The following is a 72,089-nucleotide window of genomic DNA, read 5'->3' as shown; positions in this document are numbered from 1 at the left end:
TTCTTTAATCCATCTTTACATTTATCTCCAATTTTATCTCATTAACTTTAGGCCATCATTTTTCCTTGTTGGGATTTTTTTTGGATCCCAACCCTATCATCCAATGTGCTAATTACCCCCTCCTCAATGTGGCCCTAAATTATGTTTAGAATATCATTATATGCTTCAAGACAAAAATAAAGGAAATAGATATATGGGATTTTAGAGAATCACCAAAAATGCACAGCATCAGGAGTATAAAAGGATGACTAAGGATGCAACAAATCAAGTCATGTCCAGTCAGAGAAAAGTGAGTAGGGGAAAGGACAAAGGCAAGAGAAGAGATGAAGGCAGCTATGGCTGGGTACCTAGCATTTAGATAGCACTTCAAAATTTGCAAAGTGCTTTGCAAATAATACCTCATTTTATCCTCACAACAATCCTGGGAAGTAAGCGCTATTATTATCTCCATTTTACAGCTTTAAAAACTGAGACATAGAAATGTTAAGTGATTTGCCCAGAGTCACAGAGCTATTAATGTCTCATCAATGTGAATGCTTCCTTCATCCAGTGGTACAAATTTTAACACATCTACACCTTCTGATCTTGGGTGGTTCTTCTCTTTGCCCTCCCATAAATCCACCCCAGTGTGCTCACCCAGTGTGCTAAGGATTCTTCCCTAAATCTCTGGATCATTTGAGTACAGCAGAACATACGAGACATTCATCTGCTATCCATCAGTCTTGCTGTATGACTGGCTCACCCTTTTTTCTGGTTCCATGTCTTATTGGTAATACATTTTATGCTGTTTCTCCTACACAATTCTAATGGAAGAATATTAGGGTTTTTTTTTTTAACTTAGGCGTTTGTTTCCAGGGAGAAGCTTGGGGTCATTAAAAGCACTGTGCAGTCTCCCAAATGCAATCCAGCTCTTTCTCCTCCTCCATTTGAATTCTGAATCAATAAATCATTATCCATCTATAGTTCATGTCCAAAATGTGTACAGCATGCCATTTCTCTGGACTGCTCTTCCAATTGCAGTCTGGAAAATAGATTTTTTGGTCTACTTGGTTTTTCCTGTGTGAATAGTTAGACTGAATCTTTTTTTTTCTTTTTCTTTCTTTTTTTTTTTTTTACTTACTATGAATCTCATTTAGGATGCTCAATAGATAAATTAACAAAGGGGAAAAAAATCAGAGTTAAAGCAAAACTAAAGCTAGACTTTTGGAGGACTCTTTCCCAAAATAACATCTATAGAAAAATATTCTTATTATATTAGAGCAAGCAGAACTACATGCAAAGGAATTTTCTGCCTTTGGAAATTTCCTGTTTTCTAATCAACAGATACTGCAGTTATGAATTTGTCTTTTCCACATTTCCTTGCACATAGAGTTTTGAGAAGAAAATCAAGAAAAGTGTATTCCTACCTAAATTTCTCCTCCCTATTACTTATTTCCCACCATGGCAAAGGTCAAGATTTGAGCGCTGCCAAGGGAGATTTTGATACTCATATTAAAGTATCAACTAGCATGTTTATATTTGCTACCCCTTAGATAGGGGTAGCTAAGTGACACAGTGGATAGAGCACTGGACTTGGAATTATAAAGTCTCATCTTCATGAGTGCAAATGTGATCTTAGACACTTACTAGCTGTGTGACCCTGGGCAAGTCACTTAACTCTGTTTGCCTCAGTTCCTCGTTTGTACAGTGAGCTAGAGGAGAAAATGCAAACAATTCTAATATCTTTGCCAAGAAAACCTCAAAACGGGATCACAAAGAATGAGAAATGACTGAAAAAACTCAACAACTTTCTAGATAGGGAAGGGAAAGAGAGTGCTACTCAGTATTCAAATTATAGACACAACCCTCACTTGTCTCTCTTTTTTTTTTAAGGCAATTGGGATTAAGTGACTTGCCCAGGGCCACACAGCTAGTAAGTGCCTGAGGCCAAATTTGCACTCTGCTCTTCCTGAGTCCAGGGCTGGTGCTCTATCCACTGCATCACCTAGCTGCCCTGACTTCTCTCTTTTATCTCATTTTCTTTCCCACTTTCCTAATCTTCAAGACTATTAGTAACCCCAATATAATGCTAATTCAGTGGGGAAATGCCATCCTATAAACAGAGATTTCTACAGTTGCCTGGTATTACTCTTTCTTGATGGAAAGTACTTTGCTTCCTATACAAAACTTGAAATGAAGGAAATTCTAAAAGTAAACAATACCTTATAAATATTTTTAATTATCTTGCTGACTCTCAGTCTTTACTTCCCAAACTAACATACTCTTTGGCTTCATATAAGTCATTAGATGAAAAGAGCAAGAAATTGTTTGCTAAAGAAAAGGAGGATTGTAAAGAGATTCAGATTGCCAGGTAATTTTCTATTGACTGTTGCATAATTCTGGGTGTTACTGTTCTTTAATAACTGAAGCTAAAAATCCCAAAGATTAATAATGTTTGCTGAGGATTGTGGCAGACCAGGATCCAAACGTTTGTATAAATCTTCAGGCCTACCACCTATTTTAAAGTGAAAATATCAGCTGTAATGGAAATAGGAAATAGAGAAATAGGAAGTTATGAGAATAGGTACAGCAGTTGTAACAAAAATGTATGGTGAATTTCCAGGCATTTACTCTTTATTATGAAGTACAAAAATGCCTAGGGGCAGCTGGGTGGCATTGTGGATAGAGTGCCAGGCCTGGAGTCAGGAAGACTCCTCTTTCTGAGTTCAAATCTAGCCTCAGACACTTACTAGCTGTGTGACTCTGGGTAAGTCACTTAACCCTGTTTGCTTTAGTTTCTTCATCTGTCAAATGAGCTGGAGAAGGAAATGGCAAACCACTCCAGTATCTTTGCCAAGAAAACTCCAAATGGGGTCACAAAGGGTCAGATGTGACTGAAAAATGACCGAACAATAGGAATAATAAACTTCATAATTCTCTGACTCATTTGCTCGTGATTTTAAACATAGTATTCTAATCACGTAATTATTAGGACAAAAAAATATTCAGTTCACACCTCGGAACTGTTACCAATGTTCCTACTTTAAATTTTAGAACACCAAAGAAGAATTCCAGAAAAGGCCCCGTTGACTTGGGTTCAAATCTCACTTCTGTCACTTAATACCTTTTTCATCTTGGGCAGGTCACTTAACCTCTCTATACCTCAGTTTTCCTATCTGTAAAATTGGGATATTGGACTGCATAGCCTCTAAATTTTCTTCTAGCTCTAACCTAAAATCTTGTGATCTGTTTTAACATCATCTCAGTTCTCATCTTCATATAGGTTTCGACCACAGTTCCCCTGATCTACTTTTTTTCCAAGTCTTTCTAGTTCTTCCTGGTACACTCCTCTCCAATTCACCTTTCATCTTATGCCAGAATAATCTTTCTAATGCATAGCCTTACTCATGTCAAGCCTCTACTCAAAAGACATCAGTAGCCTTTTTTCTGTTTATCAAAGAAAGTTCCTCCTCCAACTGACATTTCAGATTCTCCCCAAGTTGTGACCCACATTTCTTGTCTGTTCTCATTCTACTTTCTCTTACTCATTCTATACTCCAACTGAACTGAAGTTCAGGCAAACCTTGAACTTGTGCCTTTGCTCTCACTATGTTCTGTGACTGGAATGCCCATTGTCCTCTTCACCTATTAAATTCCTATTTACGCTTTAAAGCCAAATTTAAAAGATACTTCCTCTAAAAAGGCTTCTGACTTCCTCAGTCAGTAAGAATTTTCTTCCTTAGATCTTGTAACTCTCAGGCACTTACCATCTAATATGGTATATCATATTGTCTAAAATTGCATATTATACTATTATATATCATAATTATTACATGCTCAATTGATACAAATTCTTCATATAGAGAGGCTGGGGAGCCTACTTCCAGGAGAGACATGATGACTTGTAATAGAAGTGCCTTGTAAAGACCATCTATAACTGCTTCTGACTGGCTAGCTATACGATCACATTTTTTTATTAGCTGCATAACCAGAAATGGGGGGCGCCTTCAAAAAAACTTAGCCCTGGCCATTTTGTATTTGGTTCATCTCTTAGACTCTGCTATTGATGGTGTCCACTCAGAGGAAAGGTTTTAGGGCCTTAATATCAGGGCCAACATGTAACAGCCTCATGAATTTTAGGCCTTCATTATGGAAGATAAGCCTTATAGGCTTATGCATTTGTTCTTTCCTGATCCAAGTGAAGGGATTGGAGGCCCCAACCTTGTGATCTCTGAAAGGTCAGGACAGTAAGTGTCTGAGTATCCAGGTACCTCGCCATCCAAGTTTTGCAACTAGCTCAGCATCAATAGCATGAGAATGAAGACATGACTTTGAGGAGTGACCTTTAAGACTTATGTCATATTTTTATTAACCAATTAAAAATGCAAAGAGTATAAAAATGTTGTTCTTTTTTTGGAAACAATGAACCAATCGTATATTATAATATTTGAAAGACATATCATATTTTACTTGTAAATAGAGACTTAAAGTTTAAGCAATCACATTTATTTTTTAAAATGTTGAAATAGGTAGCAATAACATAATATCTATCAGATTGGTTGCCATGACAGAAAAAAAAATGACAAATGATCGAGAGGATGTGGAAAAATTAGGACACTAATGCACTCTTGGTGGAGTTGTGAACTGACCCAATCATTCTGGAGAACAGTTTGGAATTATACCCAAAGGGCTATAAAAACCATGCATGCCCTTTGACCCAGCAATACTACTTCTAGGTCTGTCTCACAAGACTTTTTTTTTTTAAAAAAGGAAAAGGAAAAGGACCTCTATGTACAAAAATATTTATAGTAGCTTTTTTTGGCGTCAAAGAATTGGAAATTGAGGGGGACGTCCATTAATTGGGAAATGACTTGTTGATATGACGTTCATCCTTCATTCTCTAAACTAGTTGTGGTATAAGATGGTGGTGGAACGCTATTGTATTATAAGAAATGACAAGCAGAAAGGTTTCAGAAATATAAGAAAAGCTTATGTGAAGTGATAACAAATCGAACTGGAGAACATTGTACATGGTAACAGCAATATCGTGGGATGATCAGTTATGAATGATTTAGCTATTCTCAGCAATACAATGATCCAGGACAATTCCGAAGGACTTATGATGAAAAATACTATCTATTTCCAGAGAAAAAAACTGATGGAACCTGAATACAGATTGAAGCATACTTTTTTTGACTTTATGTATTTTGGGTTTTTATTTGGTGGGTATTTTATTTCACAATATGGCTAATATGGAAATGTTTTGCAAGGCTGCACATGTATAATCTATGTAAAATTACTTGCCTTCTCAATGAGGGAGGAGGGAAGGAAGGGAGGGAGAGAGTTCAAAATTCATTTTAAAAAATGTTAAAAATTATTATTACATGTAATTGGAGAAAATAAAAAATAAAATTTTTCAAAGAAATAGGTGGTAATAAGTTATTAGCTTTTTCTCCCAGAGGCCAGGGTAATAATATTTCTTTTAACCAAGTGATACCTTAATGGATGTTTAATATTACTTTAGCCCACTGTAAATATAAAAGATTGGTTCAGTTATACGCTGAACATGAAATTCATTTCTGTCTTGACTTGTACAGTCCTGCCAATCCCAAATTTCATAAGTTCTCCTTTCATTGGTTTGATTTAGTTTCCTTTCCAAGAATATGAAATGGATAGTATATTATATTGAATATAACTTAGAATAAGTTAAGTATTTAAATATACAATTTAGAAATAATTTTGCAATATTCTTTCTGCTAACTGAAGTCAGAAGTGGTATCAAGATAGGGACTTATCTTGCAGTGATGCCCTGTCTGGATGTGAACTTGATGGGACTAAGGTCGTATAGAAACTGTGCTTTTTTGAGTCTGCTTTATCCAGAGACTGAGGGGGGGATAGAGGAAAGTATATCCCATGGTATTAAGAGGAAATATATAACCCCTGTCCCAAAGCTCATTGGTATGGGGCTCTCTCCTAATTGGTGGATATGAACGCTGCTGTATGAGGGGCAGGGTGGGGTTGGAAGGAGTAAGAGAGAGAAAAGCTATTCAGATTCTTCTTCTAACAGCCAAGACTCTTCAAGTAACAAATTGTTCCAGGTGTTTCTGGCTTCCAGCTTTGAGAGGGAAGATGGAAGAAGCCAACCCCATTTAAGGATGCTGAATGAAAAGACTCTGGAAAGACATGAGAGGAGCTGGCAGTCTCCATCATGTCCCTGTCCTCAGCTTGCTACACTAGAGACTTTTAGGGAGTTTCCCCTTCTGGGAGATCTAGAACTAACTCTATCTATCTATCTATCTATCTATCTATCTATCTATCTATCTATCTATCTATCTATCTATCTATCTATCTATCTATCTATGTTGAGTTGAGTTATATCGCTCCCAATGGGAGAGCTCCTTCACTTTGTATTGTCAGGTATATATTCTCATAGCTATAGCTTCTCTGATTTCCTGCTTTGCTACTGATTTTGATAAACGGTTTTCTTTTTTATTCACTATGTGTATTCATTGTGAAACTGGTATGTGGTAGGAAAGGGATTAGGCTTTTAATATTGAGCTTGGGATCCTCATTTTCCCCCATTAATGAGAAACAGTGATTAGAAGTTAGCTTGAACCTGATCCCCTGAACCCCTAGATCACAGGTTCCCAAAGTGGGGCATACTATACCTTGGGGTCACTGGACAGATCCATGGATGCCATTATGGGGGGGGGGCATTGAATAAACATAAGCAGGCAGTGGAAGCATAAGGAAAGAAGAGAAGAAAAGAAAATTTTGAAAAACCATTCAACGTGTTTCATCTGTTGTATAACAGAGTTAAAGTCATAGTGATTACACTATTTTTCAAATAAACACACAAAATGCAAGTTACAACCAATGAGTGGTCAAGTCCACCAACAGGTCTTAATAAGCAAGTATTGGCAGGCAATCATGCTGTGCATTGTCGGGACGTCCTGCATGCATTGGCAGAAATATACACATGTAATGACTTTTTTGCAATATGATACCATATGGTTACATAGCACAATATTGCATCATCAAAATTTCAATGTAGGAAAAAACCCACAAATTTACAACAAATTATTAAAGTTAAAATATATCATTTTTTTTAAAAAATATTTTATCTTTTTTAAATGACACAAATTAAAAAAAAAAAATCAAAGGCTAGATTTCCAGGAGGGCACTTAGCAATTTTTTTTAAAAAGGGGACAGTAGGCCAAATAAGATGGGAACTTCTGCCCTAGACTAATAATATTTAAGGGAGCAGAGAGATATAATTCTAGTCTCATACCCCCTCTCTGAGGAGCAGAATAACCTCTTGCCTCAACTTCCTGCTTCTCCTCTTGGCAGGAATTCTGGTTCCCCTTGTAGAAGAGTAGGAGGATAAGAGGCTAGAGAGGTCTATTCTGCATCTTTTTGAGCTACCCAATGACACCCCCATGCTACAGGCAGGGGCATCACCACCATAACACATGGAACTTGCTACATGTGGAGCTCTCAGCAACAGCTGCATTTTGCTTCCTTCTATATTTTAAAAGTAAATGTCTCTTTACAAAACTTATTTGATGTTTAATGGTTAAATGAAAGTAGAACATCAGTTATTGATACCTAAAGGTGAGGGAAACACAAGTACTGTGCATTTGAGCTGATAACAATAGAAAAGAGACATGACTTGGACCTCTCAGGGGATCCTTAAAATACGTAGTGACCTGGTTTTAAGATAGAGACCAGATCATGCATGCTACATAGTTACCGGTTTTGGTATCTTATCCCTTTACAAGATTATAAACTCTTTGAAAGCAGGACCAATCCCTCAGTATAAAGCTTTTATCTTCTCCAGCACCAAGCACAGTACTGTGTACTTTCTAGGTGATTAATAAATGGTTGACATTATTGCTGGTGTTGTTATAAATAAATCAGAATTAGAAAAAGGTCACTCCTTTTACGGCCAGTATTTATGCCTAAGGCCCTTGCTTCTTAGAATTATTTTTTTTCTTTAGAATCCTAAAAACATCTCTATGAGCTTTCCCACAGAGAACAGAAAGGAAAGCTCTCCCAAAGGTTAATGTATTTTTGTTGTTGTTGCTGCTAGAAAAAGATACCAGAACATTCACAATTTACATTGCAAATCATGTTTCAGTTCCAGGGGGGATTTTTGTTTTACTTTCTGTGAGATTCTATCAGTGCATTTCTATAAATAAAATTAGGTTCCAGTTCACAAGGTTAAGGAAATTCTAAACAAAACAAACCAGGGAATACCAAGAGATGTGCCCTCCCCACATCCCTGGGACCAAAACTTGACATATACCACATGAAAAATGGACTTCTAGACATATACACAATTTAATCTCTATAAAGATGTAATTAGGAAATTATTCCCTAGTCTAGGGTCAAGTTAACCCTCATTTGGTCTTTCAGTTAATGATGATTGATTGACCTTTCAAACTAGTATCATGGAAGTAAATGGAACTGGAGGATTTAGAATTGGAAGAATTTGTGTTAAAGACACATTTAAATTCATCTGAATGTCTTCTTAGTATGTGCTAACCCTAGGCTCAACCACTCTCCAAGGAGGAACCACAAGGAATTGAGGTGAAGGGAACCCAATAAATTGATCCAGATGTCACAGTAACTACTATAATTATAAGGCTAAAAGATCCTGGGCCTGGATTCCAGAGGCCAGATGGCCTTGGCACCATGTGCATTCAGACCTCTGATGCTTAATCATGTTCACAACTCTTTGCAGAAATCCAATTCCCAGTAAGTATGTCATACATATTTGTCATCACTTTCCACACCATAGCCCTTGTACTGGGGTCTAACATCTGAAGTTATATATTCATTCTAAATCTTTAAATACTACAAAGCCTTTTCAAGTAGGGCGAGAAAGCTAACTGAAATTATCAAAAAGGTCAGACCTGGGATGCACCCCGCCTATAATCCCTGCTACAAAAGGATGCTGAGGTTGGTGGAATGCTTTAGTTCAATAATTCTGGGCTATAGTACAGCTAAAGCCACTAGGATATCTGGCACCAATATGGTGAGTTTCCCCACCCTTACCCCCGGAACAAAGGGCCATCAGACAGCCTAAAGTAGGGCGAACTGGATCAAGTTGGAAAAACGGAGCAGTTAAAGCTTCCATGCCAATCAGTATTGGGATACAGCTCTGAGCAGCCACTGTACTTCTAGCCTGGATGACGGAGGGAGACTCAGTAATAATAATAATAATAATAATAATAATAATAATAATAATAATAATAATAATAATAATAATAATAATAACAATAACAATAACAATAACAATAACAATAACAATAATATTAACACTAATAAATATAATAGATTAATTACAAAAGGCTAATTTTTTAAAGATTTTCCCCAAAAAATGGATTTTTGTTACCTTTAAGTAAATATATAACAACAGATTACATTTCTTTAGCACTTGCTTGAAAGTTCACAGAGCTCTTTTCTCACAACAATCCCGTGATGTTGGTAGAACATGGAAAGTATAAGTCCTTCACAACCTTGCCTCTTCCTACCTTTTTAGCCTTCTTACACTTTAGTCCCCTCTCCACCCTGCCCCCCCCCAGGTACTCTAAGATCCTGCAATATTGGCTATCTTGCTTTTTTCACACAATACTCCACATCTCCCAACTCCATGCCTTCTCATCAGCTATGCTCCATGCTCTGAATACTCTCTCTCCTTATCTCCTAGCTTCCTTCAAGACTCAGCTCACTTCCAAGTGGGGCCAGATCTAGTCTTCCTGATTTATATCTTGCCACTGGACTCAGATGATTCCAGAGAAGAAAGTGAGGCTGGTGACCTTGCACAGCCCTCTCGCACCTAAATTCAATTCACTTGCAAGTCATGGCATCATCTTCCTGATTTCCTGGTCCTCTTTGAGAACAAAAAATAAGCAACAACAATTCCAAGCAAGAAGTCTTTCTCTCTTACCCCTCCACTTCTAATGCTTCCCCTATAAGATTGCTGTCCATTTACATTGTCTATATCTTGTATGTGCATAGCTGTTTGCATATTACCTCCTCCATTAGAACGTAAGCTCCTTGAGGATAGGCACCATGTTTTTTGCCTTCCTTTGTATACTCATCATTTAGCTCAGTGCCTGACATATCGAGCACTTAATAAATGTTTGTTCCCTGACTTTGAACTCCTTTGAGAAGAGCACTTCTCTGAATCTTAAAGAAGCTAAGTAATTTATCTAAGCTCAGTCATTCAGTATCAGAGGGAATCTTGCAGGTTCGGAATAGAGCCTACTCACAAAAAGTGGGAACAAGCTAGAATCTCACCAATGTGACCTAAAATATTTCAACTGAAAACAGAAGGAAAGGGAGAAAAATACCCAGATAAACTAAAAACACATGTGCTTTAGAGAGTCATTAGTTACGACTGACATCAAAAGAACAACAGTGAATGAAGGCTATGTTGATTCACAGAAAGAAATAACAGAGCTTACTAAGGTCAGAAATAGTGTGTGCTGTCCCAGATATCTATGTGATAATTCATAACAAAATTCACAGAGCATCTATAGGCAAAAACCAAAGTGAATCTGAGAATTTTAACTTAAGATAAATCTGACAACATGGGAATCACAGAGAGGTGATGTATGAATGGAATATAACAAGGGAGGTTATGCTTTATTCAAAAGTAACAGGTCTGATAGATGAGGTAGTTGAATACACAGAGGATAAAAGGAGAGAGAAATAGAAGTGATTTGATGGTGGCAGTATATGACAGACCACCTGGCAACACAGAGCAGGTAGATGATGGTTCCTGGTATAAATAACAGAAAAAAAGACTCAAAAGTAAATATAGCAGTGATAGGATATTTCAACCATTACAGATATCTGCATAGTCTTTTTATAGTAACAGCAGAATATCTGATAATTTCTTCATATGTATTGCTGACAGTTGTATCTCCCAGAAGGTAGAAGAAACAAAGACAGAAATGGCTACTCAGACTAATTTTGACCTACAAAGGTAGTGAAGTAGAACCAACTGGAACCTTGGAAGAAAGTGTCATTGGAGAGTTTATAAGAACTAAGGAGAAGAACCCTAGGGCCTCAAACATAGTATAGACCTTGGATGCGGCCTTTTGACTGAGTCCAAGTTTTACAGAAGAAATCCTTTTTTTTAAGGGGATTTGTTCTGTGAAGTTTGGATTCAGTCAAAGGGCCATCCTTGAGGACCTAGAGGGCCATATGTGGCTTAAAAGCCACTGGTTCCCCACCCCTGGTATAGACCATATGGGAAGGTAGGTTTTTAAAAGTTCAGGATGAAAGAGAAACCCTAGAGTTATAGAATCTCAGAGTTAAAAAGGACCTTGGAAGTCATGTAAACCAAAGGGAGAACTCATGGTAAAAGACCCTAGAAGATACTGTAGATTTATGAGAGCTTCTCAAAAAAAAAAAAAAATCTTGGTGACGCGATCACAAATGATCCAATGAGAAAGGAAGTCATTTGGATGTAGCTTCCCCAAATGCTCTGATAGTTAATTTAACAAGCATTTATTAAGCGCTGTATATATACATATATATATATATACACACACACATATATATATATACACACACACACACACACACACATATATATATATATATATATATATATATATATATATATATATATATATATATACACATACACACACACATATATACAAGGCATGGCACAAGGTGGTAGAGATAGAAGACAAAAAACAAAATAATCTTGCCCTCAAAGGGCTTAAATTCTAAACTCCAAATACATACATATTTATAAAATATATACACATTGATATGAATGGGTCATACTATTTCCTCAGATTTTAAAAGAGCATATATAAGAAATGGAATCATGTCCATGAACACATATCAAGAACACAAAAGAATGGACATAGGTCTAAAAGGCTAATGTCAACACTCAGACTAAATCTCAGGATTCAGTTCACATAAATAATTATTAAATAACCATTATATGCAAGGCCCTTCTCTCAAGAAGCTTACAATCCAGTTAAGTTCAAGAAGTGGATGGGAGAAAGTGGGGGCTGGCAGAAAGCAGGCCTCAAAGCAGAGCTACCCCCAAGGTAGGCAAGGCAGCTGTTGGGGTACTAGAGCACCCCACTCCAGAAAGGGAGTTGAGCTTAAAGTGACATAAGCAGAAAGGCTGGGACTCTGCAAGAGAGACTGATCCCAGCCAGGGACTCACCAATCAGGAGAGCAGGCCTCAAGGCAGAGCATCTCAGCCAGTACTAGTATTATTGTCCCCATTTTACAATGAATACAAATCATTCCATTTACATAGTGCTTTAAGGTTTGCAAAGTACTTTCCTCACAACCCCTGATAATAGGGATAATTATTAATTTTCCTTTTTTTATATATCAAAAAATAGAACAGTACAAATCTTGCTCAGATTAGTATAATGACTTACCCAAGCTCATACAGATAGCTTGTGTCAGTACTAAGATTTATAGGTTCATGGCATTTACAACTGAGAGAGATATTAGAAAGGTCACTAGGGATACAGAGACAATAATGAAACAGGCCCTGCACTCAAGAGCCTTACAGTCTATCAGAGTAGACAATATGTGCATTTATAGGTACATTAAGAATAAACACAAGGTTTTGGGGGGAGGGGGGTAGAATTTGGGCAATCAGGAAAAGTTTCATGTAAAAAGTAATACTTCAGCTGAGTCTTGAAGGAAGTAAGAGATCCTATAGAGAGAAGTAAGGAATGCATTCCAAAGCATAGGGGACAGTCAGTGAAGGGCCACAGAGTCAGGAGATGGAGTGCCATTTGTGGGGAACAAGAGGGCTAGTTTGACTGTATTGTAGAACATGAGAAGGGGAATAATATACAGGCTCTCCCCAAAAGTCTTAGTGAAGTTCCTAGAGTTCCCAAAGAGCCAACATGGCTTCATCAAGAAAATGGAAAATCATGACAAACTAACCAAATTTATTGATTTTGATAGGGTTACTAGAATAGCAGATGAAGGGATGTGTCATAGATAAACCAAATTTTAGCAAAATCTCTCATTCTGCCCTGGTCAGATCACATTGGAAGTTTTGAGTTCGATTCTGGATGCTTCATATTAAGGACACTGGAAAATCTGAGTATATTGGCAGGAGGATGACTCAGACGATGAAAGACCTCAAGATCATGACACATAAAAATTGATCAAAAAAACTGAGGATGCTGAGCCTGGAGAATAAAAGACATGGGGGAAGTCTTGGTGTATTTGAAGGTCCATCACATGGAAGATGTATCCAATTTGTTCTTTCTTCTAGCCCCAGCAAGAAGAACTAAGTGGAAGATGAATGGAGGCTTCTTTAGACCAAATGTTTGGAAAAGCTTCCTAATGATTAACTCCATCCAGAGAAGGAATCGATTATCCTGAAAGATAGTAATTTATCTCTCAATAGAGGCCTTCATGTTAATGTAAGATGGCCTTTTGTCTGATAGGTTGTGGAGGGAACTGTCCAGGTACTAGACTAATCAGTTATTGTTGTTGTTTAGTTATTTTTCAGTCGTGTCCAACTCTTTGTGAGTCCTTTTGGAGTTTTCTTGGCAAAGATACAAGAGTGGTTTGCCATTTCCTTCTCCAGCTCATTTGACAGATGAGGAAACTGAGGTAAACAAGGTTAAGTGACTTAACCAGGGTGAGTGACATAGCTAGTAAATGTCTGGGGCCAGATTTGAACTCAGGAAGATGATTCTTCCTGATTTCAGGCCTGGCACTTTATCCACTGTACCACCTAGCTGTCCAAGAGACTAATCAGACTAGATGCAATTCAGTTCAAATCAGTCAACACTGATCAATCACATACTATGTGTCAAGTTCTGAGGATGGAAAGACCAAAATGAAACAAATAGTCTCTTTCCTCAAAGAACTTACATTTTGATACAATATGCACATAGCTAGAAAAATACAATGCAGTGTGATGAGGAGGAAAGTATTAACAACTGGGGATGGAGGGGAAGATCAGAGAAGGTTTGACACAGGTGATAGCACCTAAATTGAGACTTAAAGAAAAATAGAGATTGTGAGAGGCAGAAATGTGAAAAGGGTATATTCCAGGTATAGCTGACAGCCTTTGTAAATGTAAGGAGAGGGGAGATAAGATGTCAAATTCAGGCAAAAGATACTTGTCTATTTTGGCTGAAACACAGAATTATTAATGGGAATAACATAAAAAGATCCTAGAAAAGAAAGTTGGGACCAGATCTATGAGGGATTTATAAATGTTAAACAGTGGAATTTTTATTTTAAGCTAGAGCCAAGAAGGAGCCTTAGAAGTTTTGGGGGAGGGGAGTAAAATAGTAGGACCTCCACCTTAGGAAGATTCTTTTGAGCTGTGCAGATGAGGGAGGAGAGATACAATAAGCAGGAATAGGATGTCTGAGGGAAGCAAGGCAATGATAACAGACAATGAAAAGAAGGTAAAATGTTGACTCCTGTTTTGATTTCATGTTCTCTACCAAAGAGAAATTATCATCAGTCTAAAATCATAGGAAAATGCCTAATAGTAAATTCTGAAACCCAAAATAAGCAAGGTTATAAAAGAGCACATAGCTAATCTCAATCATTTTGATTTGCTCAGTCCAGATGAACTACAATTCAGGTCCTGAAAGAAATTGTAGGTATGATTGCTAATCTTTGAAAATCCATAGAGACTTTTTTTAAGCACTACAGGACTAGAGTCAGGAAAATGCTACACCAATTTCTAATAAGGGAGAAAAGGAAATTTTAAAAGGCATAGATTTACCTAAATTCCTGGAAACATTTTAGAATGAATTAATTTTTATTAGAATGAATTATTAAAGGGATGGTTCATGAGAACTTACTTAGAAAGGGAAACTATGAGCCGGTAAGGAGTTCTCAAAAATAAGTTGTGTCGGCCCAACCTCTTTGTATTTTTTGGAGGGATCACTAGGCTAAATTGAGGGAATGGTGTAGACATAGCATACCTATTCTAGTTCTAAATCCCTTCTAGCTCTGATATTCTACCACCACCATTTTAGTAGCCTTTCTTCATTTGAAATTCATTCCCTCGAGCACTCATTCCCCCATCTTGATTGCTATAATCTCGAAGACACTCTTCCACTTTCCTCAATGACTTCATCACCTACCTATCAAACCACTCCTTATTACCGATCCTCTCCTCAACCCCTTGCAACCTAGCTTCCATGTTCACAACATACTGAAACCACTTTTATTTTCTTTTTTTAATATATTTATTTATTTTATTAAAAATTTCCCAATTACATTTTAAAAAATTTTTACATTCTTTTTTTTAATTTTGAGCAAACATTTCCATATTAACCATGTTGCAAATACACACACACACACACACACACACACACACACACACACAAAGAAAAACAAAAAAAGTTTTTTAAAAAAGTATTAAATCTGCATTTGGAGTTCATCAGTTCTCTCCCCAGAGGGGGATAACATTTTTCATTATGGATCCTTTGGAAATGTCTTGGATCATTGTCTTGATCGAGTAGCTAAATCTTTCACAATTCTTCATCATACAATATTGCTGTCACTGTGTACAATGTTCCTCTGGTTCTGCTCACTTCACTTTATGTCAGTTCATTTAAGTCTTCCCAGGTGTTTCTGAACTCTTCCTGCTCTTCATTTCTTATAGTACAACAGTATTCCATCACAATCATATACTACAACTTCTTCAGCCATTCCCCAATTGGTGGGCTTCCCCACAATTTCCAAATCATTATCACTGCAAAAAGAGCTGCTATAAATGCTTTTGTACGTGTAGGTCTTTTTTCCCTTTTCTCTGATCTCTTCAGGATACAGACTAGTCAGTAGTAGTAGTAGTAGTATCGCTGGATTAAGGGTATGTCCTTTGAGCATAGTTTCAAATCTTTCTCCAGAATGGTTGGAACAAATCCACCAACAGTGTATTAGTGTCCTACTTTTTCCATGTCCCTTTCTAGCATTTGTCATTTTCCTTTTCTGTCATGATAACCAATCTGATAGGTGGGAGACGGTGTCTCAGAGTTGTTTTAATTTGCATTTCTCTAATCAATGGTGACTTAGAGCATTTTTTCACCATTTCCATTGATAGCTTTGATTTCTTCTTCTGAAAACTGCCTGTGAAAACAGTTTTTCATGTCACTAATGGTCTCTTAATTGCTAAACCCAACGGTCTTCAATCAAGCAAGCATTTATTAAGCATGTAGTATGTGCCAGGCACTGTGCTAAGTCCTGAGGATACAAGGAAAAGCAAAAGGCAGTGCATGTTTCAAAGGAGCTCACAATCTAAGGGGCCTTATGCCAATCCCCATCTTCCTGCATTTACAATTGACTACCACTTCCTTTTTAATACCCTCAAAAGCATCTTCTATAACACTGAGCCCTCCTGTTTCTCTGATCACCTCATTTCAGTATCCACTGATCCCTCTTCCTATCCCCAAAGGGAAGCATTCCCCAAGATGCTATTCTCAGTCCTCTTTTTTCTCTTCTACTTTCTCCCTCAGTGATTATCTAATTCCATGGCTTCAGTTATCACCATTTTGCACATACCTCCCACACACAAGCATGCACACATGCATACATAATCTCTACCCTGAATTTCAAACCCACATTTCTGACTGCTTCTGGAAATCTCCACCCTGATGCAATTTTACTAAGCATGTTTAAAAGTGAATTCATCTGTCCCCTTTAATCCACTCCTCATCCTAATTTCTGAATCTCCAGTGATGGCAAAACCATCCCCCCCAGTTATACAGTTTCAAAATTTGGAGTCATCTGTCTTGATCCTCTCTCATTCTCATCCAATCAAATCAGTTAAGTCTACATAGCTGTTGTACTCTCTGCCACAACTCTTGTATGAAAAGAAGCCCTCATTCAGATTTCCATTATTTGTCACTTGGATTTCTTAATAGGCTCCTAAATTCCCCATCCAACCATCTGCCCCTCTGGTACCTCTTTCATACTAATGGCAAAATATTATTCCAAATGTGCAGTTCTGATCACATCACTGTTTTTCTTAAAGTCCTCCATTAATTTTCTATCCATATTCCCACTAAGACCCTCCCTTTCCAGACTTACTTGACACTAGTGTATGCACTCTATGTTGTAGCCAAACTTGACTAGATTCTTTAATCTCATCCTGTCCTCTCTTGGCTCCATGCTTTGAAGCCACTCCTTTTAAATCTATGCCTATTGACGGACTTCTTTTCCTTCAAGTCCCCACTCACATGCCAATTTTCCACAGAGCTTTCCTTAATCCCCTTCACTGAGAGTGATCCCCACAATCTCTTATCCTTCTCTACTCATTCTTTCCAATGAACTTATAACATTATTTCTTGCATTCGAGGTATTTTTAAACATACCTTACATCCATATTAGATTGTAGACTCCATGACAGCAAAAAGCTGTTGTGGGGAATGAACAACTTAAAAAGCATTTATTAAACTCTTACCATATGCAAAGCACTGTGCTAAGTGTTGAGGACTTACAGAGAAAAACAAGTCAATCTCTACTTTAAGAAGCTTATATTCTAGTGGAGGAGACAACATACCTGGGAGGTTTAGACTACAAATCTGATAAAAAGGCCCAGTGGTCCTTAGGGTATAATAGCAAAGCAGATGATAATGAATATTTCTTGAGTGTCATTTCCATTGATAAAACTATATCTATTGATCCATTTAGTGGTACCAAGTAATTTGTTGGTGAGAACTTTCTTTCCTGGGGCTTCATTAGTTAGTAGCTACTAAGAAGGCAGGGACTATAGCCCCTTCAAAAGCAGTTGTAAGGAATCTTCTTCACAAGAATTATTCCCATAGATGATAGATGTGGAAGCTGGGCTAGAAGCAGGGCTGATAGCCACGACCGGGGGCTTGGGAAAGGGAGGAAGGATATTGCTGTTCCTAGGGTTCTTAGGCTTACCTGCCAAGAGGTAGCAGTTCATGGTGTTGGTGGAAAGGAAAGTGGGCACTTTCTCCATAAGGACTGATACCCTAATTGACAGTTATATGGGCCAGATTAGAAGGTGGACTCTTCCCGGGGCTTTTAGGCACAGAGACCTAGATTGTGTCCTTTGTGTCTGAGGAGAGGTGGTGAATGAAGTGGTGAAAATGGTTTGACTCACTTGGAACATGGCACCCTCTGTCTATCCCTCATGATACCTTGCTGCTTTAGCTAGATGGCTTGTTGGCCCTATTAGTAACGGTTGATCAGCAGATGGCATTGATGGTGGCAGAGATGGTAGGATACTTTCCTACAAGAGTTACTACCCTAGATGATTGCTGTGGGTGCTGAGTTAGAAGTAGGACTCGTGGTCTTGATGACACTGTTGTTACTGTGGCTTTGGGATTCACTTGCAAATGAGTTGGTGGTGGTGGTGATAGGTCCCATTCTCTACAAGCAATACTACCCTTGTTGATGTCTGTGTTGGGTGGGAGAAAGTAGCTCTGCTAATTCAGTGGTTCTTGGACAATAGGTCTGGAGCTGTCTCCACTGGGCTCTCTTTTTCATCTGTATATCCTAGGACCCAGCAAAATGCCCACTGCACATAGTAAGTACTTGATAAATATTTTTAATTTAATTTGATTAATGCTAAGAAAAATCAATGAATTTCTATTTTGCTTCATGTTAGTCAAAGGTAATGATCCACAAACTGATGGGGACAGAGCAAACATGGTCAAGAGGAAAAAAGGGAATTAAAGAACAAGCCAGATGAGATACAAGAGTATGAGAACACCTAGCCGCTCCAAATTAATTCAGACCTCCTGGTCTAGATGAATTATATGCCAAGATCCTGAAATAGTTTCCAGACACACTGACTGAATATCTTTGAGGTTTTTGTGAGTGGTGCTAGGAGACCAGAGAAGAGCATATGTAATTCTGATTTTTCTAAAATGATGAAGTCAGATTCCATGAACATAAATAAGTAAATTTGGTACTGATGCCCAGCAAAATTCTTGGGCAGATTATTAGACAGATATCTTGGGAACATTGAGAAAGGAAAATGGTGATCATTGTGCACAGAAAGCATTTGATACATGTCTATTGAGTTTAATTTAATTAAATTAGGAGCCAGGGCAAGTTGACTAAGAATGTAAAGCCATATGAATGACCTTTTTTCTTTTTTTTTTTTTTGTAGGGACAATATACTGCTAGATCACAGAAAAATATAGGAGTCATATATCTGGATTTCATTAAGGCATATGACAAAGTTTCTCAGAATGTCCTTGTGAACAAGATGGATAGAAGGGGACTGGATGATAGAACAGTTAGGTGGCTTGAAAAGCCATACTGAAAGATTGATGAATAAATAGACTGATGTAAAGCTAAAAGGAGGTCTCCAATACATCCTGTAGGACTTTCTGTCCTCAGTCCTGTTGATTTTTTTTAAATAGGTTTGCATAAAGACATTGATGGCATGTGTCAACTGGAGCAGAACCGGCCTCTAACTTGTGGGCTGAAGCCAAATAAACAAAGCAGGCAAGAGACTGGAGAGTCAGGACATGCAAAAGTTTAATTAATTTCAGACTGAGGAAAACGACATATGCATACTCCTAAGAAGGAGGGTTTAATTAAGGTTGCTAAGGCTGGGGCCACTTATCTACAAGAAAGGGGTTGGCCAACAATATTTAGACATGTTTGCTGAATCTAGGGCCATCAGTAAGCTAACAGAGATAGATAATTAAACAGATGATGAAATCAGGATCCTAAAAGTAATAAAAACAGTACATCCCCCAGGTGTTGAGGAAAAGGAAGTATTTGAACTCCCATTCTTGTTATATCTGCAGAGTAAGTACACCTTTTAAAAAAGAAAGAAAGAAAAGAAGAGAACAAAGAAAGAAATAAGAATAAATATAAAATCCTTCATACAGGCTAAAAAATCAAGGACATAATGTCAAGTTAGGGCAGCTAAGTGGCATAGTATGGCAGCTAGGTGGTGCAGTGGATAGAGCACTGAGTTCAAATGCGACCTTAGACACTTACTAGCTGTGTGAGCCTAGGCCAGTCACCTAACCCTGTTTGCCTCAGTTTCTTCATCTGTAAAATGAGCTAGAGAAGGAAATGGAAAACTGCTCCAGTATCTTTGCCAAGAAAACCTCCAAAAGGGGTCTGAAGGATCAGACACAACTGAAAATGACCAAACAACAATAAGGCCAAGATAGGGTAGCTATATGGCTAGATTATATTTCATGTAAAAATATAGCATTTCACATGTATGACCTATATGTGATTGCTTACCATCTCAGGGAGTAGATAGGGGAGGGAGGGATAGAATTTAGAACTTAAAACTTTAAATAAAAATGTTTTCAAAATATTAGAAATATAGTGTTTCAGTTGATTGTAAGCAAAATATGAGTCAACTGGCATTGCTATTTCTTTTTGCTAATAACTTGGATGAAGACACAAATGGTAGGCTTATCAAGTTTACAAAAGATAAAAAGCTAAAATATATAACTGAAACAATGGGTAAAAAAAATCAAGAACAAAAAAGATCTCAAAAGGCTAAAACAATGAGTCAAATCAAATAAGATAAAATCTAATAGAGATAAATATAAAGTCCAACACTGGGTTTCAAAAAATTAACTGCACAACCTTACAACAGGTTGTGCAGAAAAAAAGATTTGGGAGTTTTAGTGGACTTTATGGTCAATGTAAAGTCAACAATGTGACAAGGCAGGCCACGAAAGCTAACAAGATCTTAGGTGTATTAAAGACGCATTATGTCCAGAGCAAAGGAAACATGAGCTAGTCCTACTATACTGTGCCCTGGCCAGATCATATCTAAAACTGTGTTCCTTCCTAAATGTGAAAGTTCAGGAAGGACATTAATGAGTTGGAGCATGTCCACAGCTTGTTGACTAGGAGGATGAGTGAGACTGAAAACCATTCAAAGATAAGTTGAAGAACCTTAGGGATTTTTAGGGCAGATAAGTGTCACAGTGAAGAGAACCCTGGGACTGGAGTCATGAAGACTCATTTTCCTAAGTTCATATCCAGCCTCAGACACTTACTAGCTGTGTGACCTTGGGCAAGTCATTTAACCCTGTTTGCCTTAGTTTCCCATCTCTAAAATGAGCTGGAGAAGGAAACAGCAAACCGCTCCAGTACCTTTACCAAGAAAACCCCAATTGGGATCACCAAGAGTCAGAAATAACTGCTAAAAATTGAAGACTTAAAGGAAACATAACCATTGTCTTCAAGTATTTGAAAGGCTGTAATGAAGGAAAAATAATAAACTTCTTGCTTGATCCCAAGCAAGCAAGTAGAACTAACAACAATGCAGAGAAGTTGAGGAGAGATTTCTGGCTTTTTTATGGAAAAAACCTGCTAGCAATCATTGATAAACAAAAGTGGAATGGGCTGCAGTCAGAAATATCTTATTTGTTGAGGTCTTCAAGGTTGTAACCACCTATAAAGAATGTTGGAGAATAGATGGAATTCTAATTCAAGTGTGGATTTGACCAAATAACCAATGATGGTAGTAGAGTTCAGACCTAGAACGGACCTTATATATTATCTCATCCAACCCCTCACTTCACAGAAGATGAAACCTAGCCCCAAATCATCAAGTGGCAGAGATTTGACCTTAGTGCTTGAAAAACAGTATTCTTTCCACTTCGACAAGCATCACGGCATAGCAGAAAGAGGTTTGGACCTGGAGTCAAGAGAAAGCTGGGTTCAAATCCTGCATTCGGCACTTACTAGCTCTGTGACCATAAGCAAGTCACTCAAAAATATAAGCAGCTAGGTGGCACAGTGGCTAGAGTGTGGACTTTAGAGCTCAAGGAAGACTAGAGTTCAAATCCTACTTCACACACTTCTATGTGAGCTTGGTCAAAGTCACTTAACCTCTGCCTCAGTCCTCTCATCTATAAAATTGGGATAATAATAGCATCTCTACCTCATAGGCTTATTGTGGGGACCAAGTAAGAAAACATATGTAACGTTCTGTGCAAACCTTAAAGCACTATATAAATAAGCTATTATTATTACATTGTGATGATTCTGTGGTCTCTTCTAACTATGATGCACTATGATTTTATGAACAGTGTGATCTGACTGTCAAAAAAGACAACACAACCTTAGGCTGCATTAACAGAAGCATCAATGTTCAGAATAAAAGAAACAACAGTTTCACTGTACTCTGTTAATCAGACCATATGCTTAATAAGCATTTGGAGTGTCTTATTTTAAAAGGAATTCACAAGCTGAAGAAAGACTATGAGAGTGAAAGATCTCAAAATTATGTCACATATGTTATAGCTGAAGAAAATGCGTCATTCATATATATGTGTGTATATGCATATATTTGTTTATATATACACATTATATATATATGTTAGTGTATTGTATACACGCATCTATACATATATGTATACATATGTGTCAGTGTGTGCATGTGTGCATAGCAGTTAGGTAACTCAGCGGATAGAGCACTAAGCCTGGAATCAGGAAGACTTGGATTCAAATTCAGCTTCAGACACTTACTAGCTGTGTGAACTGGGCATGTCACTTAACCTCTGTTTGCCTTAATCCACTGGAGAATAAAATGGCGAACAACTCCAGTATCTTTGCCAAGAAAACCTCATGAATAGTATTGGCATGATTTGGTTTACAGGATCACAAAGAGTTGGACACGGCTGAATGACTAAAAAACAACTACACAACACATATATACATATGTGTATGTGTGTGTATACATACACATATGTGTATATGTGTGTATATGTGTAAATGTTATCTCCTTAAGGACAGGGACAGTTTCACTTTTGGCTTTGCATTCCCAAACATAGCAGTGCTTAATAAAATCTTGCTGGCTGATTTAACAGAATCCTGAGTACAGAAGGTCTAAATGACACATGATAGCCATCCTCCTATATTTTAACTGGTGTCAACTGATTGAAAAATTAGGCTTGCTGTCTATGGCTTCAGAGCACACAAGTTGAACCAATAGGTAGAAGTGACAGGGAGGCAGATTTCAGCTAATTACGTGCAAGATCTTCCCAACAACGAAATGAATTATCTCTTGAAATAGTCTACCATTGCTGGAAGCAGAGGCTAAATAACCATGACGCACATGATGGTGTCAAACTCAAATAGAAAGGGAGGGGCCGTTAATTCATACATATGACACCTGCACCCACATATTGATTTAGTTTTTAAATGTATTATCTATGTTTTATTGTATTTCTGTTTATTTTGTTAAATATTTTCCAATTACATTTTAATCTGGCTCAGGATATACTCAAGGCTGCTGCAGGCCTCATGCAGCCCATAGGCCTTGTGTTGGACACCTCTGGACGAGATGACCTCTGGGTCACCTGGAATATTTTCTAACTCTAAGGTTCTATGGTCTTATGATTATCCAAACCAGATAATAAAAATTAAGGGTTTAACATTCAGTTTAATTTGTGTTTGGGGTGATATTTCAGATCAAATTCTCTTCCCTAAGCTGGTGTACCCATTACTTAGGTTAATTTTAATCTTTCATCTAGAACAGCAGTCAGATCACACTGTTCACAAAACAATTATCAGCAAGGATTTCCAGGAGGAAATCAGGGATGATAGTAACCAGATAAAAATGTGCAATTGCCAGATGATATCTTTGCCAGAATGAGAAGCATTAAACATTTCATTATTATTATTGTTGCTGTTATTATTAAAGCTTCCCTCTATGAACAAGAAATGACATGAACCACCATCAGCCTTCTAATTAGCTTTATTTTTAAATCCATTTTTAAAATCCATTTCTCTCAATCTTTAAAAACTCTAGATCATTATCCTTCTCAGGTACTAATAAGACTTTGCAATTCATTCTTACATTCTTTTCATTTACATTCAAATTATAACACACTGTGTAGCAAAGTAATAGCTTAAGATTTTAAAAGGATCTCTTGAAATAATATTTACCCACTAAAACGAGGTGTTTCCTCAATCCTACTTTTAACATGTACCCTTCAAAAAAATGGAGTGTTTGTTTCATGCTGTCACCTAATCTGAATTGAGTTGCTGCTACCATCTTGATTATTATATTTGGCATTCCAGTTCCTAATATTCCTTTTTTCCATCCTTTCTACTTGGACACCCTCCTCTTAGAAGGGAGCTTAGTAGGTGCTAAGGACCATCAGCACTTAATTGAGTCATGTTCTTTATTAAAATGAGAAGTATCACAAGAGTACTGAAAAAGGGAGATCTCTGGAGAAGTATCCAACTGTCTGAAGCATCTATTAGTTGGAACTCATAGATTTTTCTAGAACCTAGAGATAGGGATTGGACCATCTTCAAGCAAAGATTAGATGAACCCTTGCTGAAGATATTGAAGACGGAAAGTTAAGAGCAATTTAAGTTTGAATGAGATGGACGTTACGGTCCCTTTCAACTCTGAAGTTCTATGAAGAAAAGAAACAAAGTTAGTCTGGCATGACCTGCTCTTGATGATGCTAGGTGATTCAGTGGATAAAGTTCTGGGCCTGGAATCAGGAAGATCTGAGGTGAAATCCAACCTCAGACATAATGTAGCTATGTGATCTTGGGCAAGTCAAACCTCTGTTTTCCTCCTCCATTTCCTCATCTATAAAAAAAAAAAAAATAGGGATAATAATAGCACCTATCTCCCAAGGTTATTGCGAGGAAAAAATGAAATAACACTTATAAAGTGCATAGCACAGTATCTGTCATATAGTAAGTGCTATATAAATGCTAGTTATTATTATTATTTGGGTTCTTTCTATTTAGAAAATTTTAGATCTTCCCTGTAATTTTATATGCTAGAATTTTGACATTATGTGAATTCAAGTTCACTAGCCTCTTGTGAAACTGGGAATCTTCAGTTCTGCAAAAATCTCTCATTCAAAAGTCACTGACAGTGGCTCAGCAATTGTATTTGCCAATTCTTTCACAACTTGATATGGTTCATCCAGGCTTAGTCAAATAAAATTCATTGAGAGCAGAAAGATGATCTCTTGATACCCATTCACTTCTCTTGGACTTCAATTCCCTCTTATAAATTTTTGTTCCATCCTTTTTTCATTCAAAGATTGTTTTCTTTGGAAGAGAAAACAGAAGAAAAATATGAAGTAATTCTGCCTTCTCTCTATTTCACATTATCATCAACCCATCTTCCCTGAGTAACAGTCCTCTTTCATTTTTGATAATAATAGCTAGCATTTACGTAGTGTTTTAAGGTTTGCAAAATATTTTACATATGTTCTTTCATTTTATCCCAGCCAAATAGCATAGTTGATAGAGTACTGGAATTGGATACATCTTTAAAAGATGGTCATTTAAATTCTGCCTTATATATTTACTAGCTATTTGACCTTGAGCGAATCACTTAGGTTCTTTCAGCCTCAGTTTCCTCATCTGTAAGGAAAAAAAGGAATAATAATAGCATCTACTTCTTAGGATTGTTGTAAAGATTAAGTTAAAGTGTTATAGAAATGTTATTACCATTAACAGTAATGTTTATCATTGTTCAGTAATTTTCAGTTGTGCCCGACTCTTTGTGACCACAACTGGGGTTACATCTTGGTAAAGATACTGGAGTGGTTTACCATTTCCTTCTCTAGCTCATTTTACAGATGAGGAAACTGAGGCAAACAAGGTTAAGTGACTTACCCAGAGTGGCACAGATAGTAAGTGTCTGAGGCCAGATTTGAACTTAGGAAGAGGTATCTTCCTGACTCCAAGACTGGAACTCTATCCACCGTGCCAGCTAGCTATCACTAATAATGATAATCCTCTTCTTTTTCCCCACGTAACTTAAAAAAAGAAACTTTTTGTTGTCAGAGGATTACAGATCTAAGTATTACAGGGCCATCTTGCCCAAATTCCACATTTTATAGAAAAGGAAGGTTAAATGATCTGCTTAAAGTCACCCAGATGGCAGAGGCAAGATTCAAACCCTGACTCTCTAACAGTGCTCTTTCCACTGTCCCACACAGCCTCCTCCAATATTTGCTAGTTCATTCAGAACTTTAGCATTCCTTCCTATATCTATTCATCTAGGACCACCAAGCCATGCTTTTGTATTTGTCTTTAGTTAACTAACCTTGTTTCCATCTTCTTTTTTTCTCCTTTTATTATTTTTAATTTTTAATATAAATTTATTCATTTTTAGTTTTCAACATTTACTTCCACAAGATTTTGAGTTCCAAATTTTCACCCCATCTCGCCCCTCCCCCCCACCCCAAGATGGCATGCATTTTGAATATCCCTTCTCCTAGTCTGCCCTCTCTTCAATCTCTGCACCCCTTCTCTTATCCCCTTCCCCTTCTATTTTCCTGTAGGGCAGGATAAACTTCTGTACCCCATTTCCTGTATTTCTTATTTCCTAGTTGCATGTGAAAACATTTTTTTTAAACATATGTTTTTAAAACTTTGGGTTCCACATTTTCTCTCCTCCTCCTTCCCCACCCACCCTCATTGAAAAGGCAAGCAACTCAATATAGGTTATACATGTGCAGTTATGCAAACCACTTCCATAGTAGCCATGTTGTGAAAAACTAACTCTATTTCCCTTAATCCTATCCTACCCTTCCATTTATTCTATTCTATCTTTTGACCATGTCCCTTCTCAGAAGTATTTGCTTCTGATTACCCCCCCTTTCCCAGCCTGCCCTCCTCTCTATCATCCCACTGCTCTCTTGTCCCCTTCTCCCCCTATTTTCCTATAGGGTAAGACAGATTTCCATACCCAATTGAATGTGTATGTTATTCCCTCCTTAAACCAAATCCTATGAGAATAAGATTCACTCATTCCCTCTCACCTTCCCCTGTTTTCCCCCCGCTGCAAGAGCCTTTTCTTTTCTGTTTTTTTTTTTGTGAGATAATTTACCCTGTTCTACCTCTCCCTTTCTTCTTCTCCTAGTATAATCCTCTCTCATCCCTTAATTTTATTCTCCAGATATGACCCCTTAATCTTCAACTCACCCTGTACCCTCTATCTACCTACCTGCCTACATATATATAATATATATGTATATATATGTATATATGTGTATATATATATATAATATACACACACAATATATATATTCTATATTCTATATATAGAATATAGAATATAGAATATATATATTATATATACACACATACACACACACACACACACACACACATAACATAAAATTTTTTCCCTCCAACTACCCTAATACTGAGATCTCATGAGTTAGAAACATCATCTTTCCATGTAGGAATGTAAACAGTTCAACCATAATAAGTCTCTTATGATTTCTCTTTCCTATTTACCTCTTCCATGTTTCACTTGAGTCTTGTATTTGAAAGTCAAATTTCTATTCAGCTCTGGTCTTTTCATCAAGAATGCTTGAAAGTCCTCTATTTCACTGAATGACCATTTTTTCCCCTGAAGGATTATACTCAGTTTTGCTGGGTAGGTGATTCTTGGTTGGAATCCTATCTCCTTTGCCCTCTGGAATATTATATTCCATGTCCTGCGGTCCCTTAATGCAGAAGCTGCTAATTCTTGTGTTATCCTGATTGTGTTTCCACAATACTTGAATTGTTTCTTTCTGGCAGCTTGTAATATTTTCTCCTTGACCTGGGAACTTTGGAATTTGGCTACAATATTCCTGGGAGTTTTCTTTTGGGGATCTCTTTCAGGAGGAGATTGGTGGATTCTTTCAATTCCTATTTTCCCCTCTGGTTCTAAAATATCAGGGCAGTTTTCCTTGATAATTTCTTGAAAGATGATGTCTAGGCTCTTTTTTTGATCATGGCTTTCAGATAGTCCAATAATTTTCAAATTATCTCCCGTGGATCTATTTTTGTGGGTTCTGCTGCTTTAGAATTTGTTTAGAGCCATTTTTAATAGGTATTTAAAAGGGTTTGGGGGAGAGCTCAAGCAAGTCACTGCTTTCATTCTGCCATCTTAACTCCATCCCCCTGTTTCCATCTTCTTTACACATCTCTTTAAAATATAAGTTGGTTAAGCAGTTTTCTTTCTTTTTTTTAAAATTTTTTTTATTACTTTTAGGCAATTGGGGGTAAGTGACTTGCCCAGGGTCACACAGCTAGTAAGTGTCAAGTGTTTGGTCTGAGGCCGGGTTTGAACTCAGGTCCTCCTGACTTTAGGGCCGGTGCTCTATCCACTGTGCCATCTAGCTGCCTCAGTTAAACAGTTTTCTGTTCAGCCACATTGGTCTTTTAAACAGTTCTTTTTCTTCCTTGTCAGAATTATTTGTATAGATTTCATTGGAATATCATTCTTGAAAGAATGATGCCCCTTGTGGTCAACTTCCCCTTCAGGTAGTTAAACCATTGGATTCTACCTACCCTTTCTCTGAATTCTGAAACCTGCTCTTTTCATATTCAAGTTACATAGTAGACTATACACAGATTCTTCTCCTCTTCCTCCTTTTATGTTCTCTTTCCTTTTCCTCTTTTTCTTCTTCCTTTTCCCCCTCTTCCTCCTCTTTCTCATTAAAAGCTCCAAAATGGAGGTGCACGCCTGTCATCCCTACTGCTGGGGAGCCTGAGTCTGGTGCATTGGTTTAGTTCAGATGTTCTAAACTGCAGTAGAGCTAACGCAGATCAGTGTCTGAACTAAGTCCAAGGTAGACAGCCACCAGGCTGCCTAAGCAGAGGCAAACAGGGTCATGTCAGAAAAAAAAAATGGAGCAGGTTAAAGCTTCCTTACTAATTAATACTGGGATCTAGCCCATGTGTTACCACTGAATTTCTGGCCCAGCTGAGATAGGGAAATCTCATCTCAAAAATCACTAAAATGGACTGCTCACTTCTTTCCAAAATCATTTCTACATCAGCATTAGTTCTTCTTGCTGGTCAATAAAGACCAAAATAACAGTTCCCCTCAAAGTTTTATCTACCTTTTAAAGAATAAAATTTTAGGATTTTAGGAGACAATCCTAGCAGCTGACCACAGAGTGAGCTCACAATTGTTCTATCATCCCTTTGTACTAGGTTTGTGATTCACAAACTCATTGTCTACTGGTTTCTCTTTCTCCTGTTTCCCCAAATGGAATCATCTTTTCAAACCACATTTGGAAGTTGGAACTGAAGTTATCTTGTCTTGTCCATCAAAGAGGCATGAAAATTGCAGATACAGGGGGGGAAATAACCTAGTTTGCAAGACCGTATAAATACTGAGAAGTTCCTAATGTTGTCTCCAAATTGACCACATTCTGGGAATCATTTTTCTTGCCTTCTCAATGAGTGGGGAAGAGAGAGGAGAGAGGGAAAGAATTTGACATTGAAAATAAAAACAAAATTTAATTTAAAAAAATAAGAAATGGACTGAGCTCCTGCCTATATTCAGCTGGTCTTGACCTTTTGTTCCCTTAAACATTCAACTAAAACTGTGATTTTTGACATCTCAATTCTAGCCAAATGTTAGTATGCCAGAGCCAAATTTTCAAGGCATCATAGAATCTCAGAGTTGAATCCCAGAGGCCATCTGGTCTAACTTAGTAAAAACTCCACTCTAAAACATAGCTGACAAGTGGTCATCTAGCCCTCCTTACATAAAGACCTCCAGCACATGAAAACCCTCTTCATCCCAGTTTTAACCAGTTCCCAATTCCTGTTTCAGGTTACTTCCCAGTTCACTTCTCCTTGATATTGTAGTATTGTACAGCTGCTAGTTTTCCAGAGGCAACCAGTGGATGACAAAAGTCAATTCTCTTACTTCTGTTTGAGGCTAAATGAGTCATGATATGTTTTTTTTTCTAGACTAATAACTAAACAGCTTTACCACAAGTATCCAAAGTCGTTAGTGTTCAAGTGAACCACCTATTTATTTAAAGAATTTTTTGTCAATTTTTTTTGAGTATTTAAGTCCCCTAAAGTGTTCAGTAAATTGAGCAAAACCAATGCAGGTTTTATGAACAATTGATAAATACCAGGATTACCTTATAATTCTCAGAACTATGTAAATTACTGCTTCTCTGTTCTTTCTACCTAGAAAATATAAGTCTGGTTTTTAGAAAACCTAATGTTTCAGAAGGCCATGTGAGTAAAACACAATGTTGGAGAGGCTTTGGGTTACTCATCTTTATTCTACTGAACTATAAATATGTGGAAATACTACCAACACTCAGCCATTTAATACATTTCAAATGCAAAGCATTCTCTGCATGTCAACAAAACAAGAATTTTCTCTACCATTCTAAGTGACTAAAGTCTTCTGCATGCACTGAGTAAAATACCTATACTGAAAATTAAGAGACCCAGATTCTGAGAGAGTCAAATTCCTGAGCTAATTGTCTTGCACTGAAAATGCTTGACTTACTAGGCCCAGATGTTAAAACCTAAGAATCGGTTACAGAAGCCGCATGCCCTCCAACTGTCCTGAAGGGAGAAAGGCATAATAGGAAACTAGACACTCTTTTGTAAGTGGTAATAAATATATCATTACTCATTACTTCACATACATTTTTCCTAGGGACCAGAGATTATATTTCCTCATAGCATTTCATCATTCAATTGTTACAAAGAATTCTCATTTGTTCTCTGTATACATTTCAATAACCCATTTAATCAACAAAGGTTTATAGTACCATTACCTTCCCATCACTGGAGGTCTCCAAATAAAGGCAGGATGACCTTTTGGCGGGTGCATTATAGGGGAATTCAGGGGCCTCTGATCTCCTTTCATACTCTGACATTCTGAGAGCCTGTGATTCTGTGATGATGGGCTCAAACCTGGATATGACACAATATTTAAAAATCTATTTGGTAAGCATAATTAGCACCATAAAATAAGGAGAACAATAGATGTTTAAAAAGTATTAGAGGTAGCTAAGAGTCATAATGGGTAGTGAGCTGGTACTGGAGACAGAAAGACTTGAGTTCAAATCCAGCCTCAGACACTTAACTAGCTTGTGTGACTCTGGGCAAGTCACTTAACCTCTGTTTTCCTCCATGTCCTTAACTGTGTTGCAGGGTTGTTATGAGGATTAAACGAGATAATATTTTGGTAAGGAGCTCAGCATAGTATCTGGAGTGTAGTAGGTGCTATATAAATTCATATTCCCTTCCCTTTTCCTAGTTCTAATTTAAAGCACAATCAGGATTCAGAAGAAAGATTACTATGTTTTACAGATGATATGATGGCATACTTAGAGACTCCTAGAGAACTAACTAAAAACCTACTTGAAATAATTAACAACTTTAGCAAAGTTGCAGGATATAAAATAAACCCACATAAATCATCAGCATTTCTATATATTACCAACAAAGCCCAGCAGCAAGAGATAGAAAGAGAAATTCCATTTAAAATAACTGTAGACATTATGAAATATTTGGAAGTCTACCTGCCAAGACAAACCCAGGAATTATATGAACACGATTACAAAACACTTTTCACACAAATAAAGTCAGACATAAACAATCAGGAAAATATCAATTGCTCATGGGTAAGCTGAGCTAAAATAATAAAAATTCTACCTAAATTAATTTACCTATTCAGTGTCATACCAATCAAACTACCAAAAATCATTTTATAGAGCTGGAAAAATAATAACAAAATTCACGTGGAAGAACAAAAGGTCAAGAATATCAAGAGAATTAATGTTAAAAAAATGCAAAGGAAGGTGGCCTACGCCATACCAGATCTAAAACTATATTATAAAGCAGCAGTCATCAAAACTATTTGGTACTGTCTAAGAAATAGAGTGGTAGATCAGCATACTAGATTAGGTACACAAGCCACAGTAATCAGTGACTATACTACTCTAGTGTTTGATAAACCCAAAGACTTTAGTTTCTGGAATAAGAACCCACTATTTGACAAAAATTGCTGGGAAAACTGGAAAATAGTATGGCAGAAACTAGTCATGGACCAACACCTCACACTCTAAACAAGTTCTTTTTTTTTTAATTTTATTTTTAGGCAATTGGGGTTAAGTGACTTGCCCAGGGTCACACAGCTAGTAAGCGTCAAGTGTTTGGTCTGAGGCCGGATTTGAACCCAGGTCCTCCTGACTTCAGGACCAGTGCTCTATCCACTGTGCCACCTAGCTGCTCCAACATCTCACACTCTATACCAAAACAATGTCATAATGAGTACATGATTTAGACATAAAGGATGATATCATAAGCAAATTCAGAGAGCAAGGAATAGTTTACCTGTCACATCTATGGAGAAGGGAAAAATTTATGACCAAACAAGAGATAGAGCACATTATGAAATGCAAAATGGATAATTTTGATTTCATTAAATTAAAAAGGTTTTACACAAACAAAAACAATGCAACCAGGATTAAAAGAAAAGCAGAAAGAAGGGAAATAATTTGTACAGTCAGTGTTTTTGATAAAAGCCTCATTTCTAAAATATATAGAGAACTGAGTCAAATTTACAAGAATACAAGTCATTCCCCAATTGATAAATGGTCAAAGGATAAAAATAGGAAGTTTTCAAATGAAGAAATTAAAGCTATCTATAATCATATGAAAAAATGGTATAAATCACTATTGATTTTAGAGAAATGCAAATTAAAACAACTCTGAAGTACCACCTCACATCTATCAGATTAGCTAATATGACAGAAAATGAAAGTAATAAATGTTGCAGAAGACAATGGGAAAATTGGAACACTAATGCATTGTTGGAGGAGTTGTGAACTGATCCAACCATGCTGGAGAGCAATTTGGAACTATGTCCAAAGAGCAACCAAGCTATGCATCCCCTTTGATCCTGCAACACCACTACCATCCCGAATAGGTCATAACAAAGGGAAGAGGACATACACGTACAAAAATATTTATAGCATCCCTTTTTGTGATGGCCAAGAATTAAAAATTGAGGGAATGGCCATCAGTTGGTGAATGGCTAAACAAGCTGTAGTATACATTGTAGAATACAATGGAATACTATTGTGCTATAAGAAATTATGAGCAGGCAGATTTCAGAAAAACCTGGAAAGACTTACATGAACCAATACTGAGTGAAGTGAGCAGAACCAGTAGAACACTGCACACAGCAATAGCAACATTGTGTAATGATTACCTAGGCTAGACTTAGCTCTTCTCAGCAATAAAATGATCCAAGACAACTCCAACAGACTCATGATGGAAAACGCTAACAATATCCAGAGAAAGAATTATGGAGTCTGAATGCAGAACAAAGCATACTATTTTCACTTTTTTTTTGTTTTCCGTGGCTTTTCCCTTTTATTCTGATTCTTCTTTCACAGCATGACTAATGTGGAAATATGTTTAACACAATTGTACATGTATAGCCTATATCAGATTACTTGCTGTCTTGGGGAGGGGGAAGGGAAGGGAGGGAGGGAGAAAAATTTGGAACTCAAAATTTTACAAAAATGAATGTTGAAAACTATCTTTACATGTAATTGGGGAAAAATAAAATACTATTAAGGAAAAAAGGAAAGAAATATTACTATGGGCCAGAGGAGTTGAAAAAGTGTTTCTTGGAGAATTTAGAGTGTTAACTTGGTGTAAGAGGAAGGAAAGGTTTTAAAGAGGTAAAGATGGATTTATTCTCACAAGGGAAGAGGGTAGAACAGCATGAACCAAGACAGAGAAGCACGTGTTAATCAGTACATAATCAAGAAAATGGTCCTACACACACAACGGATGTGTCTGTAATGAGAAGTAAAGTTAGACAGGCAAGATGGGCCTAAATCACAACAGTTTGAAAGAAAGGCAGGCATTTTGGACACGAGAGAGCCATTGCAATTTCTGCATTTATAATTCCTTTTATAACCTAGATTCTGTTAGGAAGACCTTGTTTTCAAATGATAGAATATAAGGAAGACATAAGGTGATATCTCAAAGAAAGACCCTTCCTAAGCTTATACAAGGCTCCATGAAGTATCACAGTGAAATGACCTCAAAGACAATAGTGGCAAGTTTTCAGTGCCAAGCACAGTACAATTTCTTTAAGTATCTGAAAGATACTCAAAGGAGGCAGTATTGGGCAATAGAAAGTAGGATGGATTTCCAATCAAAGGGCCTGGCTTTGAATCATGGTTCCACCACTAACTCCTCATATGACCTTAGACAAGTCATTTTCCTTGCTCCTGTTTCCTGACCTTGTAAACGAAGCAATTGTCCTAGATGACCTCTGAGATCCCCTCTATGATCCTCCTTCTATGTAAAAATGATTGCTACATGCTGCATCAATTAGGAGCTGCATTGTCATTCTTGAAGTATAGCTTAGCATGGGCTGTCTCTCCTCAGCACCAAAACAAACCTATTTGAAGAGGAAAAGTTCAGTCAACTCAGAGTTTGTTGACACACGAACAGTCAAAGTTCAATTACACAAGTCTATCCAACGAACTGGAACAAGATGAATCACAAGGATCTAGTTATCTCCTCTAGCTAGAAGAGAAAAAAAAAAATTTCCAAGCTACTTTTAGACCTGGCAATACTGTAAATGCCCGAGGGTGTAATTTGCAGTCCAATCTGTCATTTCCAGGGGATTCTGGAAGGCCATGGTTTCTTTGAGATATTTAGAACAGTATAGAAAAGGGAACATTCCCACAATGCACTCCTGCAGTGCCCCCAAGAACCCAAACCCAGCCCTGCAGATGTTGCCTAATGTATCCAGACTCTGGCAGGAGGGAGTCTTTTCAAGACTCATTGATTATCTTTGCTTTCTGGACGGCTATTCATCTGTCACTATTCATTTTTCGATCTTGGTTCTGAAATATTTGCATACCAGCTTTAGGGGAGGCAAACATCTGAGAACTTCTCCCTCAAGATTTTCCTCAGGTACATAGAATGCATCTAAAAACCAGTAGCAATCTGCAATCTCTTTTCAGAGACAGTATTTTGAAAGGGCTTGGAAGGAATGTCCTGTTTGGAGTTAATGATGTCTTTGAAAAGATAACCATACATTCAAAAGAAAATACTCATATTTTTACATAATAATAACTAATTGCCTGGATTTTCCCCCCATAGATCTGTTTATCTGGTCTTGCTAATGATGGTGTTTATTCTACTCTACACAATTTTCAAACCTGCTATGCACGCAAAACAAAAACATTTAATTTACAATCTTCAGTAGGATCTTGAAACTGCAAGGGAAAATAGTCTATATGTCTTCCATTCCAACATTATGGGTTGTATTTTTCTCCCTTCTTCCACTCCCCCCACCCACCCAAAGAGACATTCTGTCCCTTGGTTTGATATCATGTTTTGTTCTAGAAGCCAAGCAAAATCGTTTCGTAAAGCCAGGGAAAAAATAATGACTCTGTTATAGGATACACCCTGCTGTTCGTTATTTCAATTACTTTTTAAAGTCGCAGGATGTGCTCTAGTAGATCCACAAAAGGAATGTTCTACTACAAAGAAAATACATAGAGGTCAGGCCTAAATGAGAGCATGATAATTTCATTCCAAAAATTGTTAAAAAGAAGCAATGTGGTGCATTGGAAAGTTTGCTAGATTTGGAAACCCGGAACCTGAGTTCAAATCCCCACTTTTGCTGCTTATTAATCCAGTGTGGCTCTGGGCAAGTCACATGCTCTCTGAGACTGTAAATCAGGGGATTGGACTACATGACCCTGGATTCACCTTCCATTTCCTAAACTATGATCCTACCTAGCATTTATGAACCATGGGATGGTTCAATGGAAAATGTACCAGTTCTAGAATTATAGGTTGTTGTTCAGTTATTTTAGCCATGTCTGACTCTTTGTGATCCCATTTGAGGTTTTCTTGGTGAAGATGCTACAGTGGTTTGCCATTTCCTTCTCCAGGTCATTTTAGAAATGAGGAAAATGAGGTAAACAGGGTTAAGGGACTTGCTCAAGGTCACACAGCTAGTAAGTGTCTAAGGTCACATTTGACTCAGGTCTTCCTGACCCCAGGACGGGCACTCTACCCACTGTACCATCTCCCTGCCCAAAACAGAGGACCTGAGCCCAAATCCAATTTTTGATGCATGCTTTTCTGTGTGGCCTTGGGCACTTTATCTCTGGGCCTTAGCCCTTCATCTGTAAAATGACAATTTTGGACCAGATGGTCCCTAAAGTCCTTTGCATCTCTACATCTATGATCCTACAGTGCTTTCAGTGTCTGATTTGGTCAAAGTCATTATCTTTATTACATTTGAGAGGACAGGAGTTGATAGAGTTTATGCAAATCTGTATAATGATGAATTGTTTTTGTAACATCCTACTAGACAAAGAAATCTCTTGTGAAATCAGGTAAATCAGCAAAGCCTGGTTGTTCCAAAGCAAGGAGAAGGGCAGACGGTAGGGACACTTTTGCTATCTACACAGGAATAGCAAATTATACCCTTTCTGTCCCCCTGTCACCCAAGGAATTTTTAGGCATTCTTTGGCCTTTGGAATAATCCAGTCTGGCTACTTGTCAAAATTCAATCAAATCACTTAGAAACTGCAAAATCTGTGTAGAGACCCTAAAAAAAAATTAAACACTTCATTTGTTTAAAAAAATAGAAGAGACTAGGATGTTCACCCATTCTTCATGCTTCCATTGTTCATGACTCCCAAATTCATATCTCCAGTCCTATCCTCTTAGTTAAATTCTGAACCAGTGAAACCAATTGCCTAGACAACATTTGCCACCTGGCTGTCTTTCTGTCACCTCAGGCTCAACATCTCTAAAACCAAACTCACCATCCTCCCCACAAAACTGGGTCAGCTCCCAACTTCCTAGACTGTCAATGTCACTACCATTCTCTCAGACACTGAGGCTCAAAATTCTGGAATCATCTTTAACTCATCCCTATCCATCATTGTCTATATCTTATCAGTTACCAAGACCTGCTAATTTTTCCTACCAAACATTTCTGTCATCCAGCCCTTTTTCATTTCCACTGTGACCAAGGTTCCATCCTAGGAATAGCTATTAAATTAATCTTCCTTAAATTCTGCTTTAATCACTCATCATTTCATCATTCAATGTGAACTTGGATTGGATTCATATACTCTTTAAAAGGAGGTGGCTAATGCCAGGCCTCAAGTCAGGAGACTCACCTTCCTCAGTTCAAATCTGGCCTCAGACACCAGCAGTGTGACCCTGGGCAAAACATTTAACTCTGTTTGCCTCAGTTTACTCCCCTGTAAAATGAGCTGGAGAAGGAAATGGCAGAGCACTCCAGAATCTTTGCCAGGAAAACCCCAAATAGGGTCATGAAGAGTCAGATGCGACTGAAAAACAGCTGAACAACAATCCTTCAAACATCAACTTCTGTTGAGCACTGGGGGAAATGTAAAATGTAGATAAGATTCAGTCCCTGTTTTTAATGGAGCTTACAGTCTAGTAGTCATCACGTCATTCTCTTGCTTAAAACTTTCAATGGCTTCCTATTTCCTACTATGTCAAATTTAAACTCTTCTGCTTGGCTTTCAATTTCCTCTAAAACCTGGCTCCAGCTGAGTTCCTTTATCATTATTCTTCAACACATCCTATGTATTCTAGAACTACTGTTGTTTTCATGTCCATTTATCTTGTCTCCCCAACTCAATTCCGTGAGTACAGGGCTGACTTCCCATACTTTTTCCCTATCACACACACATTTATTCATTCAACATTTACTGGGCACTGGCTATGTGCAAGGCATAAGAAGCATTCAATAAATACTTGCTAGGAGATATGTTGCTTTCAAAACAACTCTGGTGGATTCACCAGCATATACACACACACACACACACACACACACACACACACACACACACACACACACACAGAGTCTTCCTCTCCCCCACCCCAACAGTGCTCTCTGTTAGTATATAAACTCTTCCTGCCCCAGAAAACTAAAGAAACAAAAGCATTTGGGCTCTGATTATCTACTGCTGACTGTCTATATTAATCCAACTCACCACACAATGCGTGAACTTTCCTGCTCATTTTGCTTGTGCAAACATAGCCATAAATAGTCTTAGCATTATATTAACTCCCAGTGGAGGGGGGAAAATCCCCAGGGAATGTTTGTTTTTTATTTTTGTTTTTCTTAATGGTTTGTTTTTTAAAAGGAGGTCATATTCCTCTATCCACTTACTAACTTAAGGAACGTTTTCTTTCCTTTTTCTCTGTAATCACTTTAAAAGGTATCTGAATTTTATACACACACACACACAGACCCTCGCGCGCGCACACACACACACACACACACACACACACACACACACACACATATGAATCTCCTTTCTGAAACCTTACAAGATTCCAGCTTCCCACCTGACTTTAATCTTTCTCTCCTTGATAATAAGGGGAAGGGGGCGGGGAGATAAGCATTTATTAAGCATCTACTATGTGTCAGGCACTGTGCCAAGCACTTTATATTGTCTCATTTGATCCTTAAAATAACCCTGGGTATAGGTATTATGATCCCCATTTTACAGTTGAGGAAACTAAGGCAGAAGTTAAGTGACTTACCCATGGTCACATAGTTAATATCTGAGGCTAGATCTGAACTGAGGTCTTCTTGACCCAGGGCTCTAACCACTGCCCCATATAGAACTTTGAACACTTTTTTTCTTTTTCATTAATTTTTTTCTTCACTAAAATAGAGCTTAGTAGAGAGAATCAAATCTGGAATAAACAATTAGGTTCAAATCTGAGTTTTACTAAATGGTGTTGGATGTGTCATTGCTTCTTGAGGACTTAGTTCCTCATCTGTAAAATGGAGGGTTTGGATAGCTGATCTCCAAAATCCCTTTCTGTTCTAAAATTGTGTGGTCTTAAGAGGGAAAAAGAATGGGTTTGGAGATACACACACACACATACACTCACAAATATCAATGTGTGTATATGTATATATGTATGTGTGTATGTATATATATACATATATATGCTACAAATAAATGTATATATTTGTGTTTATCTCCTCCTTTGAGATATACATATACACACATCTCCTCAAAGTCAAGAACTCTAAAAAAATAGGATTATTGATGTGACTCAGAAGTAGATATATATATATATATACATATAATATATATACATATATATATATATATATATATATATATATATATATATATATATATATATATATTATATATATATATATATACACATACTGAGCCAAGATGTATAGGGGTTCTTCATTATTCATCTTTCTTTCACACTGATAAGGTTAACAATGACAATAAAATGGAAATTTACTGACAAGACATCCTTGCTTATAGGTAGGTAAGGTTATGGATGTAAGCCAATTCAAAATCAAAATCATAGAATTCTGAAGCTTGAAAGCCCTTCATAGACTATCTAACAAGACAGTCTCATTTTGTAGTTGATTCTACTAGTATTTACTGATGCCTGCTAGGTACCCATAACCAGGCACTGAGGTGACAAATCCAAAATGGAGATATTTCCTATCCTTAAAGAGCTTACATTCTATTGAGGGGGGGAGTTATAGATTCGCAGATAATAAAAGACACATGCAAAAGAAATGCGACGTGATGGAGAGGGTCCTAAAAACGAGGGGAATTTTTTAAAGGTTCCAGATAGGTAGAATTCAGGCTAAGCCTTGAAGGAAACCTAGTTCAGAGAAGCAGATGTGAAGAGGAATAGCATTCCAGATACATACAGCCTGTTCAAAGACAGAAAAAGAGAGGGCCCAGGACAGAGCACTAGAATACCTCCAGGCATGGGGATGGAGTAAATGGAAGATGACCCTGCCAATGAGACCGAGAAAGATCTTTATGACACATAAGAAGAGTGACAGAGCAATTTCATGAAAACCTAGGAAGGAAAGAATAGCCAGAAAGAAGGGCTATTTGACAGTGTCGTATGGTGCAAAGAGTTCAAGAAGGATGAATGGTAAGAAAAGACCATTTAACTTCATTTTAAAGAGATCGCTGATGGTCTTAAAGTGAGTAATTTCATTTGAATGGTGGGGAGGGAAGCCAGACTGCAAAGGATTAAGAAGTGAGTAGGAGGTGAGAAAGTGGAGGCAACTGAGTGTATGTTGACAGCTCCCCTCCATTTGACCATGAAAGAGAGGAGAGATACAGAGACAGTTTGACAAGTTGGCAGGTTCAAGGAGAGTTTTTAAGACGTGGGATATCTGAACATGTTTGTAAGCAGCAGCAGGGAAGAGATACACATGAGGAAAATGAGGCCCAAAGGAATTCCTTACTCCTTTCTACCTTCTGGTAATACTAAAACTTGGTATTCTAGCTCTTTTCATTAACTCAATCTAGCTACAGAGTACATCTCATGCTTCACACAAGAATCTCAGGCTGCTTTCCTAATAAATCTTGTGAGAAGCCTGGGACCCTGCGGAGTTGGAAGGAGAGGCAGGCTGATAAAGGAAAAAGTCCCTTCACAGTTGTCACCGCTTTGGGACTCACAAAGACAGGCAGTGATTCACAATTTCACAAAACAAGAGGCCAAGAACCATAGCAACTGCAATGTCGAAGTATTTCCCTGGGGAAGGGCATCCTGGCATATATGGGGTATTCACAATGTTTGTCTCAGTTAGGACTCAAAGCTTGGCTCCCTGGGTTCCTCTACCAGAGTCCATAATCTAGGGTCCCTGATCTTGTTGTTCTGATATTTTGATGAATATAACTGGCTTCCTTTTGTAATTCTATGCATTTTATTCTGTATATTTAAAATATTATTCAGAGAAAGGATTCCATGTCACACAAAAAAAGGTTCAGCACCCTTGCACACAGAAAAACTAGTGTAGGAGTAATTGATGATGAGGTCTGTGAGGTTAGCCTGGGAACATACTGTCATTAGAAGATTAGCAGCGGTAGCCCTGGGCATGTATAACTCCAGCTATCTAACAATTGTCAGTTAAGGAGACCTTGCAACATTCTAAATAAACTCTAAAAATGTGATTTCCATAGTGATTTGGGAAACAAAATGGTAGTCAAGGATTTACTGGAGAACACCGGCTCCTTGAGTATGGAACGGAATTTTCTCTTTTCCTGATGCTCACTTTCAAAACCATCAGCAAGCAACTACTATGTGCCAGGCACTGTGCTAAGTGTTGGGAATATCAAGACAGAAGTGAAACAGTCTTTGCCCCCAAGAACCTTACATTCTGGGAGGAGAAAGGATGTAGGAGGAATAACATGCACATGTGCAGATAAATATAAATGCACACAAAATTAACACACGGCTGTAGGGAGAAACAAGCACACTAGTAAGTCCAATGGTGAGGAAAGCCTTCATACAGGAGGTAACATTTCGAATGAACTTTGAAACAAACTAGAGATTCTACGACATGAGGAAGTAGTGCATTCCAGTGATGGGGGACAGCCAGCATAAAGCATAGAGATGAGAGATGACATTATTCATATGATTTTAATGATATCTGCTGATAAGAAATATTTCTTAAGCATCTACTATACACCAGGCACTGTGACTTAAAATAATATCGTTAAGTTCCAATTGATCAATTCCTCAAATAACTATTTCCTTTGAGGGGAAAAAGACCCACAAGTAGCCACTGAGTCACAACTCACCATTCTATTCAGTGGCTGGACCAGGCCAAACAAGGTCCGTGCTGCTTCTCCAAGATCAACAGAAAAAGAGACATGAACTGAAAGTACCCGTTCATTTAGGCCCAGAATCACATAGAAGGATGACTGATTTAAACAGAAACTTACAGATCCAATTCAATGCAGTAGTCATATGTTGAATCAATATGAGGACTGAGGGGCATTCATCTTAAGTTTGTATATACAGACGCTGCATTGTAAGACTATCAGTTTCACTCAATTCAGAATCTGAGAATTAAGAAAATAACACTGGAAATTCACTAAAACACTGCTCACTTTAGAGCAAAATTCAGTATTAATGGTCTGTCTTAAGGCCTATTAAAGAAGGCATAATTAATGGAAGTTACAAAATGACCTTCTTATGAGACTATTTCACCTAGAAGGTGGTACCCCAGGGTGAACACCTAATCAACATTACTGTGACACCTCAGTGAATGAATCTTCACTCATTCCTTTGAGAAATACTCATTAAGTGCCAGCTTGGTTCAAATCACTATCCTAGGTACTTCTGCATCATTTCCTCCTTTTTCTCAAGAAATACCATTTCTTGATATTTTCTCAAACACCAAGTTCCCTCAGACTCTCTATTTTACCCTCCCTCCTACCAAAACCTGCTCTCTGGAAAGGGTCTTACAATCTGCTCCCATTACAGTATAAATGGTTGACAGTTTAAAGTTATTATGTTTCCTATCCTTATTTGAATTTTAAAAGAAACCAAAGATAAAAGTAGAATTCCAGATATCTGGCTTTAGGGTAGGAAAGGTTTGGTTTTGTTTCATTTTTAAGCTGCTGGGTTATTCCATTACTCCTGAAATCATACCACAAAGGCAATTACTTACTTCAATTCTGTAGGTAACCCAACTTGAAGTTGATCACAGTTTATAATTTATCTGATTCTCTTCTTCTCTCCAGGACAGGCCTTAGTGCTATCCTCTCTTACCTTGGGGGCAGAAACCTTTGCAACCTATTTCCTCCAGCTTTCCTGAATCCTTTCCAAAAGAACTTCCTTCTAAAACAAAGGCTCTTAATCTGGAGCTCATAAACTTATTAAAAATATATTTTGATAACTATTTCAATATAATTATATTCCTTTGTAATCCTATACATTTTATTTTTTGCATTTAAACAAATTTTTTTGAAAAGAGGTGTTCATAGGTTTCACCAGGCTGCCAAAGGCAAACACACACACATATCACTAAGAACTTATGTTTTAAAAGGCATTTGATCCAACAGGGGTCATATCAAAACCTATGTCCAACAAATTTATTCAGGTCTATTAGCCATCCCTAACTCTGGAAAGGAAACCCTAGGGGAAAAGAACTTGTATTAAAGCCTTTCATGTTTATTTTGTCATAGCTTATATCATTTTAAGTGAAATACATATTCATATACATTAAACTTCTCTGCCAGAGACACATAAACTCAAGAAAATGAAATGTCAGAGTTCTTACTATTCAATACCCTGTTTGATCTAGTCAGCAGTATGCTGCTAAATGTTTAATTTTTAATTTTTTTTTAATTTTTAGGCAATTGGGGTTAAGTGACTTGCCCAGGGTCATACAGTTAGTAAGTGTCAAGTGTTTTTGGTCTGAGGCTGGATTTGAACTCAGGTACTCCTGACTTCAGGGCCAGTGCTCTATCCATTGCACCACCTAGCTGCCCCTTCTGCTAAATGTTTAACAACCACCTCAGTGAGGGGAGGAGGGGAATGTATGTACTGATATACTTTTAAGTTTACTATTGAATTATATTGAGTTGAATATATTGAATTATAATTGAATTAATCAATTATTATTGAATTATTAACATTCTCTTTGTCACTTTCTTAAGACCAGACCATCAACAGAACAAAAAAAGTTAAGCCCTAATTTGTATAATTTGCCAATTTTTGAAGTGCAAATGCTCACGCTGAAAATTGTACAACCAGATGCTAAGAGCTGGCTTGAGCTGGCTCCCTGGATTTAGTGGAAAGAGGGCTGGACTGGAAGTCTGTAGGATTGTACTTGGATCTCAGGCTAGAAGAGAAATTAGAAGTCCAACTCCATGAAAAGGAAAAGGCACAGAAGTAGAGCTGGTTCTTGAACCCAAGTCTTCGGACTTCAGAGCCAGTGAGGTTTGGTTTTGTTTTGTTTGTTTTGTTTCGTTTTTTAACCACATCATATATAGTCTGAAAGGCTATCATAGGGAAGAGGAATTAGATTCGCTCAGCTTTGTCCCCAAGTACATTATAGTAGGCAGAAACTGCAGAAGGGTAAATGTCTGATAAAATCAGGGGAAAAAATGTTTTTGCATTTATATCCCTAGTATCCAGCATAGTACCTAGAAAAGACTGTAGTGGGGACCTAATAAATGCTTAGTGAACTGAACTGAACTATAAATTGCCACTGGAAAGGCAGCCCATTGAGTTAGTCCATCAATAAATCTATATTGGACAACCATTGATGGTAGAAGAGGTGCTAGATTCAGAGTTGATTTGAAAAAGGTTTAGTTCACTTGCATAAGGAAATTACACAGAGCTTTCAACAATCCCAAGCGACTCCCTCCTTCAAAAGCCCATTTTTAAAAATAGCAGCATTGTCTTAATGATGTTATATCAAGCAGCTAGGTGCCCCCGTGGAGACAGAGTACTGGACCCTAAGGTAGGATCTGAATGCAGAACTTCCTGGTTTTATTTTTTTTACCATAAGTGCCGAACTAAGTGATGCAGTGGATAAGAGTTCTGTACCTGGGGTTAGGAAGACCTAAATTCAGATCCTGCCTCAAATACTTAGTATCTTTATGAGCCTGGGCAAAACACTTAAGGCTTTTTCAGCCTATTGGAAAATGAAGAGTGCAATATTTTACCTGTGATTCTACCTAAGCAGAATAAAGTAGGATTATTCACCTCTCACACTCCAAACACTATCTCTCTTAAAGCAATGTAGAAACACAAGAGTATCTATGTAGGTTGTAGCATATTACCCATGATGACTTGTGTGAAAGAAGTGTCATACAAAACCATCAGCAAAGACATGTACACCTAGAAAAGGAGACAGATCAGTCACGCAGTAAGGGCAAAGGAGAGCAAATGGATAGCCCATACACAAAACCAAGATTCTAAAAATATTTAAAAGAACCACAGAAGGGCATCCATCCAGTGAGTTAGAAAGAACTTCTCTAAGAAATCTATGGAAAAGCATACCAGTGGACCAAAGTATCCATACAAATGAGATCACAGATTGGAAAAGATTATAGGAATTTTCATTCACAGTCTCAACATAACAATGAACTTTTGCTGAACACAGGATTGACAAAAACGATCTAATTTATTTTTCTCTGAGAATATCAGTTCCTCAAGATTTGGCTGCTCCTAATAATTGCATAGACTGTTGTGTCTACTTGACTACAAATATCTAGCTGAAAACTGATCATTTGAATCAATCAAGTTTTGTAGTCTATCAAATATTCCTTCCTCCTTTCCCCAATCCAAAAAGAAAAAAAAATGGTTCATTTTATTTTTGTCTAGTGTATTGACTAGATGTTTTGGTCTCCTATACCCATAGCCACAGTTTAAATAGTGGTGACAATTAAGCAAATTGTGCTCAGAAAAGATCCAGCACAAAGAAAGTGTACAGAATGCAGTCTTTGAAATAACAGAAGCATGTGACACTGACAGAGAAGATTAAAGTCTGTAAACCCATCAGATTAGAGAGACTGGAGCTTTATTCTGCCGCTAATAACATGAAGGGTTGAGAAAAGCAAAGTGCTCTTTTATCATCTAATATAAATCCTTATGACTAATTTACTAGCAGTGTAATCTCCAAAGAGAGAATTTGTGTACTTGGTGAAATCTGTTACCATCAAAACCGTCACAAATCATGTCGTGATTTATGCTTCTATAACTAGGAAAAAGAGCAATGGGAACTAATTTCCACATTTCTTGCAAATGTGAAACAAATGACTGAGTTCTGAATCTGCGGCCATACCCGAGGATATATTTCACTGTTGGCTTCTGTGCAGGGCCAGATTTACATTTTTTGAGAAGTCATACTTAGATGTTATGCGCACAGAGGAAATTCCTCAGCAAAGTGGGCTGCTGCAAAATGTTCCTGAGGATTTGTGATCAGTCAACAAGTGCTTAAGTTACTGTGTCCAAAGGTGGGGTTTTTCCCCCAAAAGGGGCTCTAATGACCAGAGGTGTGGACAGGAAAAAGACAAGTGAGATGTAAATGTGGCCCACAATATTTTTTAAATAACCTATCCTTCCCCATCCCCCAATTTGTACAGCAACCAATTTCTCTGTTGGCTGGGCTGCCAGACATAGTGTCTTGTAAGCTCCTCAAGGGTAGGGGTTGTTTACTTTTTATCTTTTTGTCCCCCAGCATGTAGCAGAGTTCCCTGGTACAGTAAATGCCTCATAGAGGAGTACTGAATGTTCATACGTCTCCCCTGTCTGGGTCATGACATCAGCCTATTCACAAAGCCGAGAGCTTCCTTTCTGAAAGCTTCCCTGCCTACCCAGGATCTCTGCTTTCAAAACAGAATATGCCACACGAGGACTCCCTTTTCAGATTTGCACAAGTGTCTTGGAGCCCCATCCTAAGCAGGGAGCAAGTGATATGAATGGCCCCACCTTCTCTCATGCTGATGTAAAAGTAATTGTGATTCCCAGTTGTTCCTTAGCCAGATCCTCTCTACGAAGAGTCTATTAAAAGCCTAGCAGGTCACTGCCACATGGAAGGCAGGATTTACTTAATAGAGGTCAATGGCTCAGAGAAACCACTCAGAAAGAAAAGATCTGAAAGGGCATATGTGGTGGAATGGGAAGAACATCTTCACTCATGACTTTGGGCAAATCATATCAGCTCCCTAGTTCTCCCTAGTTAGAAATAAGGCATCAGTTGGGGAATGGCTAAACAAAATGGGGCACAGGGATGCAATGGAATATCATTGCTATGTGTGAACAGTGAATGTGACAAATACAGAGAAGCACAAAAAGACTTAGAGGACCTGATGCAAAGTGAAGTACTCAAAACCAGGAAACTGATCTCCGCAATGACCACAGCAATCTAAACGGAAAGGACAAAAACAAGCTGAATGCTATGTGACTGTAATGTTCACCCTTGGCCTCAAAGAAGAGAGGAAAAGATGCACCTCCCTCACAATGTGTGGGGAACATGATAGATACTGTCAGACTCAATCATTGTATTGGTTAGTTTTGCTAAAGTACTTTTTTTCCCCTCTTTTTCATACTTTGTTACTTGCTATGACACTACAGGGAGAGAAAAGGACCTGTGTTTGGAAATGAGCATAATGTAAAAACAAAAAATTTCAATAAAATTATTTTTAAGTAAAACAATTTATAGAAAAGGATCACTTACCTAAAAGCTATGTATGAGTCAATGATCTGGGCCTCCAACTCTTTTTGCCTAATCTGGAACGCCTTTCATTTTAGAGGGGGAGTCTCAACCAGATGAATTCTAGATTAGTGCTGAATCAGAGATGGCCGAGTCAAGGAATAACCAGTACAGACCCTGGAAAGAGGTGAGTTGGCTCAAAGTAGAGATAGAAAGTTTCAGAATTACTTTCCCTCTAGTTTCTATAATCAGACAGGGGAAGGGGGGGGCAGGGGAGTCTGGTACTCAATCATCAAAATGAGGCAATCAGGTAGTTTACTTAGGAGACTAGGGAAAGAAAATTCAACAAAATCAAGATCAGCTGTGTTCAAAGAAAAAAATGGGGGGAGGTGGATGGAACCCATAACAATCCCAGGGCTTTTGAGCTTAAAGAGAATTTAGAGATCATTTAGTCTAACCTTTTCTTATTTTCCAGAGGAAAAAACTAAGACCTGGGAGACTGGGTGACTTGCCCACAATTATCTTAACAGTGCCAAGTGAAAGAAAGTGAACTTTACCTGACAACTTGATATGGTCATAAAGACAACTCCAGATGATTGATTCTGAGAAAATCAGCAAAGGGGAAACAGCTGTTAGTTCTCAGGCTATTTAGGAAGTGTTGAGAGGTACCCTGCTGTGTGTGGAGTGATTCTTCCATTCTTTCTTTTATATACTTGTGAGGAAAGTGCTTTGCAAACCTTAAAAAGTTCTATAGAAATGTGAGTTATTGCAGTTGTTATGATGATGATAATGTTATCTTTATCGTCTACATTAGGAGTTCATTATGGGAAGAAGTTTAGTCTACATACCAATCCTTGGTTTTTCTAAACTGCATTTCCTCAAATCAAAATTGCTGACAATCCAAAGCAATTATTAGCAAAAAATGGACCCTAATCATGAGCCTTCTGGTTTTACTAATTTTTTTAAGTTCTTAAAGATATATTTGCATCATATTACAAGAGAATCAAATGCTAATCTACCCACATGACCTTGGGCAAGTCACTAGATAGTAATTGACATTTATATACCTTTTTAAAAGTCTGAGAACGGCTTCGAATTTATGATCACATTTGAACCAAATGATAACCCCATGCTGTAGATAAATTCACATTTTTTAACAGAAATTCAGAGAGGTTAAATGAGGTTTTGCCCATAGTCACACAGCTAATAATTGTCAGAGGTGGGATATGAGCCAAGCCTTCCTCACTCTAACATCCATTATTCTCCTCACTGAACCATGCTACTACTTAAGTTTTCTTCCTTATAAAATACAGCATAATGTATGCTCTCTCCAAGGTCCCACCCAGCTCTGAGTCTTATCATTCTAGTCAATAAGCATTTATTAAAGCATCTACTATGAGCTAGACACGGTCATAAGTCAAAGAAAGGCCAGCAATCAAAACAAGCAAAAACAAACAAAGAAACAAACAAGCCTTGTTCTCAAAGTTATCACAGTCTAATGGGGGAGATTACCTGCCAACAACTCTGTACAAACAAGATATATGCAGGATAAATTGGAGATTAGCTTAGAGAGAAGGCACTGGCATTAAGTAGGATCAGGAAGGACTTCGTGTAGAATTTTAGGTGGGACCTGAAGGAAGCCAGAGGAGGCAGGGGGTGGATTTGAGGAGAGAAATTTCCAGATCTGGGGAGTAGGAGGTGGGGCCCAGCTGAGGGAGGCCACTATGAAAATTCCTGGAGTCCAGAGATGGAGTGTCTTGTAGTGAGGAACAGCAAGGAGACCAGTGTCTCTGAATCTCAGAGTACCTGAAGGGAAGTAAAGAGTTTGATGAATTTTCCTTTAGAAGCCCATAAAGGAATAGATTTAGAAAAACCAAAAGACGTGACGTTTGCTATTGCTGTATTTGCTTATTGATAGAGCATGTTCGAACACAGATGAGAACATTGCCATTCATTTTCTAACAATCTAGAGAAGGCAAAAAAAAAATGTAGAATGGTCTTGAGAGCTATGGTATTGACTCTCCTCAATTCAGTTTGGACTTTGGGTGGCAATATTAAACATGACTTGCTATTCACAAAGCTCCAACTGGTGATTTACAAAGCTCAAGTCAGGAAAGACAAGGCCTCTAGTCCAAGATGAAGCCCCACCTTACATGAGGGTATTCTTTCAGTGAAGGACAAAAGCAAACAGCTAAAAAGATACGCAAACAGCTAAAAAGATACGCAAACAGCCGGGATAGGCTGTTAATGGCCATTGACTGGTGGCTGAGTGTGCCCAAGGCCTGAGCAGGTGTATCTAAGGGGCCCCAGCAGATGGCGGTAAAAGCTAGAGCTGGTAAGGTAGGCATGAAGATTAATCTATCCCCAGTAGACCAAGTACGTGAAAGTCAAAGCCAAAAATGGATGGATACGTGTATGCATGTGTGTGTACACATATATACTGATGCACACTTATGGGTGTTTACACATCACACTAAAGTTTTACTCCAATGCCTCATCATGGTATGACAGTATCCCTGGGTTTTTAAAGGCCATGACAGAAAATATAAACTATGGCATTGTCTGCTGAACTAGAAAGTATAGGCTGTGTCTCTGCTGAATAAAATATGTCTTAATAAGTTCAAAAAGACATGCCACCAAAAAGTGGACCACCAGGTGTTTTGGGGGGAGTGAGAGTAGAGACCAGGGGATAGGGATTCCCCAGCAACTGAAGAAATCTGTCTTCTAAGGCATAGAGTGATTGTTAAAAGGATTACCCACACCAAAGAACTGAAATATCCTCCATATATTGAAACGTGTATTATGTATGTATACATGTTCCTATCTCTCCTATTCTCCAACTGAAAAATATTGAAAAAAATATAATTCAGATCTCTAAATATACACACAAGAATTGTAATGGTTTAATTGCTAGAGGGTTGGTTACAGCATCAGGATGAACTGGATTCTGGTCTTGTTTCTGACATAGACTGGCTGTGTGACCTTGGACAAGTCCCTCTCAGTGCCTCAGACTAAGCTTCAAGTTGTAGATATATTGCATTGAGGAAAGGAATTTCCATAGAAGTCTCCCTGCACTGATGAAATCACAGTTCATATATTTAAATCCAGAAATGAGGAAAAGTGATAGTTGCGATAAGACCTGAAATTATGACCCAGAGGACTGGCCCTTCATTTATCATGATTGGCATGCAGGCTTTTTTTTTTTTTGGTCCATACCTGTGATTTCATTGGAAAAGAGAATTCTATGTGGGAAAATGGCTTTTACCAACACAGAACAACAATCATCCTGAAAGTTATAGTCTTAAAGAATTACCTGCGACACTTAGAGGTTCAGTTATTTCCACAGGGCCATATAGTTTAATTATGTGTTAGAGTCAGGGCTTGCTGGGGATTCCTGACTCCAAAACTGGGCTGTGTACTATGGGTAGTGATAGATATGCTACACACACACACACACACACACACACACACACACACACACACACACACACACACACACGTACATCATATATATATACAAAGGAAAATCAATAAAACATTTTTAATGCACAGAAAAAGAACCTCAAAAGCATAGATGGAAAAGAACAATTTTGTTACTACCTAATTAAATTTAATACATATATACTTCTTTTTTAAAGAAACTACATTAACAATTCATAATTTCTTATATAATCCTCTTTCTTTGTATAATGAAAATTTTAAAGATACTGGATATTGCATATACAATAAAATATTATATATACAAAATGCTATTATATATGCAATTCAATATTATATATTGAATTTTAAAAGAAAAAATACATTTTATGGACTGAGAATTGGGACAAATGAATCATTTAATTTAAACATTTTTTCAAGGCTCCCACATACCATGCATTAATATCAGTGAGAAGCACCTGCCGTTCAAAAGATACATCTACAGTAAGTTTTGATCAAGTCTCTGTGCCTGGTTATTATAAAATAGCACAAAAGGAAACAGGCTTTTGTTGTAGAAAAAAAGGATTTGCTAATGAAGACTTCCCTGACTGAGGAAGGGAGCAAAATATTGGAGTGAATGACAGAGGAAGGGCATATATGAGCTCTCTCCTTCACTAGCATGGAAGAGAAGTAGACCTGAAATCAGAAGATCTGTGTTATTAAAAGTGAACTTACACTATTTGGTCAAATTATTAGGCCTCCCCTGGCCTTAGTTCCCAAATGAGGAGGTTGATTGACTTTAAAGTTCTTGCTTCTGGAGATGTTTTAAATGAGATGGATTAAGCATGAAAGAAGTTAGGAGGAGAGGGGGGAATAAGCATTTATTTAGTGCCTACTGTACTAAACTTTACAAATTTTTTTTCATTTGATCCTCACAACAACTTTATGGAGTAGGTACTTTTACCATCCCCATTTTACAGTTGAGGAAACTGAGGAAAACAGAAGTTAAAAGTGACTTGCCCAGGCTCACACAGTGTCTGAGGCTGGATTTGAATTCCAGGTATGGGGTTCTATCTACTATCAAAGGCCAGGGGTGGCCTCAAGGCTAAAGGCTCCCCACCCCTGGCCCTAGATAAAACTTTACAAATTAGGTTTACAGAATGCATTCATCACAGCGAGCCTCTGAGATAGGGTTTATATACTATCCCAGCTGCGTGTGTGGAGGGAGGGGTTTGGAGGGAAGGCTAAATTGTACCTGTGATTTCACTGATATAGGGAACTCCTGAGGAGGAAATTCACATAAACAGTGCAAACCTTGAACAACCACGTTATCTTCAAGAGTTGCCTTGGGCACTGAAATGCTCAAAAGCCAAGAAGTGAAATGACTTACCCTGAGTCACACAGCCACTTTGTTTTAAGGATAGGTCTGGAACTCAGATCTTCCTGACTGGCTCTCTCTCTCTTCCACTGCAACTGCTAAATTATTCATCCCCATTTTTACAGATGAAGAAGTAGAAGCTCTGAGATGTTAACTCAGCACCAGACAACTAATAAGGTCAGAAGAAAGACTCAAACCACTGTCTTCCTGACTCTGAGCCTAGTTCTCTATCCAGGATTCCCCGGCAAAGCTAGGGAGGAGGCTACAAGATGGGAGAACGATAAAAAGCGTGCCCCTCCCCCCCACTCCGAGTCCAGAGTCTTGAGAAGCCACTGGAGCCATGATTCTGATCATTTTCCCACCTCTTTTTTTGGATAGGATAACTTATTGACTGCTCCGTGGCTGCCGGACCCTGCTGTGTTTGCCGTTCCATTTGACCTGTTTTGCCTTCTCCCAAAATAGTCTTGCTTGATGAGAAGTATAACCTCAGCAAATAGTCTGGTACAGGGAAGCAGCAACAGATGATCAGTTTCCCTCCTGTGTTTTTTAAGCTGAAGCCAAAGGCACCAAGAAATGAGCATGGCTCTCAACAATACTTGGCTGTGTGTACCATGGCCCCTGGCAGCCTCCATGGCTGTACCAGCCAGGACTCTTGTTTCATTTCTCGCTGCATAATAAAAGAGGGTTTTATTTTTGGTTTCAAAACACTCTGTTTGGGTAGAAGCAAAGCTCCATTTTGACTGATCATTTTCCTCCTCTCTGTGACATTATTTCTTAAAAGCAATGTTCTTTGCATCTCATTTTGGGGGCTGCATTTACACTGTTCACTATCCAAAGATAATAGCATTCTGACTGAGCAAAAGATACCATTTACCGGCTCAGTATTTTTCCAGGACGATTTGTTGAAGCAGATTTAGGGAAGGCTGGGAGGAAGGGGGAGGGGAGGAATCAAATTCATGTTGCTGTGGCAACTTCGACAAAAGTTAATGCTATACTATCTATTCTTTGAGTGCAGTTTACTTCTTAAAATATCATCGATTTCCTTCGTGCAAAGAAGCAATTAGCCAGTCCTATAAAAGATGATGCTTTTTTTTTTCCCTGTTAGGTTCTAGAAGGTCAGCCTGAAATGAAACTTTTTCATAGAACAATAACAGAGGTTCTTCAAAAGATATACCAAGTGTGTCTGGCTGCCTTGATGAATGGCCCATGTTAAAGTATTAAACCCCAGAGACTTCGCTGTCTGTCCCATGGTAGAGCTACTCAATAAAATAATTTGGGGAGTTACCACAGTGCAGTTCACGGAACACAAACCAGCCAAGCTCTCTGGATAAACCACTTACTCTCTGGCCCATCAGCTTGTTTCAGTCCCTTCAAAAAGCCCCCTTTTTTGTGCAGCCTGGCAGCATAATAATTGTCAGTCAGCCAGTCAACAAGGATTGAGCAACTGTGCAGTGCAGTGAATAATAACATATACTGTGGATGCAAGAGACACAGTCCTGACTTCAAGGACCTTATAATAAAAATGGGGAGCCAGAATAGCTGGTGGGGGGAGGGGGGAAGGTGGGGAAATCACATAAGGAAAAAAAGTCCCTTGCTTCCTGCAAATTATTATTTGCTAGCATTTTCCCTGAGAGATGAAGAGCGTGCTTCAGTGTTGGAAAAACCTGGGTTCAAGTCTGCCTTCTGACACCTACTGAGTGCGTAACCAAGTCACTTAACCTCCAAGTGCCCCAGAGCCAATCTGTATTGGGAAAGGGGGTTTCTTCCCTTATGCCAGTGAAATCACAATTTCAACCAACAAGACCAAACCAAAACAAATGCAAATGAAGTACATAGGAGGACGTGCATCTGCAAACAGAAGTCTACTTGTGCAGACACACATCTGAATGTGCCTGTCTATCTCTGGAGTGAGGGTTGTGGAGTGATTCAAGTGGCTAGTGGGGTCAGATGGGGAGAGTCTGGGAGGATTTCATGCGAGAGGTGTCTTGCTTGAGCAGTGTTTTGAAGGACGGAAGGAACATGGTTTGGCAGAGGAGCACTGCATTCCAGACACCAGAGAAAGGCATGTGGAAAGGCCTGAGGGCAGGAGGCAACAGGTCATGTGGAAGTTGGTTTGACTTGGAGCAGGGGGGGACAAGCTCAGATGTTAATTCAGTATCTTTAGACTAGTCTTGGAGCTTTCCCAGGAAAAAAGTAAAGAAATCTAAAAAATACTGAAAAGGAGAAAAAATCCCACCAAATTAGTAGCTTATATGAAACTAAGTATATGATGAAAATTCCTGCCCATAGAAAATAAATCTAATATTAGTTGTTGTTGTTGTTCAGTCTTTTCAGGTGTGTCTGACTCTTGGGGGTTTTCTTGGCAAAGATACTAGAGTGGTTTGCCATTTCCTTCTCCAGCTCATTTTCGAAATGAGGAAACTGAGGCAAATAGGGTAAAGTGACTTGCCCAGGGTCACACAGCTAGTAAGTGTCAGAGGCCGGATTTGAACTCTGGTCTTCCTGCCTCCAGGCCAACGTTAAAGAGTCTCAAAAAGATACCACAAATTGCTCTTTTCTCCTGTCAGCTCTATTACTCCATAATAGTGAAAGATAGAAATGTTAACATTTCTGTACTATAACTGCAACTTATACCACAAAGGTCTAAACTCTATATTAATGATGTCATCTGAGTATGCTCCCATGGTTTGGTAATAGAATTCTCTCAACTGAGAGAAAAATGAAGGAGCTTTTCTCCACAATTAATTTTTTTCTACCATAACTATATTATAAACACACAAGCACAATTTTTTCGTATCTCTGGTTAATCTTTAAATGTACTTAGGGATACTTCTTAGGAATGCTCCTTTTCACTATCCTGAGTTATAGTGACTGAGCAATCTGAAGAGCAGAGCCCTAAACCCCTTGCTGACAATGAGCACAATTCCAAGACTGAGTTATCACTGGCTTTGAACAATTATCACTGTCTTGCATGAATTCTGTGAGGTGGATTTTCAACAGGATACATTAACAGTTTTTAATTATTAATCCTGAGGTTTTTTCCAATTGTCCTTTGCAACCCAAACAAAGAGGACAGAGGCAAATAATTAACATATGAAAAATTATTTGATAGGGAGAAAAAAGAACATTCATAGAATCACAAAACATTAGAGCTAGAAAGGACTTTAAAGATAGATCGGAGGATCATAAATTTTGAGTGGGAAGGACAGTTGAAGGCCATCCAATCCAATGCTCTCATATTACAGATGAGAAAATGAGACCCCTGGAGGTTAAGTGACTTGCCCTTAGTAAGGCAGGTAGCAAATAACATCTCTGGGATGTGAACCCGGGTCCCCTGACTCTAAATATAGCAAGCACAAATTCCACTATGCCAGGCCACCTCACCACAGAGAGAGTCAGTGCCAGAACTTGAACTGGAGGGAACCTTAGAATTCTTCTTTCCACTAGACCATTTTATAAAGTATTATCTATTGTTAACAATTCCATCTTGTCAAATGGCAATTTGTACAGTTCTCATCAATAATCTATTGGAATGAGTGTGTATATATATACACACACATACACACATGCATATTTGTGTCTAATAGTAGCCATCTTAGGGAAAGGGGAGGGAAAAAAAAGAAAAAATTTGCATGATAACTATTACATATTTTAAAGGAATAGCAAGTTGTATATAACAGATTTGCAGTTTCATGTGCAATCATCTTTTTTTATTAAACTGTGTTAGGGAAACGCTTGTTTTATTCCATAAATTACAATAAAACTTTTTTTAAAAGAATCTATAAAGTTTTATAAAGCTTCTGTGTCCACATTAGTCTTTGAACTGTGCATTCTTGAGGGCACATATAAATGTATGTGTTGGGGGGGAGGTTTTCTGGTTGTTGGTTTCATTTTAACTAATTTTTGTGATATTAGTAGCATCATTTTATGGAGTCAAATTTGCAGAATCGACTTCTCACCTCGATAATGTAATTAAAGTATGCTCCCATGGTTTAGTAATACAATTCTCTCAATTGAGAGAAAAATGAAAGAACTTTTCTCCGTAATGATTTTTTTTCTACCATAACTATAAATCTGTATTAAGACAACTGAACCTAAATGAAATACCACACAATAAATTTTAGGAGCACATATACAGAACAAGCTTGTTAATGAAATAAACACCCAAGCACAATTTTTTGTACTGTGATTAATCTTTAACTGCTATCGTTCTGAGGATGGTTGGTATTACCCATTAACTTGATGACAAATCTTCGTTACTATGAGTTTTGGAGTCAGACTCTCTTAAGCTTGTCCATTGCTCCAAGACCTCAGTCCAAAATGGTAGCCTGAAAACCCTCAAGGTAGGCTCCTTGACAGCAAAAACTTTCATTTCTTGTTTTGTATCTCTAGCATAGTTCTTGGCACATAGAGAGGACTTCAAAAATTGTTTAGCAGTAAGTGATCTATAGACTTTATTTAGGATGATAGACCTAACTGGAGAAAAGACTTAGTCTGCCTATTCTGGATCAGCTAAAGATACTTCAAACTCTTCTTTCTAATTCTCCTGTATCCGGTCTACCCAGACAGCAAAAAACAGGAAAAGAGAGATTGTATTAAAAAGGCATCTCTGTAGGGTTGTATGAATACCTTCATGACTTTTCCCCTGATGGGAAGAGGCAGTGGCAATAGGAATAACTATTCCTATTTTCCTTACTCCTCACCCCTCCAAGGGTGAGCCAACATATGTTATATATACTCCTGAACCAGAGGTGTCAAACACATATCCACAAGTGGCAATCCTGCCAGCAACACTCCCAGTGCAGTCTGAGGAGATTAAAATGTAATTAGGAAATATTTAACAAAGGAAGTAAAGCTAAAATAGAACATGGATAATGTTAATATGGGTCACCTAAGTGGCATAGTAGATAGATTCTTTTTCCAATCGATCCTTCATATCAATATCTAATGAACCTTCCTCACACACTCATCACTCTTTTGCAACTTTTAATGGATCCTTCCTGCCTACTGAACTCCTGACATTGGCATTCGAGGCCTTACCATCTGGTTCCAGACTACTTTTTTCAGCCTTATCTCCTATTACTCCCTTATATATATTCTGTGCTCCAACTAAATCATACTAATCTCAGTTCCTTATCCTGTCCTCACCCTTCTTTGTGTACACACCATCCCACATGCCCAGAACAGATCGCCAACTCTCGCTTGTTTCTCTCCATTGAAATTCCTTTCTTGCTTCAGGATCAGCTAACATATAGGTTAGGGAGGTTATGTCAGGGAATCATGGAAAGCAAGGGCGGAGCCTGATTATGCAGGGTCTGAAAAACTAGCAAAAGGGACCAACGTAGATGGATAGATAGGCAAATAAATAGATACAAATGATAAAAACGCTCTCTTAAAATTAGCTTGCTCCATTCACTAGTACCCTCTACTAAAATCCTATTTTCAGGTCTTATTATTACAAGGTAGTGACCTTTGAGTTCTTAAAGTCTATGCCAGCAGAGAATAAGCCCTGGCAGACCCTATCCAAATTGGAAAGTATTCAAATATGGGTCTACTAATATACTGCAGCTCTGTCATCCAAGGACGGGCCTGGCTAAATTCATAAAGGCTTATCACTAGAATTTAACCAGCAGGTGATGAATTTTTCCAACCACAGAAATTCACGAAGGCCATCAACAAAGCCATAGAGGAGGTGAAATCTTTAGCAATTGAAAAAATACATGTGAAATCATGGATCCCTGAAGGTAATGCTCATATGTTGTTATTATTGTTGGTGTTGTTGCTGTTTAGTCATTTTTCAGTCATGTCCGACTCTTCACGACGCTTTTCAGGGTTTTCTTGGCCAAGATACTGGAATGGTTTGTCATTTCCTTCTCCAGCTCACTTTAGAAGAAACTGAGGCAAACAGGGGTAAGTGACTTGCCCAGGGTCATACAGCTAGTATCTTAGGCTGGATTTGAACTCAGGAAGATGAGTCTTCCTGACTCCAAGCCTGGCATTCTACTGTGCCAGCCACCAAATATTCATATAGGATCATGGATTTAATGACCATAGTGACAATTTAGTATAGCGGTTCTTAACTTGGGGTCCGGGAATGCCTAAGGGTTCTATGAATAGACTTCAGGGTTTTTGTGAACCTGGATGGAAAAAAAAATAGATATTTATTGTCATAAACTCTTGGCTTGCTTTGTAATCTGAAGGATCTTTTATAAATTTAAACATTAGTCTGAGAAGGCATCCATAGGCTTCACTAGACTAACAAAGCCCATGACACAAACAAAAAAGTTAAGAACCCATAATTTAATCCATTTTACAAATGAGGAAACTGAGGACCATAAAAGTTAAATGACTTGCTCAAAGTTACCCAGTTAATAAATGGCAAAATTGGTATTTAACCAAAGGATGTCGGGCTCTGCATGCTCAATTCTTTCCACTTCACTGCACTGCTAGTCATTTTGTCACTTTTTGTTACACTGTATTCAGTTGAAATCTACAAGTATTTGAGTACTTGTATTTGGCCTCAAATACTGAACTAATGATTTTTGGGTCATCATAGCTCTCCACTTCTGTAGCCCTCTAGACTTAACACTTCTAGGCCATCTTAGTGAGCTAGTTGTAGAGTCTAAAAGTGGAAGGCACCTCAGAAGTTATCTGGCCTAGCTCCTTCATTTTACAGAAGAGGAAACTAAGTCACAGGGATAACAAGCGGCAGAGCTCCCAATCCAAGTCTTCTGACTCCCAAAAATTAATCTGTTAAGTGCTTAGCAAAGTACCTGGCACATGATAGTATACATGATAGCCATGAACATAGCTGAAGCAGCCATTGGGGTGTGCCTCGAGCTTGGTCAGACATGGAAGATGCCAAGGTTATAGACATAACCAGTTGTCCTGACTTTTGTCTTGCCACTGGACTTCAGTGACTCTGGAAAAGAATGAGAGAGGCTGATGACTATGCAGTTCTGTCTCACTTAAATCCAACTGATGCCCAATTCAAGATATCACCCATGTTGTCATCGGTCCTCTTCAAAAACAAAAGGCCAACAACAACAACAATTTCCTCCCTCCACCCCTATCAAGGGTGTTATTTCCCACTACACCAGGATGTTTTCATGGTTTCTTTTTTTTTTTCAATGAAGGGTGTTCCTCCTAATACCAGACAAAACTCACTTGCTCCTTATCCTTCATGAGTAGACTGAAGGGTTCTGGATGGGAAGGAGGGACAGCACAGCCTCTAAGTACCTCTCCTTGGAGATGCTCTGTTAGTCTGGGCTGAGTTACTGCAAGAAGTACCTTTTCCAACCAAACTAGAGCTGGAAGTGGACTTGAAGGCCATCGAGATCAACAAAGACTTTCTCCATAAACACCTATGCAACGCCTACTTACAACCTGTATGATGTTAGACATATCACAACCTTTCTAGGACTTAATTTCTTTATCAATTAAAAAAAAGTGGGAGGTAGAGGAGTTAAATTAGATGGCACCTAAGTCCTCTTCTATCTCTAAATCAATGATCCCATGATTTTTCCCTGTGGAAGATACAAAGAAGAAAACACAATCTCTACCTACATGGGGCGCACAAGTCAAAAAATAATGAAACAGTATCTTACATGTGGCTTAATGGAGCTGGTTCATTTGCTTCATATTTTCAAACTATAACACAATTTTACAAAGCCACATTTCTTTTTAGAATTTTATTTTAAATTTTTTCAATTAACAAGCATTTATTGTCTCTCCATAAAATCTAAAAAAAAGTTTTTCGAAGATATTTGTTTCAACAATGTTGTTATTATATAAATTGTTCTCCTGGTCTGTTCATTTCACTCTGCCACAATTCAAAAATTTCATTAATTCAAATGACTCCTACTCCCCCAACTGTAAATTAGTGAGTTTTTACTCTGCTTAGTGCAATGCCATGCACAGAGTCAGCCCTTAATGAACGACCATAGATGAAGCAATTTAGGAAGGCGTTTTCAGCACCTGCTCCCCAAACAACTTCTTGTAAATAAGTAAAAGACCTCAATAGGTCCAATTAGCACCTCTCTTTCATTGATGCTGATTTACCTCTCTTCATTTTTGTATTGGGAAATTTACCAACATAAAACTCCTCCAATGCTATAACTGCAGAACACAGGTGCTCCTTAGAGGGCAAGAAAGCATGCTTGCCTTCTGCATTCATCACATTTTAATGTCTTTTTGAAGCACTAGAGCAAATGAACAATGAACCAAGTTATAAATGAGATACCACACTTTGAGATACATAATACTGCATATCTGTATTGTGTTTTGTAATTTTCACAGGGCTTTCCACATATCATTTGAACCTCACAGAAGTAACACTGTGAGACAGACAAGGCAGGTATTATTATCCCTTAAAAGATGAGAAAACTGATGAGGCTCAGAGACATTTACAGATAAGGCTAAGAAAGGTTAATGTGACGTGACTCACATAAGGTCACAGGGCTGGTAAGTGGCAGAACCCCTATCTTTTGACACCAAGCCCATTTAATATACGATCCTTTTCTTCTAGTGTTGGCATATACCCAAACTCATATGCAGTCAACTCTCAATTACCTATGGGCATGTTATTCAAATTACAACTTATTCATGGTAAATCTTGCTTTTAGCTTCCTTCTGACATTGCCACCTACTCTGCTATTTGACTCTTTTGTTGACATCATAACTATCTCTACTTTCCTTAAGTCTTCATGCTGCAGTGGGAAATTCAAGTTTCCTTCCCCACACTCAAGGCTACCAGAAGTCATCTTTTAAATAAAATCACTCAATTATCTCCTCTACCACCAGAGAATGCGTGAGCTACACTGGTAGCAAACTCAGTGCAAAGGCTATGATGTGTATCATAGTATTTTGCAACAGTCTGAAAGTTGTTATTGTAAATTCAATTCTATTTAATTCAGTTTGACAAACATATTCAGTGCCTACTATGTTACTATTACACACTTGCGAATACAAATTATTTTTAAAATGAAACAGTCTCTGCACTCAAAGAATTTATACCCTGTTAGATTAATTCTAGTCTCCATTTCCAGTTGATTACTGTAGAAACAATGGGAAAGAAAGCCAGCCAGTTCCTCCTAAGTTGTCCTCAACTCTGACCTATTTTGTTGTATATATTATTCCCAAAATTGGATGTGTCTATGTTCACAAGTAAATAGAAAATATACCTATATACAATATATTGTATTATCCTCATTACCGATCTTTCTATTAGTATACACAATCAGATTAATTTTATTTTTAAATAAGTGAAAATTATCTATATTCTTACCATCTAAGTCAGGCTCACAAGGAAAGCGTTAACTAAATCCACCTCCAGAATAACTGACAAAAGTTTCTGAGTTTATAAATCTCAACAGAAATGAAATGGTTATCAAAAGTCAACAAGTAGCTAGAACACAGGTGTCTCGAGCCCACACTCTGCTCTGAGGTTACACATACAGCTATATTTTGAGCCAATGGGAATTGCCAGGAAGCCTCCAAAGAAGGCCTTAAATCACACATATATTGTAATTACACAGCATAGCTGTGGAAAGGGATGAATTTTCTTCTCTAGGTCCACTTCAGTGAAACAAGTTTTGATCAGCTAACTGCTTGAAGAAGGGGGGTTTGGAGGGAGAGGGAAACTCGGACAACAACAAATCCCTCTCTGAATAGAGCTGCCTAAGATTCCAGGAGCAGCTGCAGATAATACAATAGAGTGTTTTTTCCCATTGACATGTTCAAAGCACCAACTCAGGGCTCAGTAGCATCCTTTGTTGAAGGTGGGAGGCTCTTCCCAAGCATGCGACAAGTATATCCTGTCAAGTTGGATCTGCTCATTAGCAGCTATTTCTCATTCGAAGAACGTCAATGAGTGGTTAAGAATATTAATCTTTCCACGATCTCAAGCATTATTCACAAGAATATGTTTCCCAGAGAAAGGCCAAAGGATAAATGCCTCTGTCTCATTCTGTATCGGTGAAAGCAAATAGTGGATGGTAAAAGGCATCTTTCATAAAAACAAAAACAAAGATTAAGTGCAGAGCTTGCTACTATATTTTTATAAAGATAGCCTTATAAGTAGGAAGGTATGTCAGGAACCCTTCAATTCTTAGGATATCTTGATTTTGTATATTTTATGTTGCTTTTATAAATGGGGATTATTCTACAGCAAAAAAAAAAAGTATTTTTTTATCTGTACCTAAGTCTATTCCAAGGAGTTCTTATTAGCCACCACAGCGGAGAGATTGATGGTAAAGGTGACCACATCATTAAGGATATCCAACTATCTATAGAATTCAAACCAGATAATACAATCTTGACTCATGATCAATCGATTAATAAGTATTTGTTGAACTAATACTGTATGTTCAGAATCATGCTAGCAGCTAATAAGGGATACTATTAGATTCTCTGTCTCTACTTCAATTAAGAGCAAAACGGGCCATTAGGCTTTTGATCTCCTAGCTACAACCAGCACTTATGAGCCCAGAGTCACCTGCTCCTAGCCAGGATTCTAAAAACAGTCCAGACTGCAGACAAGATCATCCCAGGTTCAAATTTCCCTTCCTGTTCTCTGGTGTTGCTTTTACAAATGCTAACATCCCGCTCTGCAGACCTAAACTGCGTGTCAGTTAAGACCCACAGTATGCCAAGGTTTTCTTGCCTTAAGAAAATTCTATGAAACCAGCCCCTTAAAAACAACATCAAAAGACTTCAGAACTCTGATCAAGGCGGGGAACAACATGATTTTGGAAGGCAGGTGGTTTAACATGCCTCCTACCTCTTGGCAGAGAAGTGGAAGTCTAGATACACAGAAAGAGGAACACATTTTCTTTCTTTTTTTTTTTTGCTTTTGTTTTGTTTTTGTTTTTCGTTTTTCAGTGAGGCAATCGGGGTTAAGTGACTTGCCCGGGATCACACAGTAGTACACATTTTTGAATGCCCAATATGTTGATTTGTTTTACTTGTAGCTTGACCCCCTACAGCCATCCTGCCACTTACAGAATCTGCAAGGCATCCTGTAGGAGACATAGGGGCATCATGTGCCAGGCAAGTCAAAATACCTCCACCACCTTCCCTAAGCCCTGGAATGTGGCAGCTCAAAACCAGAGCACAAGAACCCTAAAATTTGCCATGTCCACCCCCTCCCCTCCAGACCACCTGCCCAACTTCCAGCCTGTCCTCCACAGCCATTATCCAGAAGACCAGCAGACCTCTTACTATCTTCCATTCAATTTAACTGGACTCTCAATTGTCAAAAAAAAAAAATTAACACATTGACCATGTTTGAAAATGCATGTCTCATTTTATACATCATATCTAACAAGAGATGAGAGATATGTTCCAGCAACAGTCCTCTGAAGTCATGATTCATCACTACTTTGATCAGATTCCATACCTCTTAAAGTTGTTTTCCCCTACATTATTTTGGTCATCATACAAATTATTCTCTTGGTTCTAATCATTTCACTCTTTACCGGTTCATAAAAGTCTTCCCAGCCTGCTCTGAATTCACCTTTTTTTTTATAATTTCTTACAAAATTACAATATCTCCTTATATTCAAATACCACAATTTTGTTAGCCATCTTCTAAATGATGGCTACGTTGTTTCCAATTCTTTGCTATTGCAAAGACTATGACTATAAATATTTTTTGGTACATCTGAATCTTTTTCCCATCACTCACCACTTTGGTACCTCTGAGCTAAAGAGTATAAACAGCTTAGTCCTTTTTGGAGGTATAGTTCCAAACTGCTTTCCAAAATGATTGGACCAAATTACAGCTCCAAGAGCAGTGCAGTAGTATGTCATACCAATGGTTTCTGAGAGCTTTCTTTCCTTTGGGGGAAAAAATTAAATGTATGAACACAGAGATTAACAGGTATAAGTGGTTGCTGTTAAGAACAGCATGGATAACCTGACTACATACCACACTTGGTGTTTAATTGCTGTATCTTTTTTTATTACAATTTGTTACAGCAAAATTATTCTAAATTATACTGTTGGTATGTTTTCTATTGGGCCACATGAATTGGAGAAGGTAATAAGAATTACAATGGGAAAGGAGGCACAAATTGTATTTTTGGAGATTTTCCCAGAATTCCAGGTGGAAGCAAAGTCACAAGTCAAGATTGCAATGAAGTTATGAAATATTTTGTGAGAATAATTTTCTACATTCTAACCTCTTGATGGAGCCTAAAAGAACCAGGGCCAAGGGAAAGGGGGATGCAAAAAGAGGTTTGCCACATTTAGGATAATTTCCTGAATTATCTGCTGCTAAGGCTCTCTATCATCCCATATTTCATTCCCCTACTCTACAAGAATGGACAAAGCTATACATTTGGTCATTCCCTCCCTCCTTTACTGGTGGGGCACGCTCTACTTCATCTCTTTATTTCAAACACTATTATCTAACCACATGCTACATCTCCCCCATTCTGATACTTCTATTCCTTTAAAAATAGTCACCATGGAAAGCTATCATCTTATTGCAATGATGCTCCTACAGTGTTTCTAAATTCCCAATAGATATTAATCTTTGGGATTTGGGAACAGGAAATTAGAATTCTCAATAATTCTTGGAATGATGAATTGTATTGTATTTTCTAACATTTTATTTACATGTTTTAAATAATAATGAGTAACAATAAAAAATAGTGAATCATTTTTGTGATAGAATTATACTCAAACTTTCAGAGACTTTCTGTTAAAAAGGATATAACAAATGCTTGGTTTATTATTATTATGAACTAATATATTGTGACAATGATTTAAAACATCTGGCAATGTTCTAACTGTTTAATCTTTTTAAAAAATACTTCCAAAATCCTTCATACTCTACTCATTACTGTGAATGTCTAAAAAATAAAAAAGATTAAGTAGTATTTAAAAAGAACTATAGCCTATAGCAAGTATTCAAACATTGGAAAAGACCAGTGAATATTACTGGGTAGTATCTGAATAACATGTCTAACATTTATATCTCTTAGCAGGGTTAACAGCACTGCACAGAATCACATATCAAAATTGCCAATTTAAGGATTTGTTTTGCTTCCAAAACTTGATATTTCTTGAAACAACACTCATAGGATTTGTATAAATTATACTACATGTATAAACAGTATTTATGTTATTTAGAAGAATGGCTCACTATCAGCAGCAGACAGGGCCCCAAACACACTCTAATAGCATGACAATAGTTACAAGAAAGACTGAGTGATTAGATCATGACCACTTCTGTCCTACGTGTTCATGTCCCAGTTCCCAGAAATGTCAACCATAACCTCCACTTCCGAGTGTCAGCATTTCCTGTTCTTAATTTCAACTTGACATTAGTGGGATTTCTTCAAACCAGTAACGTTGTGTTGATTATTAACCATTCATTCCTGCAAGACAATTATAATACTTCCCCCCTTTTTTTTAACTGATATCACTTGGGCATCAGGATTTAGAAAAACATAAATTTCCCAAGAAATGCTGGAAAGGAATTTTCACATGGAAACATTAGTTAGGAATAATCATCTGATCACTTCATGGATATTTCACATTCAATTCTTAAGATGGTTAATAAAAAGATAATGCAGTGTTCTAATCTTATGTGAAAAGATTGCTTCCTATTAATGCTGAAAGAATGCTTTTTTATACTTTGGAAGATCCAAAACTTCAATAATTGAATGCTTCTTTCACCCATGCAGATCCCAGTCTTCTCATCTTATGTAATCTTTATCCATGTTTGCTTGTTTTTTTCCATGAATCCTCCTTACTTGGTCTGCTTGGTGATTACACCAAGACTGCATGTTAGACTTGGAGTTAGGAAGACCCGAGTTCACATCCATCCTCAGACATTAACTAGTTGTAGGACCCTTGGCAAGGCACTTTTTACCTCTCATCTCACGGGGTTTTCAAGAGGATCAAATGAGATAACATAAACAAAATGCTTTGCAAACTTTGATGCTTTATATAAATGTTAGCTATTATCATTAGTAACCAAAAGCCAGAAGGCTTTATTCTTATTTTTTTAGTATCCAAGGAATACCAATGTGTCCCTTGGGCTATCCATCTCTCATTCATGCCACATAATCACCAACTTGCATCTTTATTATATTTACAATATTATTATTATATTTACAATATTACCATTTGCTATCTATGTGAGAGTTGCCATTGCTAACATGTTGCATCCTACTTTGGCCACTATTCATGCTTCAAGTACCATTTAGGTTATTTATCATTTGAATGTGTCTGACATCCTGGTGTCCTATGATTTGCAGCCTTCCAAGGCTCCAGTATCATTGGAAGAAGAGTGGAATTAAAGAGTTGAGTTTTTATAGCAGTGAATAGTTTGAGATCATTAAAAGCTCTGAAGGGTTTTCTAAATGTGATCCAACCCGAGCTTCTCTCAGTTCTGAGTCCAGATCATTTTCTGTCTTCAACAATCACTGAAGATAGACACACTGAGGGATTACTGTAATCTGCGCTGACTGCACATTCATCTACACATCACAATCTGAATAATGGACATTTTTCAACCATTTTATTTGTCCCATTGTGAATAATTGGAATGATGTATTATTGTATATTATGAGGCAGACCTAGGCTACTCCTGTAATTCAGGGTTAAGGGTTAAAATGTATCAAAGCACTCAAGGATTGTAAAATACAAGAAACCCAACTTTCCTTTCAAAAAAAAAAGACAGAAAAGTTAAAAGACTATAAACTTAAAATTTAAAGATATAAAATTCTACTTCCTTCTGCTTTCACAGCCACCAAGTCAGGCAGTTGGAGTTGAAGAATAACTTCAAACCCAATTTTGTTCCATGCTGGGTCTCTGGTTTTTCAAGAAAAAAAAAAAGCTAACCACCTACCAGTCCCCTTAAAAAACCAGCCTAGTTCAGTCTGGTATATAAAAATTCTGGGTGGGGCTATCCATAGAAAAAGAAGAAGCAAAGGGGTGAGGAAGGAGAGGGAGAAAAAGGCAAAAGGGAAAGAGGCAAGAAAAGGCTCCTGAGGGGGCAGCTAGGCGGCACAGTGGATAGAGCACTGTCTCTGGATTCAGAAAGACCTGAGTTCAAATCTGGCCTCAGACCCATGACACTTACTAGCTGTGTGACCCTGGGCAAGTCACTTAACCCACATTGCCCAACCAAAAAAAAGAAAAGAAAAGAAAAGGCTCCTGACCTGAAGAAGACAAACACAGTCTTGCCTTCAGTGATAAACAGGCATAGCAGCATATTTGTTGCACTTCCTCAGTGATGGTCAGCAGTATACCACTCTCTACCCACACAAAACCACCCTAGCTCCCATCACATCATGGCAAGGAAATGACCCCAGATTCTCAAAGGCTCTGCCAAGGGACCATTTGCTTTCTTAGCTCATAAGAAGCTTGGAAAGGCTTCAAACATGGTACTGGTAACAGATTATTTTGTCTGTTGTCCCAGGACTAGGCTAGCTAAAGGCCGAAAGACTCAGAAACAGAAAGGTGCCTACCAGTGAACATTTTGGCTCCAACAAATCCTAAAATCTTCAAAAGATAAGACTAGCGTTTTGCTTTGGGTCTATTTGTGTTTTTTTTTCAAATAACTCCTCAAAGTGAAAATTTAACTAGGACAGCAGATTCCCCATTTAAAGCCATGATCTATAATATACGTGTGTACATATACATATATATGTATGTGTGTGCATATGTATATATACATATACAAATATTTTTGACATATTTCACAGTCTAGTTGCTTTCCTTTTTTTCACATGACCACAAAGTAAAGCTCCTTAAGTACTTCAATCTTTCCCATTATGGAAAAATATATCAATCACAAAACCAAAATTTGCATGGAATTTTGTTGTACATGGAACTTTCCTGCTAAACCCAACATTAAGTTGAAATCACTCGTGTTGGAAAGACTTCATATTTATTACAAGGAGGATAACCCTTGCCTCCTCCGTTTCCTCTTCTTTCCTGGCAAGAAAGTGCACCGGCAGACCCTGTGGTCTTGTCTGATGGAGATCAGCCACTTTTCAGCAAACAATAAATCACTTGCAGTTAACATAATTGCTGTTCAAGGTAGGGGTTTTTTCCAGTTTCACAATTTTTATTAGATTTCATACATCACCATGGAAATATAAGAACAAAATGCTTCAGCTCTGATTTTGACACTAAGCTGCACAAACATAAACATACAGACGTGAGCCCACAGAACCAAATTTATTATCACCAAGCAGAATTATTTCTAATGAGAAAAATCAAGTCGCCAAAAAAAATAAATAAATAAACATTTCCAGGGCATAGAAGAAGAAAATTCCCCAGAGTCTTTCTTATCTGTGACGATATGTGTACCTGGATTCTCATAGAAATTCAATTAAATGGTACTGCTTTGGGGAGTATAATACATCATAAAGTGGGCTGCATAAAAGTGCATAGAAATAAATAACATCTAATATCATCATCATCATTTACTGAATAGCCACAGGGCAAGTAACTGGGAGCTTCTGAATTTATTGTATCTGAGCCCCTCTAGGACAGACTATCCATTTATTTTTATGCTGATACCAGTAATTACTGTAAAGAGATCTGAGTACCTCTCTTAGTTATTAGAGTATAAGCACCTTGAGGGCAGGGACTGGTTTTTTTTTGCTTCCTCCTCGTAATTCCAGCATTTAGCAAAGCACCTGACACTTAGTAAATACTTAATAAATGCTGGTTAATTAATTGATTGCTTCATTGATCTCACATCTAAGCCACATTAACAGGATACCCCTTGGTCTCTATAATTCCCAGTTTTAGAAATAGTATGTAGAAACCTCAGTGAAAGGGAATATTGAGTGTGACAGCAGAGCCAGTTTTTTAAAAAGAAGTACTCAAGGGGCAGCTAGGTGGCACAGTGGATAGAGCTCCAGCCTGGGAGTCAGGAGGACTTGAGTTCAAATCTGGCCTCAGATCAAACACTTGACACTCACTAGCTGTCTAACCGTGAGAAAGCCACTTAACCCCAATTGCCTAGAAAAAAAAAAGTACTCAAATGGATTCAGATTAGACCAAGAGCCTGAAAGCTGGAAATGGGTGACTTCTGGATCAAACCTCCAATTTCTGAATACACTTTAAGGTAATCTGGCCGCCTGTGCTCTAATTATTCTCTAAGTAGCTAGAATGTTTGAAGTGTTTCAATAGTCATTTGACAGCCTCTTCAGAAATGGGAAGTTACAAGAAAGAGTGACTTAGCCCTGCTAACACCACGTACTCATCTAACAACATTTAAACCAGCCTTGCAAACAGTTCTCCAACCCATCACATGGCTCCCTTCAAAGAACAAAATCTGCATAGACCCCACATGCTTTCTCACTTCCTTATCCACACACCCTATCAGTCCAGCCTAGCTAGTCTATCTGCTCTTCTTCACACACAAAATTCCATCTCCATCTGAACCCTGGCATAAGTGAATCATCCAGTCCATCAAGATATGTGGTGCCCCTTTCTCACCTCTGAGTGTTAAAATTCCTAGTTACCATCAAAGCTCAGCTAGTGAACGCTACCTCCTCCATGAGATTTTTTGATTACTTCAACTGCTAGTGCAAATTACCTTATATTTACTTACTTTCATTTATTTTGTATTTATTCTTATATATGAATGTTGTTTTCCCCAATAGGATATGTTTCTCAAGGTCTTAGAATGTTTCATTTCTATTCTTTTATATTCCTAGTATCCTAGTATATGATTATAGGTGCTTGTAGGTGCTTCTGCTCATACCCACTTCCTTCTCTACCTCGTTTGGCTGAAAGACCACAAGCTTCTGCCTCAACAAATATCCTCAGAATATTCCTACAATAGGCATTTTCCATGGGAATCAAACAACAACCACAACAATCATGGGAATCAACTCAAGAGAGTATCTAAAACATAGACAAATAGGATTCCATGTTTTCTGGTCCTGTTGCTGGCTTGTTAGTAAGCCTATAGTCCATTCCAATGCTCTAATCATCAAAAGTAATGCTTATACTTTCATGGCAGATTTACATCTGTAAGAAATTTAAGCCTCAAAGAGTCCAAACTATTGGGGGGGAGGAATAACATAAAGGGGGGGGGACATTCTAGCTTTCTGCAGATCATCATTTCCTGCAATGTGCCCTAAGAGAGGCAGTAAGGTCAGAGTCAGGAAAACCTTTGACACGTCCTACTAGCTATGTGAACAAGGCTAAGTCAGTACCATCAGGCAACTCTCTAATTCAGGAGTCAGCAAACCACAGCCCAAGGGCCCAATCTGTCCCATAGCCTGGGAGCCATGAGAGGGGAAGGAACGGTTTTTGCATTTTTTGATAAAATAAAATCATTTTTCCCTCACCGGAGTACAAAAACAGACAGCGGGCCTCATTTGGCCTTCAGCCACAGTTTGCTGCTCTGCAACACTCTGCAAGTGCTAAATTATAAACTAGTTACTTATCTGCATTGGAGAAGGAAGCATCCACAGTGGAGTTCTCCATATTGAATAAATCATAGAGCCGGATTCTTCATTCCAACCAGAAAAAAAAAAGTTTTCTGAAGGTCCAGCAGTCATTTCATAAGTACAATCTAGCTGCCTTTGACCTGAAATGCAGTTCATTGTACTTTAGGGTGCTGCTCCTGCTGTTGAATCATTTTCAGTTGTGTCTGACTCTTCATGACCCCATTTGGGGTTTTCTTGGCAAAGATAATGAAGTGGTTTGCCTTTTCCTTCTTTTGCTCATTTTACAGATGAAGAAACTAAGGAAAACAAGGTTAAGTGACTTACCCAGGGTCACACAGCTAGTAAGTGTTAGAAGATGGATTTGAACTCAGAAAGATGAGTTCCTAATTCCAGGCCTGGCATTGTATCCATTGCTTCACCTAGCTGCTTCATAGCTTTTGGACAGGTTGTTTCAAAAATTTGTCTTTAAATTTGGACTAAATCTCCATTAATTCATCAGCTGCTCTACTTTTAGCAATGAAAAGGATTCAGCAAATGTTTGGATTTTTGAAGTCTCTCATCACCACTGCATCATATATGTCCATGCCTGCTGGGTTTGTACTCTGTTTTGTTTCCCAGTCTCCTTATCTAATTCCTCCTTTTGTCCAGGTGGTCTGGGTAGAAAAAAAAATGAGTTTTTCTCCTTTCCTTTCCAAAGACACCTTTCCAAAATAATTTCTCAGGCTAAAGCTAAGGTACATATGGGGGCTAGTGGGAACAGTCTATCCTAGAAGAGAGAAATTGGTAAATCCATTTGTAATTCAAAAACACCTTTCACATTGGATTTGTTTGGTCCAGACCTATTAATTCTATAAGTATGAAATTCTTAGCATAGACAATTCCTCAATCAACGCAGATCAGCATGTCATCTTTAACTTCCAGTCTTAGAGGGTTGGCTGGGGCACTCAGAGTTTGCTCATGCATGGTCATACAGCCATTATATTTCAGAGACAGATCTTCCTGTCTCCAAGGCCAGCATCCTATGTCCTATACCATGATGCTTATTTCATATAAGTAGATGAGAAAACAAGAAGGAAAAAACTCATATTCTATAGTTGCTCCATGGATCGTAAAGTAGAGATTCTGGGGAAGCCAACGAAGACTTAAGGTTAAAATCAAACAGTGCTTTCAGATCCCAGTGCTTCTAGAACAGGAAGCTAGAAGACGTTAGACAGCACCATGGGGAGCAAAAATAGGCAATGAAGTGAAGTAGGCTGATCACCCATTTTGCTAATTAGAAATCAGGTTAGAGCTGCACAACAGCCCTTCTGCCCAAACAAACTCAACACACTCGGGTGCTATAGATTAAAGGAAGCCTGAAAGATCCCTGAAAATGAGCTTGATTTCCTTGTTCCACACTCCCGCACCCTGACATTGACGGGGGACTCTCTAGAGCAATTTCTAAAAGAAACTAACTTCAGGTCATGGCAAAAACCAACCCAGGATTGCCAGTAAGAATCCTTTTCTGCTTTCTCTCTGAGTTTATAGATATTAGAAAGACAATTCTCTAGAATCAGGTTGGCATTTTTATCTCCCCTTATCTAAGACAGGAATTTGCTCCTACCCTGGGAGTTGGGAGTTTTGTTGTGGGGACTGAGATGAGAAGGATAAAGGATAGGGGAAGAAAGGAAAAGAAAAGGAGAAAAAACTCATTTTTCTACCCAGAAAATGACCATCTCCAACTAGTAATATAATTAATAAGATAGAACAAGACGATAGACATCTTGCCAGTAGACTTAGGTAGAATTTCACAGCATGCAGTGCCTACTCATGAGGTGAAACATGAGATAGCAAATGGTACATTTACTACCAACACTCCTTTGGAATTTAAATGAAACATTCCTGCCTACAAATGACAGGCAAGTGAATGGGACACCTCATTTCCTATTGCAAACTCCTTGTTATGCACAATTCTAATTCATTGAGAGAAAGCTGGACTGATTTGATTTCTCTAATCTCCTAGTACTGGTAGTTTTCACAACACAGATGCCACAAAGAATATTCAAAAGGTCCACTAAGTTCTGCTCTTAAGCTTTTCAATCAATTCTCCTCTAAAATAAGAACAATTTATAAA

General features: G+C 37.9%; 2 long non-coding RNA genes across 2 annotated transcripts; one reads left to right on the top strand and one right to left on the bottom strand.

Annotated features, from left to right (window-relative positions):
- Positions 1 to 23,677: 23,677 nt before the first annotated feature.
- LOC110221531 (uncharacterized) lies at positions 23,678 to 51,867 on the bottom strand. Its single transcript, XR_002328156.2, has 3 exons — positions 51,555 to 51,867; positions 30,519 to 30,657; positions 23,678 to 24,547 (listed from the first exon to the last, which is right to left on the bottom strand). It is a non-coding gene; the product is annotated as an uncharacterized LOC110221531 (long non-coding RNA).
- A 3,951-nt stretch (positions 51,868 to 55,818) lies between these two features.
- LOC110221513 (uncharacterized) lies at positions 55,819 to 59,294 on the top strand. Its single transcript, XR_002328152.2, has 4 exons — positions 55,819 to 55,885; positions 57,199 to 57,286; positions 57,374 to 57,452; positions 58,679 to 59,294. It is a non-coding gene; the product is annotated as an uncharacterized LOC110221513 (long non-coding RNA).
- The last annotated feature ends 12,795 nt before the right edge of the window (positions 59,295 to 72,089 follow it).

Source organism: Phascolarctos cinereus, unplaced genomic scaffold (genome assembly GCF_003287225.1).
Source record: "Phascolarctos cinereus isolate Bilbo 61053 unplaced genomic scaffold, phaCin_HiC Scaffold_726;HRSCAF=1367, whole genome shotgun sequence".
NCBI classification, from domain to species: domain Eukaryota; kingdom Metazoa; phylum Chordata; class Mammalia; order Diprotodontia; family Phascolarctidae; genus Phascolarctos; species Phascolarctos cinereus.
Note: the sequence above shows the minus strand (reverse complement) of the source record. Positions and strands in the feature narration are given on the sequence as shown.